General features: G+C 34.2%; 5 protein-coding genes and 1 non-coding gene across 7 annotated transcripts; 3 read left to right on the forward strand and 3 right to left on the reverse strand.

The window, feature by feature from the left end:
- Nucleotides 1-8422: 8422 nt before the first annotated feature.
- Nucleotides 8423-8529, forward strand: LOC125584724. The gene has a single exon (XR_007321633.1). It is a non-coding gene; the product is annotated as a small nucleolar RNA R71 (small nucleolar RNA).
- Nucleotides 8530-10723: 2194 nt separating this feature from the next.
- On the reverse strand, nucleotides 10724-14116 carry LOC106449383 (MD-2-related lipid-recognition protein 3-like). Its single transcript, XM_022698287.2, has 4 exons — nucleotides 13573-14116; nucleotides 12664-12759; nucleotides 12381-12544; nucleotides 10724-12084 (listed from the first exon to the last, which is right to left on the reverse strand). The coding sequence occupies exons 1-4, from the start codon at nucleotides 13658-13660 to the stop codon at nucleotides 11995-11997; spliced, it is 438 nt and encodes a 145-aa protein (XP_022554008.1). The 5' UTR covers nucleotides 13661-14116; the 3' UTR covers nucleotides 10724-11994.
- A 2045-nt stretch (nucleotides 14117-16161) lies between these two features.
- On the forward strand, nucleotides 16162-18359 carry LOC106449382. Its single transcript, XM_048752417.1, has one exon. The coding sequence runs from the start codon at nucleotides 17628-17630 to the stop codon at nucleotides 17838-17840; it is 213 nt and encodes a 70-aa protein (XP_048608374.1). The 5' UTR covers nucleotides 16162-17627; the 3' UTR covers nucleotides 17841-18359.
- Nucleotides 18360-26963: 8604 nt separating this feature from the next.
- Nucleotides 26964-28856, forward strand: LOC106445710 (rho-N domain-containing protein 1, chloroplastic-like). 2 transcript variants are annotated; one of them, XM_013887317.3, is made up of 2 exons: nucleotides 26964-27099; nucleotides 27640-28856. In XM_013887317.3, exons 1-2 carry the CDS (start codon nucleotides 27054-27056, stop codon nucleotides 28740-28742), a joined length of 1149 nt encoding a protein of 382 aa, XP_013742771.2. In that variant the 5' UTR covers nucleotides 26964-27053; the 3' UTR covers nucleotides 28743-28856. The 2 variants fall into 2 exon arrangements, with proteins under 2 accessions (XP_013742771.2, XP_013742772.2); XM_013887318.3 differs by having other exon boundaries at nucleotides 26981-27099; nucleotides 27646-28856.
- A 2100-nt stretch (nucleotides 28857-30956) lies between these two features.
- LOC106448085 (ATP-dependent RNA helicase FAL1-like) lies at nucleotides 30957-32056 on the reverse strand. The gene is made up of 4 exons (XM_013890014.1): nucleotides 31940-32056; nucleotides 31432-31557; nucleotides 31185-31349; nucleotides 30957-31088 (listed from the first exon to the last, which is right to left on the reverse strand). The coding sequence occupies exons 1-4, from the start codon at nucleotides 32054-32056 to the stop codon at nucleotides 30957-30959; spliced, it is 540 nt and encodes a 179-aa protein (XP_013745468.1).
- Nucleotides 32057-33156: 1100 nt separating this feature from the next.
- LOC106449380 (transcription factor MYB14) lies at nucleotides 33157-42385 on the reverse strand. The gene is made up of 3 exons (XM_013891149.3): nucleotides 40657-42385; nucleotides 40433-40562; nucleotides 33157-39847 (listed from the first exon to the last, which is right to left on the reverse strand). Exons 1-3 carry the CDS (start codon nucleotides 40787-40789, stop codon nucleotides 39370-39372), a joined length of 741 nt encoding a protein of 246 aa, XP_013746603.1. The 5' UTR covers nucleotides 40790-42385; the 3' UTR covers nucleotides 33157-39369.
- Nucleotides 42386-53530: the final 11145 nt, after the last annotated feature.

Below are 53530 nucleotides of genomic sequence, written 5' to 3' on the forward strand. Positions count from 1 at the left end.
TAGTGTTCTTTACAAGGCATTTAAAATCATTGCTCCCAATGCAAGTGAATGCAACCTATATGCTCTAGACTCTCCTAATGGTGCAAATGATGCAAACTAAATGAAAAATCTTTTTTTTTTTTTTTTTTTTTTTTTTATGCAAATAGGTGTGCAATGCATGACTCAAATGAAACACATCAATCAAACATGATCAAATCTTGATCGTCTTGGTACCCCCCCCAAACTTGAGATACACAGTCTCTGTGTGGTCAAGGAAAGAGAGAGATACCGAGAAGAAAAATAATATGCAAAAATGAAATGGTATATACAAGGGAGAGAAAGAAGTACCTCCTATGGATAGTAGGTGGGGGCAGATGCCCCAGCATCGTCGTCGTCAGGAGGGAAGGTGGTGTAGTAACCACCAGATGCTGAACCGGAGCCTCCATACCATGGTTGGCTCTCAACCTCGTCAATCTCGTCCTCACTGTCTGAAGAAGCGAGGGATGGGGATTTGTTGCCGGAAGTGGAAGGTTGAGTGGGTGGGTTCCTCCACTTACGCTGAAGCTGCGCAGCAGTGAGGGGGAAGCCAAGAGCATCAGGCGGGGGTGGAGGCTGGGGGTTTGAGGTGTTCGCGAAGCGAAATCGGCTGAGCTACATCCAGCTATTCCTCCCCTAGTTAAGACATCAGCTACTTTCTTCATGAACTTTGCTGAAGTCTTTGCCTGCTTCTTCACAGTCTTGCTGAGCGCCTTGCACTTATCCTTCAGCTTTTCTATCGTTCTGTCCTGAGCTTTGTTCCACCTCTGGAGACGACCAATGTGGTCATGAGCATCACGGAGAGCTCCAGGGGGAAGGACTCCGTCATGGGGCTTGAAGTAGTAGCGCGGAGGTCCATAGATATGCTCAGATGTGTCTGCAACAGGCGAATCAGGTTGCGTAGGGACACTCCTTTTCCTTGATGGAGCTGCTTGAATTGGATCGAGAGGCCCGTGTTCTCCGAGAAAGTACTCCTGGGGAATGTTGAAGCTGACAGCTCTCCAGGTATCTCTAAACTCGTCAGGTTCCGGTTTGGAAGAACCACCTCGACTGGCTTGCCCTGCAAGTAGTAGTGGTAGACGTAGTCCTTCCCATACATCCCACTGAAATAGGTGGCAATCCTCAAGTAGGTGCCATCAATGAACCTAGGCCCCGCTGCGTCCTTTCCCAAGGGAACATTCAGAAATTGGAGCAGTGGTGTGATCATTCCGCCTATCCCCATCTTTGGGCGCGAATCAGTGGTGTACCACGCCCAGTCTCTGTAGTGCTCGAGACGGCCCACAAAGAAACTGACCATCCCAAAGGTAGCATAGATGTCAGTGCTGGGAAGGGGTAACACTCCAGGTTGAGCGTAGGGACGGATAGCCGGACAGAGCAGTCGCATGTCTTCCTCAGTAACCGTACCAGCTTGCTTCCGTGGGTAAAAAGCATGGACTAGCAATCTGTGGAGGTAGCGTACAGACGGGTGTCGGATGTGTGAGTTCTTGTCCGCCCCGGTAGAGTGCTTGTTTCCAGTGATCAACTTCCAGAGCTCTGTGGGGAGGTTCTCACACTTGGGAAGTGAGTGGTCTTCTAGGTCTTGGAACCCCATGACCCTCCCAATGTCCTTGAAGTTCATGTTGTATTCTCTTCCATTGACCTGAACCTGATTTTTCATCCTTCCATGCGCTCACATGCGCGTGTCGTGGTAAGTGACCACAAGAGAGGATAGGAACTGACAAGTGACATCCTTGTAGAAAGGATAAGCCATGGTGAGGAGTTTTGGCATCTTCAAATGTCCCAGCATCGCCTCAATATCAGACTCTAGACCCAACTCCTTCAGCAAATCGAGGTCGGCAAACCTGGTTGGAGCCCAAGTGACTCCATTCTTCAAATGATCATATAGCTCCTCCACAGATGGAGTTTTCGCTCTGTCTCGATCAACAGCAACCCCTTTGCCCTTTGACATCTTGGCTTTCTTCGTAGGTGCCGGCTCATCTTCACTCTCAGTTTCACCTTCCTCATGGGTGGGAACTGGTACACTTTTCCTGCCCTCTTCTCGTGTTCTTTCGATTTCCTTGCAGCCAACGTCTGCTGTCGCACAGTCCTCTGCGTCCCTGAGCCAGTTGGCTCGCTGGTTAAAGCTTTTCCTCTTAGGGCAAACTCTTGACTTTCGGCTTCTTGCCTCTCAGCTTCCAACCTTCCCTTTGTCTTCTTAACCATTTTCACCTGAAAAATTACAAACTTGGAAATGGATAAGTAGATGGAAGTAAAGAAAAGCAAGACTTTGCAAGTGAAAATTTTGCAAAAGTGAACTTAACAGGTGAATTTTTCAGTTTAAACTCAAGTTCAACACAATGCAACAATGTAACATCTTAACGCATCTAGTCCACCACAAACACACCCAATTAAGATCAAATTCGAAAACCCCCCAAATCCATGAACCCTAATTTTGCCAAAGTGCAATTTAAACTCAATTTCACCATTAATTCAACAACCCAACTTGATAGATAAACTTTCCCTAGTCTATTTTCACCACACTCTAGCAAGAAAAGGACCAAATTTCGACTTTCAAATTCTAGGGTTCATGGACCTACGAATTTGAATTTAAAAACTCAATACCTTGCTCTGGATGAAAGGAAATGGTGAATGGGTAGTGAAGAATAGACTACAGGGGCGAAAGCTTGGATTTAGAAACAAGAACTAGTTGATTTGGGTGAGAATTGAGAAGGTTTTGGGAATTTTGGTGTGGGTGAGTTTGAGAGAGTTTGTGAGTTTGTGAGAGGAGGGGAGAGTGATAGAGATGGAGTCGCAGGGGTTGGGGTAGGTTTAGGGTCGTCCGGTTCGGTCTAGGGTGGTTAGGGTCGGTTTACTTGAATTAAACCGGGGTTTAGAGTTAGGAAACTTACCTGGACCGGTTCGGGAGCGACGTGAGGGTGTCGCTGGGAGAGGTCGCTCCCGAGTCGTTTCCTCGCGTCGTGTTTCGACTAAACCGCGAGCGACCTTGGAGTGTCGCTCTAGAAACCTCGCTCTGAGCTGGAGCGACTTCAAGGTGTCGCTCTAGGACGTCGCTCCGGGTCATTTTTTTTTTTGAGCTCCGTTTCGTCGAAACCGCGAGCGACTCCGAGGTGTCGCTCCCATAACGTCGCTCCCATCTGGAGCGACCTTTCGACCTCGCTCCGAGACCTCGCTCTGAGGCGATTTTTCTTGATCCGGCGACGAAAACGCGAGCGACCTTGGAGTGTCGCTCTCGAAACCTCGCTCCCATCTGGAGCGACCTTGAGGTGTCGCTGTGAGACCTCGCTCCCACGCACGACTCCTGCTCAAAACTGAACCGATCAAGCACCTGCACACAACTTCTCTCTTTTTTTTTTTATGCAATAAGATGAAAAATGAAAATACCAATGCAATATATACAAGGATACGCATGGGACTTCCTCCCAAGTGAGCTTGTTTTAAGTCCCGAGCTTGACTTTGCCTCCTTTTAGATTAGGCGGGGTAGGATCAGACAGTGGAGTTGAAACTCCATCTTCCTCTGGTGCAGTAGCCATGTAGAGCTTAACCCTTTGTCCATTGACTGTGAAGTCTCTTCCATCAGTGCTCCACAAAACTATTGCTCCATATGGCCTAACCTCCTTGACTTTGAAAGGACCGGACCACCTTGACTTAAGCTTTCCTGGAAACAACTTCAGCCTAGAGTTGTAGAGAAGAACTTGATCTCCTTCTTTAAACTCTCTCTTCAGGATATTCTTGTCATGGAAAGCCTTAGTCTTCTCCTTGTAGATTCTTGAGTTCTCAAAAGCATCCATTCTTATCTCATCAAGCTCGTGTAGCTGAAAGAGCCTTTTCTCCTTGGCACTCTTGATGTCAAAGTTCAGCAACTTTATTGCCCATAGTGCCTTGTACTCAAGCTCCACTGGCAGATGGCAAGCTTTCCCATACACTAGGTTGAAAGGTGTGGTGCCCAGTGGTGTCTTGTACGCTGTCCTATAAGCCCAAAGTGCATCGTCAAGCTTATTGGACCAATCCTTCCTTGTAATCCCCACAATCTTCTCCAGAATAGATTTGATCTCCCTGTTAGAAATCTCAACTTGGCCACTTGTTTGGGGATGATAAGGAGTTGCCACCTTGTGCTTCACACCGTTCTTCTTGAGAAGTCCCTCAAGCAGTTTGTTAATGAAGTGGGAACCTCCATCACTGATTACAACTCTTGGAACTCCAAACCTTGGGAAGATGATGCTCTTGAACATCTTGATTACAACTCTAGCATCATTGGTGGGGCTTGCAATGGCTTCCACCCATTTGGAGACATAATCAACAGCCACAAGGATATATTTGTTGCCAAAAGATGATGGAAATGGTCCCATGAAGTCAATACCCCAGACATCAAACACTTCAACTTCAAGGATTGGATTTTGAGGCATCTCATTCCTCTTGGTGATGTTTCCTCTTCTTTGGCAAGAATCACACTTCGAAACAAAGTCTTGTGTATCCTTGAACATATGTGGCCACCAGAATCCAGCTTGTAATACTTTTGCAACTGTTTTGAAGGTGGCAAAGTGACCTCCATAGGATGATCCATGACACTGTGCAAGGATCCCATCAATCTCCTCATTTGCAACCACTCTCCTATAAAGCTGATCCTTGCAGAGAATGTAGAGGTAGGGCTCATCCCAGTAGTATCTTTTCACATCCTTATAGAACTTCTTCTTGGCATAGCCCACAAGATTCAGAGGTTTTTTTTCCTGTGGCTAGGTAGTTCACTAAATCGGCATACCAAGGTTCTTTCTCCTCTGTTGCTTGGACTTCTTCCAGCTTCCTACCAGTCTCACAGACTGCTATCACTGCTTCGATAGCCATGATCTGCTCCTCAGGAAGTCCTTCGTCAATAGGGATACCAGACTCTACCCTCAACCTGGACAAATGATCAGCTACTCCATTCTCAACTCCGGGTTTGTCTTTGATTTCCATATCAAACTCTTGGAGCAAAAGGATCCACCTCAAAAGCCTGGGTTTTGCATCCTTCTTGGCCAAAAGGTGTCTCAAGGCAGCATGATCGGTGTAGACAATGACTTTAGACCCAACCAAGTAGCTCCTGAACTTCTCAAAGGCAAAAACAATTGCCAGCATCTCTTTCTCTGTTGTGGCATACCTCATCTGAGCATCATTGAGGGTTTGGCTGGCATAGTAGATCACATGGGTTTTGCCATCTTTCTTCTGCCCCAAAACAGCTCCCACAGCATAGTCACTGGCGTCACACATGATCTCAAAAGGAAAATCCCAATCAGGTGGCTGGACAATTGGGGCACTAACGAGTTCACCTTTTAGCTTCTTGAAAGCTTGTAGGCATTCCACATCAAAACTGAAGGTAGCTTCCTTGCACAGCAGCCTGGTCAAAGGTCTAGTTATCAAGGAGAAATCCTTGATGAACCTCCTGTAGAATCCAGCATGGCCAAGAAAACTCCGGATGTCTTTCACTGTCTTTGGTGGAGGCAGACCAACCATAACATCGATTTTGGCTTTATCCACCTCAATCCCCTTCTCTGAAATCTTGTGTCCTAGCACAATCCCTTCCTTGACCATGAAGTGACACTTCTCCCAATTCAGCACAAGGTTGGTGTCTTCACATCTCTGTAGGACCCTGCACAAATTTGACAAACAAGCAGAAAACGAAGATCCATAGACAGAGAAATCATCCATAAATACCTCCACAACATCCTCAATCAGATCAGAGAAAATTGACATCATGCACCTTTGAAAGGTGGCTGGAGCATTACATAGACCAAATGGCATCCTTCGATATGCAAAGGTACCATATGGACATGTGAATGTCGTTTTCTCTTGATCATTGGGATGTATGGGGATTTGGAAAAATCCTGAATACCCATCAAGGAAACAATAGAATGGGTGATTTGCAAGTCTCTCAAGCATCTGATCAATAAATGGTAATGGAAAATGATCCTTTCTAGATGCAGAGTTTAGTTTTCGGTAATCAATGCACATTCTATGACATGTGATGGTTCTTGTTGGTATCAATTCATCCTTGTCATTCTTAATCACAGTGATACCACCTTTCTTTGGTACAACATGCACAGGTGATACCCATTTAGAATCTGAGATAGGGTAAATAACACCAGCATCTAGGAGTTTAAGAATCTCTTTCTTTACAACATCCTTCAGGTTAGGATTTAACCTTCTTTGATGCTCGATAGAAGTCATTGATTCATCCTCAAGATGTATCCTATGCATGCACAGAGAGGGTGATATCCCCTTGATGTCATCTAGTGAGTAACCTATTGCCTTTCTAAATCTTTTAAGTGTTCTCAAAAGTTCAGATAGCTCACTTTCAGTAAGTTCACTACTCACAATGACAGGGTAAGTTTCATTAGGACCAAGAAATGCATACCTTACACCATGGGGAAGAGGTTTAAGCTCCACTTTAGGTGCCTTAAGTTCACTCCAGTCATCTTGCTGGTTGTCCTCTTGTTGAGTGACTGAGACTTCTTGGTGAACCATCTGGGGAAGCTCCTCGTACTGATCCTCACTGAAAAACCCCTGGTGTGAATCCAGCATCATCCCATAGGCAGTACTCTCCAGGTTCTCAACCACCTCAGCCTCTTTCTCTACAGTCAAAGCATGCTGTAGAGGGTCCTCTAGTGACAACTCTTCAAGGATTTCATCAGCAAGGGCGTCCATCTCTTCAATGTAGAACACATGCCCTTGAACTGTTGGCCTCCTCATTACCTCCTTGATGTCGAAATGGAGAACGTGCCCTTTACCCAGATGGAGATCAATCTTGCCTTCTTTCACATTAACAATGGCTCCAGCTGTGGCTAAGAAAGGCCTTCCAAGGATTAAAGGGTCTTGAGCTTCTTCACCCATTTCAAGCACTACAAAGTCTGTAGGGATCTCATAATTTCCAACCATCACTGGGAGGTCCTCTAAGATACCCACAGGGTACTTAACTGAACGATCAGCCAATACCAGAGAAAGTCTACACTTCTTGTACTGAGTGAAACCGAGCTTCTTAGCAACAGATAGGGGCATCAAGCTGACACTAGCTCCCAAATCGCAGAGACACCTATCGAATACCATAGGCCCAAGAGCACAAGGTAATGTGAAGCATCCTGGATCTTCTAGCTTCTTTGGTATGACCAGCCTCTGAATGATAGCACTGCACTCATGAGTGAGAATCACCATGCCCTCCATCTCTTTCTTCTTTGCAGCTACAGCATCTTTTAGGAACTTACTGTACTGAGGAATCAGCATGAAAGCATCAATAATGGGCATTGTGACCTGGACTTCACTCATTTGCTTGTCAAACAGAGCTTTGTACTTCTCTAGCAACTGCCTCTTGAATCGACCTGGGAATGGAAGCTTAGGTTCATAGGCAGGAGGAACAAAAGAACTTTCACTTGCAGGAGTGACAACTTCACCATCTTTAACTGTTTTCTTCTCTTCTCCAACCTTTCCTTTTCCTTTGGCTTCCACTATCTTTTCCAAGATCTCGTCATTGATCTTCTCATCAACAATCACCACTTCATCATCTATGGTGATGGCAACCCCCTCACTTTGTTTCTCAGCATCCTTGGTGAGAGCTCTCTGAGGTAACTCCTTACCACTCCTGAGAGTGATAGCTTTCATGGTTTCCTTGGGGTTTTGCTCAGACTTTCCAGGTAGAGAACCTTGTTGGCGATTTTGTTGAGTGTTCATGGCAGCAAACTGGTTCTCCAAAGCTCTGAACTTGTAGCTCCCATCAATCTTTGAGTGAAGATTCTTCAACTCATAGCCAACATGCTTCTCACTTCTTGTTTGAGATTCCAGGATTTGTTTCAGTAGAGCATCAGTGCTGCTGACTTAAGGGGTGGAGGTAGAGGGATTAAATTGTTGTTGGGAAGAATTGTTGCCTTTGTTGTTGAAACCAGGAGGAGGGTTTTGCTGTGGTTGATAGCTGCCTTGCTGATTGTTTCGAGGCTGGTAACCACTCTGTTGGTTGTTGGAATAGGATTTCTGTTGGTAGTTGTTGTACTAAAAGTTGGGCTCTTTCTTGTACCAGCTACCATTGTTGTTGATGAAACACAACTCTTCCTGACCTTCCAAACCTTCAACTTCATGGACAACAGCTGGTGTCTCTTGGGTTGGGTTGCCAACAAAGTGCAGCTGCTCTTGGGTAGCTTTATCAGCAAGGAGGATGTCTATCTTATCTTGTAGAGCTTTCAACTTCTTCCTCGTTTGCTTATCATCAGATCTACTGCCTCTGTCGTGGTCTCCACTGTAGACTGCATCACTCTTAACCATGTTGTCAACCAGCTCCTCTGCATCCTCCTCAGTTCTCCCCAAGAAGAATCCATTACTAGCTGTATCCAGTCTGGCCCTGTACTTAGGAAGAGCACCACGGTAGAATGTGCTCAGCAAGCTCTCTTTAGAGAAACCATGGTGTGGGCACTGAGCTTGGTACCCCTTGAATCTTTCCCAGGCTTCACTGAAACCTTCCAAGCCCTTCTGTTGAAAGTTGGAGATCTCGTTTCTCAGCTTAGCAGTTCTTGAAGTAGAGAAGAACTTCTCCAAGAATGCTTTCTTGCAGTCATCCCAAGTGGTGATGGAGTCGCTTGGTAGAGACTTCTCCCACTGACGTGCTTTATCCCCTAAAGAGAAAGGGAATAGCTTGAGCTTTAAGGCATCTTCGGAGACACCATTGGTTTTTGACAACCCACAGTAGCTGTCGAACCTGTCCAAGTGATCAAATGGATCCTCTAGAGCCAAGCCATGATACTTGTTGTTCTCGATCACGTTGAGGAGTCCTGACTTGATCTCAAAGTTGTTGGCTGCCACAGCGGGTGCTCGGATTCCCAATCGATAACCATGAATGTTTGGACGGTCGTAAGTGCCAATGGGCCGAGCTGCTCGCTGTTGGTTAGGTGGACCATTGATGTTAGCGCCATTGACGCCTGCATCTTCTTGATGAACGTCTCCCATGTCAGTGTTCAGTCTCTGCAATTGAGCCTGATGTTCTTCTTCTCTTCTCTTTCTAGCACACTCTCTCTCTAAAGCTCTGATGTCTGCTGCTCTTGGAACTAGGTTTGATGGACCCCTGCTCCGCAAGTTCATACACCTGTAGATTAAAGGGAGGTGAAGAAGAGTCAGTAACAAAAGAAAATAAAAATGACTTAGTCTCAAGCAATTGACTAAATCTCAATGTTTAAATCTACTCAGAAATTGGCAACGGCGCCAATTTGATGTTAGGAGTTTTCAAGGCTCCTAAGACAAATGCTGTAGTATAAATGATTGTCGAACCAGTTCTGAGGGATATCAAAGCACTGAGAATGCAAGTACTCACTTAATCTAAGTGCAACCAATGATTTAGATGAGTTTTAAGCTATGACTAAAACTAGAAAGCAATAACAGAATGATACTTCTTGACTAAGGGAAAAGAGAACTCATGGGCATAGGGATTAGACCTTGGGTGATCAAGTATCGAACTAAGGATGGCAAATGATCAATCAAACTATCAACCTTAAGCCTAGACACAATTCTAAGCAAGCTCTATGTCTAGATAAATGCTCATTTGCTAACATATCTCAAACATCAAATGTCTTTGGTTGAATAATATGAAAGCAATCATTACTAACAAGTCTATTAGCTATCTTAGCACCTTTAACAACAAATGTCTTTGGCAAAGTATACTAAAAGCCTAGGAGAGTTGTCTCAGGCATTTCATCAAACACCTTTCGGGTGGGAAATGCCTATTGATCAACTTTTGAGTGGCCAACTCAGAAGATGCATTAGGAATACTCTACTAGCAAGGAACAAGAATGATCTACACTAAAACATCGTAGAACTAACCTAATCACCCTTAATCTCCCTAACCCATGAATTCAAAAGGTGATTACTCACTAATCTCCATGATTCCTCTTAAACCCATATTGGATTTCAGATTAATCATGTAGAGAAACACAGGAAATAGATAAGAACACAGAATTCTCAATAATAAACTGATCAATTGATTCAAAGAGATGACTTTCCAAAGGTTTTTGGTGGTTTTTCTAAGAACAAAGATGATCCCCCTCTTGGTGGCTCCTAGAGTATTAAAACATAGGTTTAGAAAATAAAAACGTGCATAATGAAATGACCAAAAGGCCCTTGAGAAATCACAAGTTCGAGTAGAAATAAAACGCGCAGCGACCTCAGCCCGTCGCTCCGACAAGTCGCTCTAGGCTTCGGGAGCGACCTCGCTGTGTCGCTGCGAGAGGTCGCTCCGGGTTCGTTCTCGCGTCTCTGGGTGATGAAACCGCGAGCGACTTCTCCCTGTCGCTCCCATAACGTCGCTCTCAGCTGGAGCGACCTCGCTGTGTCGCTCCGAGAGGTCGCTCTGGGCTCGTTCTCGCGTCTCCGAGTGATGAAACCGCGAGCGACTTCTCCCTGTCGCTCTGGTTAGGTCGCTCCAGTAGGGTGATCAGAGCGACTTGGTGGTGTCGCTCCAGACTGGTCGCTCCCATGCCTTGCTCGCCCAATGACCACTCTAAACACTCATTTTTGAGCTCCAAATGCCTCCAAGTGTCTCCAAGAACTCCATGTGGTACTCCAATACCTGATAAGGACTCATGTATGCAAAATGCAACCTAAACATGGCTAAATCCTAATCTATATGATCAAAATGCACATGGATAAATGGATAAAACAATAGAAATATGCAAGATATCAGTATTAGGGTTTTAAATAAAATTGATTTCATGCATTCATGCAATAAGCATGTATGCGGCTAGGATCATGGATATTAGGGTTTCGATTTTGATCTTAGATCATTGGGGTTTTGAGATTCAAAACCATTAAGGTTTCGATTTTAATTGATCAAACAATCAATCTCGATTAGGGTTTGGGGTATCAAACTTATGATTATGAGCTTCGATTTACTCATTGGGGTTTTGATCTATTACCCTATGGCTTTGATTTCAACATTAGATCATACTATTAGGGTTTGTAGTTTTTATGGTTTCGATTCTTATCAAACAATCAAATTTGATTATAGGTTCTCTTTAAGGTTTCGAATTACCTTAACCTCAAGTAGGGTTGAATGGACCACCAAAGAGATGAACTGCGAGCTGGAACTAATCGGAACGCGAGCTGATGTTGTCGCGAGCTGTCTGATTGCTGAGATCGGGAACGCGAACTGTCCAACGTGCTGATCGGGTCGCGAGCTGTCTGAGATCGTCTTGTTTGCGAGCTGAGGTTGAACAAGCCGAGATCGTCTGAGCTAGGATCAGGAACGCCTTAAGCTGAAGCTGATCGGGAACAAATTGCAAACAAGGATCAGGATGTAAGGTTTCGCGATCGGGATTAGGATGGTTCGCCGGTAAGGATGTTCGCCGATCAGGGTTAGGGTTTTAGGCGGTTTGTTTTAGCTTAGGGATTTAGATTCTATCGTGCTGATAACGTATTGTGAAACTAGAGAATAAAATCTATGTTTCTGTCTTATTCATAAACATAAGGAACCCTTTATATGTAGAGAATTACACCGTCATAGAATAATGGAAAGAGTAAAGAAAGGAAATACAAATATGGAAAGAGTACAAATCATAGTCTAATAAGGAAAAAGCAAGATGCCGATTATCTCTCTCTCTCCTCACGGTCGACTCTTTCTCTCTCTAGCATTGGGCCGGTTATGAACCGGGCTGGTTATGGACATCCACAATATGATTTATAACAGATTAAAGTTTCCTTTTATTTTCATAGAACAACACAAAGAAGGAAAACTGCATAACAGAGGTTCCGTCCAGAGCATAGGCAAACAAACCATCACTTTAAAATTCCCAAATTTAAACGTAATTTAGAGGACAATCAGCATTAACAAAAAAAAGCATTTTAAATGGCACAACTTTTAAAATCTTTCATGGAGCATACAAATACATTGAGCCGACACTGATGATGGAGCGGAAGAGACTTTTCAGCCACTATTTTCACCCAACTTGAATAAGCAGAGATAAATGTAGGAATGTCAGCTCATCAAGTAGGCAAATCGAATATGACACAGAGTTTTTCGGGCTCTCCAATGTCTCCAAGTCTATCATTCAAACTTATGGCATACTTGGGATTCTACAAAGAAAAGATCGATAAGAAGTACTAATTTATAATTGATGTCTAAGTTTGACATGAATTAAACAAAACCGATAAGAAGTACTAATTTGCAACGCTTAAAAAGATTGACAATATGATATTAAAGAATAAATTTATATAATTAGATATAAGGATGTATTTACAAGAGAGAAAAGCATTAATTAGTTAAATAAAAGAAAAATTTCACATATGAATATAATTTACCAAAACTGACGATTTGATATTTATAGTGAACTTTTATTTTATTTAGAAAATATTTGTCAAATGAAAATTACCTGAGGGATTGAAGGACGAATTACGGAAGTATTTATAACATAGTCCTTGCTAGGTTCAAGTGGGCATACACCAGTATTACAGATGAGGGAGCTGGATTGAAGAATATTCATATTTTCAAACATAAGGGACACGTCTAGAGTTGCCGCAAGGCTGGGGCTTTTAACTATATACGTATAAGATACACATATAATTTTACTAGAAAATATTGTAAAAAAAAAAAAAAGATAACAGTTACAAAAAAAAAGACACAATCAAGAATTATTTGAAGCTTGAAGATCGTACTTGTACTACTTGTCGAAAACGATAGTGAGATTTCAAATATCTGGTCACTAGGCTCAACCTCCAGAGCGGTGACCGTACCGAAATCGTATCCAACATCTACAAAAAGTCGTGGAGGTTAATTGTGGAAGGTTAATACGCGCAGCTTTAAGAAATTGGATCTATATAAGAGTTCATTGTGAACTAGGGTGAACATCTGATGAATTTTATTCTTTAATTAAGTTGCAGTATATATTATTTTATATAACTTTGAGAACTAGATATAGATAAAAATGACATGTCATATATTACTATTTCTTGTGTACTGTACAGCTCATTTGAGAAGGGATTATCGGCGGTATACCTGGATTTTAAATCAACTTTGGCAGAGTATAGAGGCATAGTTTCGTTTATCAAGATTAACAACAAGATTCTACAAATTTTAGCAAAAAGAAAAAAAAAGATTCTAACACAAAAAAATCAAGCACTTAACATTTCTTATAAGTCGATAAGAGTATGCAAATATGAGATAGGAAATTTTTTTTTTTGAAAAAGGGCTGAGATAGTAAAACTTCATAAAAATACACCAGCAATTTATTTATTATTCTCAATATACATGAATCCTAAAAAGTACATAAATAATATTCTCTTCCATTTATCACACATATTTTCAATTTATGATGATGCAAGCTATTTTTAAATCTACCTTATTAGAACAGGAAAATTGAAAAAATATATTTTTAAAGAAAATATCCAAAAAATTAATTCATGTATTTTGACTTGGTAAAAAGTTCATGGTATTCCTATGGTTAAACATCGTTTGGATCCAAAACACACTCCACATAGGACGGAAGTGACTAGCGAACGAGTGGTATAACTCCGCTCGCTTCATATTAACACAAAAACTAAAAATAGTAACAAAGTGATACTTACTGTTGCAATAAACGAAGTCGACGGCACGCGTAAAAGGTAAAAAGAAGAGCGATGCAAGGAGAAGAAGCAGAGGCTGGACGTGAGACATCCCCTCGGATTAGAGCTCGTTTGATTTCCAAATAGAAGAAAACACTTTTCAGTTTGGTTTATAAGAAAAGTCTGTAATACACGTCGTGCCTTCATCAATGTCCACTATTTTATAGTTCTATAGATTATTATCACATATATCCCGAATCAAGTGGATCGAATCAAATTGATTAATGCCAATATATTAGTCACCTGCATTATACGCGAGATTCTTAAACTATGAGTTTCAATGTTTCATTGAACGTGCCTTTTTCCTTTTTAATTGTTTCTAACGTTGGCCAAAAACTTGTTTTCTATTAAATTAATTACAAACAGTTGTTCAAATCTCTAAAATATTTTTTGATAAGTTAATTTTCTAGCGCCCACATTAGTTCTTAATATTGTTAATTACATATATATTCTTAATAAATTAACAATATTACATAATTATTTTATTAAAATTGATTTTTCTTTTTAAGTATTTATATTAATTAGAAGTTTCCTTTTAAATTTTTTGAATAAAATATATATTAAAAAGGAAACATATATAAACTTTAAAAAATAATTTTAAATAAGAAAATATATTTATATAAAATGTGATTTCACAAAAAGGAAAGTTAAGAAAAATAATCTTGATTAAGAAATATAGCATTTCCATTAGAACATAATCTTAAGCAACATAAATATATTTTCAAAGTAATAAGATATGTTCCTTGTATCTATCTATTTTCTGATATAATTACATAAAATATGTTAAATAACATTAACCAAGATAGCTTTAGTTGAATAATAATAATAATAATAATTTATAATTAGTATTATTGAGATTTTTCATTCATTTTTATATAAGCTTTAGTGACTAAAATATTTTATAATTACAATTGTTTTTAAAAAATATTACTTATATAACATGTTTTCTCAAAAAAAAATCACAAAATGAATTGGTATTTAGTTTTAAAACGTTATATATATATATATATATATATATTAAAACTGATTTACCAAAAGCATGTTATGTTTAAGATGATTTAATATAATTTTCATTTTATATTTTATAAATATAAGGTATAATATTAATTAGAGTTTACAAATTATTTTAATTACTGTAAATATCAATATGTAAATATCAATATGTGTTCATGTGCTTTCAAAATTGTATTAGTTATTTTATTTGTACAACTGTTTACTGGTCATCTCTTTATTTTTGCTAATATTTTTGGAAAATCAACATGTATCCAGTTATTATAAATATTTTAAAATATACTTACACTTATAAAATAAATAAAAACTGAACTAATTTGATAAATAAAGCAAATCCGATTTTAAAATTATTACCAAATTTGCGATAAAACTAGAATTATCCCCGAAAATAGTCAGATTTTTATTTATTTGGAACAAAAAATATTTCATTTTTGAATTTAGAGAAGTTAATGCTATCTAATATATCCAAGTTATAATCAAACCAACTAGATATTACATATTCAAAAACACATCCATAAAAATAACATAATATTATTAATAGAAGTTATACATATAAATTAGAAATTGAGTTAAAACTGATAACAAATCATTAATCATCTATTATAATATATTTACATTAGAAATATTTATATATGTGCATGAGCACGGGAGGATCATCTATTATAACAAATCATTACTATAAAACTAACATTGCATTTTACTATATTATCAAGCATTTTAGCGGTTAGGATATGTAAAGAACACATGAATCATGAAATCATGACGAGAGCACATTATGTATTTTAAAAAAGAGGGAATTTTATTTTTACCTTATTTTTAGTGTCATTATTCATATTTATTTTCTAGAAGGACATTTTCAAAAATACCTAAATATGAGGTTTCATTAAAAAGAAAAAGACAATTATGTCATTGCTTTATAGATATATATATATATAAATAATTATTTCAGAAAATAATAAGAAATAATTTTTTTTGAATTATACATTTTTAAATTCAATTTTTATAATTTTTTTTTATTTTTTCAAATTTGTTTTTATAGTATTTGAATTATACATTTTCAAATTCGAACTTGGTACAAATTTTAATCTCTTCTTTTTTTCAAAAAAAGAATTTTAAAATTCAAAAATTCTTTTGAAACATAAAAAAAAAATTATTTTACATTTTAGGTATTTATTTATTAAAATCTTAAATCTCATCCTTCAAATTTTCAACCTCTACGCTCTAAACTAGATTAGTTAATCTTAATGTTATAAGTGTATGTTTACCTTTTTAAAACTTAAGGTAAATGTGGTTAAAATAAAAATAGTACTAAAAATGTGGTACTCTAATCAATTTATCTAAAATGGTACCAAAAATGTGGTACTCTAATCAATTCATCTTTTAAAAATTGGTTTTTGTCTCAAAGTTTCTAGTTTGCTACTCTCGTGCTAGACCTTTACACGAGTGCAGGTATGAAACAGGAAAATATAATGCACCAGGGCCAACCTACGCGTATGCATTTCCTTGGTTATACAACTAAAATCTTATAGAACGCCTGAACTTTTGTTTTAGTTATTCATCAGCTGAAAGCTATACATTTAATGCGCATTCTTGAAACATAAAATGCAGCGATTTACTAATGGTTTTGTTCTTTTAGCCGATGCTGTTGATGTGGTTTGTGGATCAATTTATATTTATACTCTTAAGGTATGCTATGTATCTAGGATCCGACAAACTTAAACCGGGATTATGATCCGATTTTCAGTCAATTCTCCGGTTATTGTGTGAATAAGAAGTCGTGGTGTAAGGCCAACCAAGTCGTGTATCAACTAGCTTGGTCCATTCCAACTTGTGTCTTGTTCAAACAATTCAAAATGTTTTCAAGCTGAGTTTCTTCCCAGGTAAAGTCAAATCTCAAGAAAAATCCTACGAGACTAGAATTGCATTTTACATAACCCCAACTTTGAAGTTCATTTGAGTTTAACATGTTGCGTTTACCATTTAAAATATCATAACGTGTTTCGTTAACTTTTTTTAACGCAACCATGTATGAATGTGGATGGATATTTACTTGGAACTTCAATTTGACAGTTTGCATTTGTCAGGCTCTGAAATTTTAGAGACTATATATAATTCAATAAATTTTGTTTTTAACTTATGTTTATGTACATTATCTTTTCATATTTTGAGAGTTTATGTCAATCTTTCACTTATCTAGGTCAATGACCAACATCATGCATGTGTATTAGCTTTTTGTTGTTGTTTTGCTAAGAAAGTAAAAATTGAAAGTTGAGGTTTTACTAACAAAATATAAGATTTCTAAGTTTGATTCCACTGCAAAAAAGTGAAAACATGGAAGTAAATGTAAGAAATATAAGATATTGTCTCTTTTCATACGCATGGTAACAAACATTACAATCTTGAAGAACACGAACGAGAGATTAAGCTGAGAGCGTTGATAAATCAAATCTTTTGAAAATTGTGATTGATTTGCTACATATATATTTTCTTCAACTATAGTCAGCAACCAACGCTGCAGTAGACCTTACAATCTAAATGGTACAGATCAATAAATAAATAAAGTGTCGACCGCATAGTTGTAAAGTGGGTGTACTGTGTACATGACCTAACCAAAATATCAAAGCAATCTAAACCGAAATCAAAACTCGGTTTAGAGTGAAGCAGCTCGGACCAGGTCTTGTAACCCCATGTGGACTTGGACAAACCGTGTCTTAGTGAATTTTCTATTACGATATCCTACACTTTGGTTCAAAATGTTGAAAACCATTTCTTTTTGTAGCACAGTCAAAGTCAAAGTTCTTATGTGTGTCTACATAAACATAAGATAGTGCGACGAAGCTTGCACAAGTCAAACCATGAGACATCTCAAGTACCCTATATATAAGAGTCATTATCGAATTAACAACACATACAAACCAAAAAGACCCTACACTTGCTAACCAATAGAAAGCTCAATTTTGTTTTATTTGGTCTCCCATCCAAGAAATAGAAAAAAAAAATTAAGTATCATGAAGAGACAACTAGTGCTCGTAATTATCTTAGTTGTTATTTTCCTTGTTGTCTTGGACGTTACGCAAGTTGAAGCCATGAGGCCTTTCCCGGAGGCTGTCGATGAGATCAAACTACTGTTTCAAGCGCTTCAACGAGGTCCGGTCAGCGGCTCTGGTCCGAACGGTTGCACCAATATTCCCGGCGGTTCAGGGGAGTGCCACAACGGCTAAAGCTGCCATACAAATCTCCTTCGCCTTCATCATTATTTGATTCTTTTTTTTTCTTTCACATTTATGTGTTCCGTACATAATTACATACACGTAACTATAAGATAGCTTTAGACTTGGTCTCATAACATCTTGAATTGTAATCTACGGAAGCTTAACTAGAAGCTACAATTTTAGAAACATATGTAACAATCAAAAAGTTTTTTGTTTAATAAAAGGAAACTTTATTGGACTTTTCAGCTTTGAAAGGTAGACAATACAGTGAATAGTTCAAGTTATTTGACATATATGATTATTTATTGATTCGGCTGTGTTTACTAATAGTCCTGTACTCCTGTTACTAATCGTACTCTTGTCAAATGTAAAAAAGCTAGAAAGAGAACGTGTTAGGCGTGTTTACCTGTGTGAAACTGCTCTATGTTCTGTAGCCAAGCATCAAATGCTTGTAGTAACGATCCCGAATGATTCTCTGCCACCAATATTTGGTTGAGCTCCAATAACTCAGCTGCATTCGCTCTTGGATAAGCCTGTAATGTAAATCACGCATGTGTGTATGAGGAGATTTCAAAGAGAAGGTACATAGGAGAAGCGAAGAAGTTTCCTCACCATCTAACAAGGCATCTTTTAATGCCTTGTGATATAGGACGGAAGAAAGACGGATCTCTCTGAGTATATAGTATCCCAACCTAGACCAGACTCAACCCTATTTAGTAAAAATGGGTTTTGGTACTAGTCTCTACAGATCAAGAGACGATAGAACTTTTACCTCGACCAATGGCATAGCAGAAGGGTCTTCAAAGATCTCAAGGCTCTATAATCACCCAAATAATTTACCTGTAGAACCATTGATGCTTATAAATTATAGTAATCATTCAGTTGATTTTTCATAAGGTAAAAAAAAAAAAACTTTGGGTCATATTACCGCGCATTCTGTATTGAGTAGAGCTTGGACAAAGTCCATCAGCTGAATCATAGCCCACTCGGAGCAGAGAGTAGGATCCTCACTAAGCGAGGATACCTCCATGAAGCACCAAAGCGTAATTTTTCATCCGGAATGCTTCCCTTTCGTACATCAGAGGCATACCATTGAAGCCGCAACAAAGCTTTTTCCGTTGCAGGATTAACTACAGCAACCTGTACAAGAAAGGAACGAATAACATTGTAACATATTAAACATAACTTTCATCATGTGTACAAAGGAGTCTTTGCAAGCAGCTAGCTGCAATTATAATCAGTTTAAGCAAAGCTTACTTGTAAATATGCCAAGTATGCATCCACAATATCTTCAAATGTACCTGCTTTGTTCCCCATCAAACTGAAGAAACAACAAAAAACACACAAAGGCAAAACGAACAAGATAGATAGAACCAGAGAAAATGCAAAATAAGAGGGCTGCTACCTTTGATAATGATTACTTTGCTTAAGCGCATAAAGCTCAGATAGATGCCGAGAATTGGCTCCAAGAACATCAGCAATGGTAGTCCACTACAATTACAGCACTATATTAGAACTCTAGTTGAAGAGTGTCCATGTATTAATGTATAGTTTGGTTAAGTGTGTACCACCGGTCTAGGTTAATCTGATTTAAGCAGCCTTGGTTTAATTAGATACATGTGTTTTTTATCACGTGAGTTGAGCTGTGTTAAACGACGTTGTATAAGTCGTTAGAGCTCAAGATAACTCAGCGAGTTCTAGAGCTTGAGAGAGATATAGAACAAGATCGAGAGAGAAAGAGTTTCTAGAGTACCTCCCACATTATATCCAGATGTAAGGAAGTTCCTTTTGATCTTTTTGACCGAATATCTTTTGATCCTGCCTTCATCTCTCCATCTTGTTGCTCCCCCATCTTCAACACCGCTCAACCCTAATTTATTATTTATCTATCTCTATCTCCCTCTCTCTCTATATATATATATATCAAACAAGTAATAAAAAGAGAATAATCTCAAAATCTAAGGTGTCCACCTAGAATTATTAATTCCAACCAATGATAGAGCTTCATCTCTTCACGTCATTGTTTCTTCTGTCGAAATGAAAACCAGTGGGCTTCTTCGTGTAGTGTCCCAAAGAAATAAGCTTCGATCAAGCGGCTATGACTTTTCCACTTCGTCTTCTCCGTTTCATCTTCATGAAATCTCCATTATCCCGACCCATCTCTGTACAATCAATTGTATTCATTACTCTCCACTTTTTGAGTTCGTTTTGCATCCCTTTGTTACACCATCTTTATAAAACCCTCTGGCTATACTTTTATCCACCCAGAAACGCTAACCTCCATTGAAGAAGCTGAAGCTATGGCGATGAAACCCAACGGGGATTTTCCCTTCTTCACCGGAAACTCTCCCGTCGCTTTGTATTACTGCAATCGGTGCCGGAATGGTCGTCTACTAGATCGCAAGATGAGACCTTCAACGATTTGGAGCTGGAGCTCGATGGTGACAGCGGAGATGACATGGAAATAACGGATAGTGAGATTCTTCTTTCCTTTCGTGTCCTGAAACATTTTCAAAGAAGAAACCACTCTTAAAGCTTGGTTTTTGGAATTTCGGATCCTCAAGGTAATTGATTTGTCAGCCAAATGGATTTCATAGCTTCCAATGAATAGTTATTCTTAACATGAATTTATGGATGTCAATTGTGAAGAGGCTCTGTTTATTCAGTTTGCTTACTTACTTCTCTAACAGGTTGAGCAAGGCTCAGTGGGCATCCTACTGTGTTCTCACTTCTCAGTGCACCACTGCTTAGTTAAATTCAAAGTTTTCTCCTAACACTTTTCCTCTCTTCTTTTATTGACTGCTATCAACAGGGGATTAATTAAATCTTTTCAATTGTTCCATGGTTAGTCTCTACTGATTTTCCACTACATAGTCTCATATTGAATATTACATTTGATGTTCTGATCGCGTACTTCAGACATTAGCTTCTATATCCACCTTAGCATCCTAAGAGTTGTGAAGTTTCTTCTACATCTACACCAATTCATGTGATTATTTGTCGTTGTTTGTAGGTTATGGTTCTTTCAAGTGATTTCGGCCGGAGTGTATACATAGGTGAGATTATTAGGACTTCTCCCTCAAAATACTCAAATTAATCTAGCCCTGTCTTTTTTTTCTCTTTTTTTTTTGTAAAGTACTGATATATTTTGTTATTCATAGCAGTAGAATATGATTAGTCCATCGTAAAACTTGGCTTCATTGAGATCATAAGGGGTATGCTTTTCAATTTTTCAGGCTATTATAATAAGAGGCCTTCAGGGAATATAAAAGTACAGAACTTATCTATGTATGTTTTTGGGATGGCTTTTAGTGTTGTTGCTATAGTGATCCAAGATTTCGATGCCATCGCAAATAAGTTAAGATAAAACTCATCTTCGTATTTGTATCCATATTTAGTAACCAATTTCCTCAAGCTTCATGTAAATTAATTCAAGAAACTGTCACTTATTTATAGTGTTGGTATCAGAGAGCTCATTATTATCGGGTTGCTGAATTATTATCCCGCTATGTCGCATCTGCTCAGGTATTAGAGGGGTCGGTTTATCATTTTCAGGAGATTCTTCCATGGGTACTCATTCATCAAAGTACTGATGATTCTTAACCACACTTTCAAGTAAAAGATGCTTCTGAGGCCAAATTCTTCTCTTAACTCTTAATCTCAGTTTATGTGTAGTTAACACATTAAAACATTACTCCCATGTTTGTTTCGCAGTGGTATTGTTGTGTCCATGGTGATGGAATATGCAGAGAATATTGTAAAGGTAATAAACTGGCAAATGCATATTCAATTCACCAGCATATTCCCCTAAGTAGTCACCTTTGTATATGGGGTTTAACCTTTATCAATATGTATGTAGGTTTATTTGACAACAGTGGCACTGCTTCTCACTGCAGTTGTCTCTGTATACTTATTCAATTTTCATGTTTCATTAGCCTTCTTCCTGGGTTCAAGTAAGTTAACCGCATTTGCCTTTCTCATTACAATCCATCTAACATTTTCACATAAAGTAGCCTAACATATGAGCTGATGTTTACTGTGTTCGCACTTTGAGGGAGATTTGAAATGGTCTATTGGAATCTTTTAAGATGAATGTATATATTGTTATATAAACCTTTTTTTGTTAAACTATTGATATGTAAAGCAAAACAGATGAGTTTGCGTATGAGACAGAGAGAGAGAATCTCTACTTAAAACATATTCTATGGAGTATCATCAAAGGTCTGCACTAATACCAGTCAATTTTGATGGTTGAGAACGCCATTTTTGGGTTTACATGAATTCACGGCTTTTAAAATAAAACGTATATTCCAAATTTCTTGAAGAATGAATCAACTTCACTTTCATAATTTTAAAATTTGTCAATTATTTTTTAAGTAAATAAAACAACGATATTTTTATACAGCACAATCTGAGCGTGTGATGTTGGGCAGTGATCCTGATTCTCTCATTGTTAAATACACCAGCTAATTCTTTGTGTATGCGGCTTAAAATTTTGACTATACAATAATACATTTTCACATCTTGAAATTGAGCGAAAAAGCAATTTTAAAGCATGAACGGGATTGTCCGTGAAATAGCAAAAAGTGTGCTGAGAGATGGAAGGTTTCAATCATACCTAGCTTTGCGTGGTCCTTCCTGGCTTCATGATCGGCTTGCAAGAGAAAGGAATTGAAGCGACTTATGACTCTTATTTAGAGTGATGTTTGCTTTATTTTTCAAATTTCCTACCTTGTGGTAGAAGGCATTGCCTTGGTTTCTTATGTCTTAAACTCTTTTGATTAATATCAATCCAGACGTTCAAAAAAAGCATGAACGGAAAGACATCTGCTCTGGTTCGATCAGGAGTCATGACTAAACATGGTTTTCCCTCATTCTGACCAATTCCTATACATAAATGGACAAAGCCATTTTCTGTTCTAAAATGTTTTTTAATTAGCCATTTTTCCAAACAGATATTTATAAGCTTTAAAACAAACTATAATTTACAGTAACACTATACTCCTTCAGTTTCAATTTACGTTGTGTTTTAAGATTTTTAATTTGTTTCATAATAAGTAATTTTCTCTATATTCTAGACAATATTTAATGTTGTTTGAAATTTGTGACCAACTACAAAATACTAAAAAAAAAAATTATTGGTTGAATTAATTTTATTTAATGATGTTTTTATGCAACCAAGATAAAATGTTGTATTTTTTAATCTATGAATATTAATCTTAAACATCAAATATAATGAAACAGAAAGAGTACTTTGCAAGTGACATGGAGAGTCGATATTTTGTGGGAAATTAAATTATGTATATTGTTTTTTAATTAGTTGAATTTTATATAAAATGACGGATATTTAAAGTAATAACTTTTTAATATTAGTGATTTTAGCTAAAACTAAGTTACATTTTGATATAGATGGAGTAATTTGTATACTAACTTTACACAGATATGAGGACAATATTTTAAAGTGGTCTCACCTTGAATTTCTCTCATTCTGTGCAGTTCTAACTGGAAGGAAATAAGGTAGGTCAATTAAGGGTGATGTAATGAAGACATACAGATGTTTTTCCAGTTATTAAACAAAATAGAATTAATTCACAACATCTAAATTATATCCAGCTCAAGACAACAGAGAAGAGTATCCATACCTTCTAATATTTTGATATCTCAATATATTAGAAACAGTCCAACCGTAAAAAAACTATAGATTGCAATTGGAAAAAGAAAACAAACAAAAATTAATCAAAGTCTTCTAAGGTATATGACCAGCATAAAGAATGGGTGGAGTCATATATCATGTTTGTCTTGACTAATCATGTAAAAAATATTGTGTAATCAATATTAAGGGAAGAAGAAAGAAATGGAAGGCAAAAGCATAAGTTTTGAAAATATGAGTCATCATTGATAATTAGAGCATCTCCAACTCAACTCTTTAATTCACTCTAAAATAAAATTTAGAATAATAAATATTTCACCTCCATTTAATTTTTAATTCCGTAATGGAATTAAAATGAATTTACTCTATAACTGGAATAATACTTTTATTATTTTTTGTTTATTACTTTATTTTTACTCCAAAAATGGATTAGAGTTAAAGTGAATATCATTTCATTTTAGAGTTACTCTGTATTGAAGAAAATAGAAAATTTTACATTGGAAATGCTCTTAGTACAAAAAAAAAACAATAAAATGACATCATGAAAGAGTAAAATTACATCATATATACAGACGACAACAACAATCAACTTCTTTGCAAGTAAATTTACATATATAGACTCAAGAAATATAACAATATGTCATCAAATTATATTGTATATATATATATATATATTTGTGATTTACTTTCAGCCACATGAATATTTTCATGATACTTTGTTCTTTATACCAAAACAGTAAACAAATTCATCAATAGCACATACACAACTAAAAAAATATCGGATCCTTCATAGAATAACAACAAAAGATAGAATGATGGTAAAAAAAATAGAAATAACAATTATATGCAATTAAAGAATAAGAAAAATAAAGAAACAATGCAAAATAAAACAAAAAATATACACACAGAGCAAAACTTAGTAATATAAGTTCATAATATAATTTTCTAAAAGTGTGTTCCAATAAAATATATACACAAAAAGCAAGATTTAGTAAAATACATTCATAATATAATTTCCATAATTTATAGTATTCAGTTATACTAAAAAGTATTTTATTAGTTAATTGTGTTACTATTTTTTGTTAGTTATAATAGAAATATATTTGACAATAATATTATTTTCATGCTATAATGATGAAAATTGTAAAACTAAACTTATCCATAAATACCAATGGTTTACATATAAAGTAATAAAAATATTCACTCCAAACTGGTAACACAAAAAATTATTTTAAATTTAAAATATTAGTTAAATAAAATTAAAAATGTGAAAATTTTCATATAAATAAAAAATGATAAATATAACAAAACTAAATATATTATCCGCGCGTAGCACGGAAAAAGGATCTAGTATGTACTAAAAGTTTTCCCGACACAAAGCCACCTCCATTTCACAAAGATAGATTTTTTTAGTATTTTCACACTTAATAAAATACACCTTAAATCACTATAACCAATAGTAATTCAATAAAGTCAATTAATTTTATTGAAATTTACAATTTTTTTTAGAGAAAGCACAAAACATCTATCTTTGTAAAACAATTTTTTTTCTAAAACATCTATCTTAGTGAAACGGAGGGAGTATGTCATAACTATATTACAGTTTTGTAAATAATTTTTTTTTATATTTTTAATATAATGTCTCCTATTTCTAAAGTTAGAAACTAAACCCTTTTTTTATGCAATAGAAAAAAGCCAGATGATCTCTATTGAGACATTTGTGTCAGGATGATCTATTGCCCTTAGGTTGTACATCGTTGTTCTTTTACAAGTCACGCTGGTCTCATATGTCTCTCATCCCCAAGCTGATTTGGGAGCTGAATCTTCTGTGAAATCACTTAATTATTGATCCTATTGTCATCACATCTCGATTTGGGGATTAATCATGCTTCGTTTTATAATCTCTTTTGTCATCAGTGTAGCTTCTTGGTATTTAAAATTGCAAGAAAATCAATAGAGTTGATACAATATTAATAAAGATCTCTGAAAGAGAATCATCTTCTCAATTCATGTGTTCTGTTAGTTTTCTCATCAGTGTACCTAAGTTATTTGTTTTGTGTTTCATAATTCTGTATGTATTCGGATCTAATTACTAAACTGAAGTTGTTAAAAAAAAAAGAGTGAGAAGTACTAAATTAAAAAATAAAATATCTTTTTGGAAATAAATTTCTTTTCCAAAAAAAAAAACGAAAGAGAGTCATATAACCGTTTATATAGAAAGCTAAGAATCATTCCAAGCTTAATATATAACCAAGTAAGACAAGAACAAATGTTGCTTGCGCGCCCAACCTTAATGTCCCCGCTTGGGTCACAAGCTCTTGCTACGAAGCTCGACACCCAAAGTACGTTTCTGTGCTCTATATAAACAAAGCCAACAACCGAAGAAATGTAGGAGGAAATAAAGTTTAGAATTTCCTCGCATTCAAATTACACCACAAGACACACACTTTCTTTTGTCAAAAATATTCTTATAACCCTAAATTTAAGAGAATCTATCTCCTCTTTTTATTTGATTTTATTATTTTTCTTATTCTACTTTATGTATTTATTTACTTTTATCTCAAGTTCTAAAATATATTAAACAAAAATAATTGTCATAATAAACTATATACAAAATTCTCTATCTTTTAAGATCCATGTTCATATATATATTATATATATTAATGTGTAAACAAAATGTGGACGTGGACACCAAAACGTGGATAACAGAATTATAAATTAGTTGTGGACATGAACATCTTAACAGAATTATAAACTAGTTGTGGAAATGAACAATATTCCTTCGATTCCATTCATCATCTCGGAATCTAAATTCAACTCTAATCAAAATTACATTTATCCATATCATGACAAATCGCAAATTCCTTAGATCAGAAATCTATGACATGCAAGATCTATTACTCTCCGACAAAAGGTAAACGCTTCTTCGATTTTTCTCTCCGCTCATACTCACAATATCATCTATTTCTCATTTTGATTGAAGTTTAATTGCAGATAATTTATCAATTGAGCTGAAGAAGCCAAGTGTTTGTATTGGAGATAATAGAGTCCTTGTCCACGTTTTATGGTATAATTTGAGTAACATGAATCCACGTCCACGTATTGTTGTATAGTTTTATGGAATCAAAACAGAGAGTTTGTCCACGTTATCTATTATAAACACATTAACATCACCCAACCACAAATCACCAGTCCACAAATCACCCAACCACGCATCACCTGTCCACAAATTACCCATCCACAAGTGTTTTTTTCATTAAAGGTAAAATTGTCCACAATCTGTTGCTGGTTCACAACAAAGTGTGTCACAAGTAAAAAGTGTCTCTACGTATAGTATAATAGAAAGGAAAAAAATATCCAACTCTAAAGTTTATGAACTACTTTTTTATATGGGATAAATCCTCATTTTAAGGCCCAAATTTAGAAAATAATAACTAAAGGTCTTGTGTTCAGAGGCCCATGAGACTAAAAAGAGTTGTAAACATGGTCGAGGAGAGAGATTTGAGAAAAGCCAATGGAAGAGGAAGAGGAAGAGGAAGAAGAATAAGCTAAACCTCTCTCTCTCTCTGTTAATGGCGCTTTCAGGAAATTTGCAGCTTACTTCTAATTACATTCCTGGTACGTTCTCTCTTTTTTTCGAAGTTGGGTCTTTCTTCGTTTTTCTCGGATAGTTTTGTTTCGTAAGTGGGTTTATGCTTATTTCACTGGAGAAAAGTTCTGTTCTTGGAATTAAAATTCGAAAATTTGTTTCTGGATAAGCTTTTTTTTATGTCGACGACTTGTTGGATGAAATGACTGTGTTAAGGTTGTAACTAGTAGACGCTGGTTACTTCGAAAGAAATTGCATTTGTTATCAAGTTCAATTCAAAAGTAAAGAAATATTGCGTTTCTTTATATGGTACTCTGATGAATCAATGTGTTTATATATGCTAGAAGTTGGATCCTTTGCTAATTATGCTTGCTTGCTTTTAGTTGGTTACATTAGTTTGCTTCATCAACACATTACCAAGTAGTTAACATAAGGGTTCACGTTTTCAGCTTTACCATTTTACCAGATGAAGAGACTTTGTTACCTTATGTTTTGTGAAAGCTTTCAGTTCGATTGTAAAAATAATGGATTATACTCTCCTTACTTTGTATAGTGTTGGCTTTTGGTAGACACAGGTTATGGAGTTTCAGACAGCAGGAGCGTCTCTAACTCTGTTGTGTCTAGAAGAACACTTGCTGTATTACCTTACTCTTCATGTCTGGTTCACATCGAGAATCGAAGATATCTAAAGTCTGCCACTAAGAAAATTTCATTTGTGTGCCGAGCAAGTTCTTCTGACCATAGGAGAAACAATCCTGATTTCTCAAGAAACAATAGGAATGGTTTCAGAGGTAGGAACAGGCGGAACGAAGATAGAGACGGTTTAGACGGTGGTGGTGGTGGTCTTGAAGACTCTGAAATGCTGTCTTCCAAAAACGGTCCTGTGTTCTCTCTGTCCAGTTCCCCGAAGTTCCAGGCTACTTCATCACCTGGACCAAGAGAGAAAGAGATAGTGAATCTTTTCAGGAAAGTCCAAGCTCAGCTCCGAGCTCGAGCTGCTGCTAAGAAAGAAGATAAGAAGACTGAAGAAGCTTCTAAAGGGCAAGGAGGAAAAGAGACTGAGACTGTGGACTCTCTTCTTAAGTTACTGAGGAAGCACTCAGGAGAACAGAGCAAGAAGAACGTTAGCAACTTTGATTCTGAAAAGCAGCTACAAGGAGATGATGATGATGATGCTGAAAGACAGGTTCACAGTTCCAATAATTTTGATTCGCGAAACAGGGATCATAATGCAACACGTTTTACCAGGCCTGCCTCAAGCTTCAGACGCAATTCGCCTGTACCTAGACATAAACCTCAGTCTAGTTACTCGAGTGAGGCCATTTTTGATGAGGCGTCAAGTTACAGTGTGACTTGGACTCAGAAAAAGGATCAAGTAGTAGAACCTGAGCCTGAATATGAACCAGGACTTGCCCTTCTGGAATCAGAGCCAGAGCTAAAACCAGAGTCATTTTACGATGAGGAGGATGAAGATCATGATGTCCTTGTAGGTGAATTATCAAATGATGATGATGAGTCTGTCAATGCCGAGGAAGAAACTGAAAAAAATGAAGACTTGAGTGCACTGAAGTTGATAGAACTCAGAGCTATAGCAAAATCAAGGGGTCTTAAAGGGATTTCAAAGATGAAGAAAACAGAGCTGTTGAATTTGCTGTGTAGTAATAAAGCATGATGATAGCTATGAACAAGAACATTGTTTTAGTTTCTGATACAGCCAATGAATCTCCAAATATTTGTTTCATTCATAATTTGTGCATGATGATTAAAATTAGTTTTTTCTCCATTAGTTAAAGAGTTTTCCCTTTGGCTTCCAACAGCAAAGTTGTAATGTCCTTTGTGAGTTATGAAATTGAAGTCACTTTCTTCAGTATACAACACTGATGTATACTGGAAAAATGTAACTAGATATGCAGACAAGTATGTTGGATTCAAACTAGATATGAAGACCAGAGATGGCTTTGTGTGCGATTCACACTTATGGGTGTTGTTCTTCAAAAGAAGATTTCATAGTTAGGAGGTGTTATTGGTTTATATATTTTGATTGATTTAGAAATCCATATAGTATTTATAAATTCAAGTAAAATATGCAAATCCGGAAGTTTTCCCTCGGATTTGAGTCTTTGTATTTTTAACTAAAAAATCCAAACAAATCCATTATAAAATCAAATATATTAGTAAATCCGTACGATTGAATAACACTTGATTTGATACAGAATTTATGAATCATTAAATCAATAACACATGATTTTAATACAGATTTGAAAATCATAGAACCAATAACCCTAGATTTAGTTCGGATTTTCAAATCCATTAAAATACAACAACCAATAACCCCTACTTAATGTCTATGTTTCCTTGTTCAAATTGGAGTTTAAACTTTATTGGCAAACAAATGACCACTTTCGACCGTCTTTGAAGTGTAGGCCCAGTCTGTTTTTTTTTTTACAAATATTTAGAACATTGTAACATCAATAAAATAAATCATAAACGGTTAAGCAAGGAACCAAGCAGACGAGAGTGCTGGTGGTCGATACTCTTGGATGTGAACGATTCAAATAAAGGAAGTGCATAAATCAAAGTGTCCCATTATTCGGAGGGAAAGAAAACAAGTACAAGTACAAGTCTGTCAGAGACATTCTCAATGACATAAATGAAATAGCATTATTCTGAGGGAAACACAAAAGCAAGAAAGAAAAAAAAAAAAAGCTCAAGTCTTTCAAAGACATGAGATGAGACTACGATTTGATTACTAAACCTATATAGCTTATTCAATTGCAAATATTAAGTGCCATTATTCTGAGGAAAGACAAAAAAAGAAAAAAAAGATTTTACAAATCTTACAATGTCATGAGAGTTTCCACGTGATTGGAATAAGTAGAGGCGATCCGGAGAGGTTTGTCCCCCAAACCATTCCGGCGCCTGTATTGGTCATCCGCAACTCCATCAACCACGCTTCTTCTGAAGCTGTTTCCCTTAGGATCAAAATATATAATATGGAAGGGATTCACCAAAGCTAATAGTACATACATGATACATAAATATACATGATACAACTTGGATACATGGGTGAAAACCGACTTGATATGCATATGCCTAAATTGAACCCGAAAATAGGAGGAACCGACCTGAGTTATACGATTTTTACCCGAAAATATATTCAAAATACCCATAACCATTAAAACCCAAAAATTTGCGGTTTTTGATGAGTATTAGAAAAGATGACCCAAACTTACTCGGACTTGACATGATCTGACCCAAACCCAAACCAAAAAAAAATAAGTATCTAGTTTAAATATTTAAGAACCAGTGGAACAGGATCCAACAAGATCCGACTTGAGGACCGAATGTCCATACCTAGATGAGATTATGTATTTTTTTAGACAACAAATGTGGAATTGTGGTTTTGTTAGAAATATATAAAATCAAAGAAATAAAATAAAATATATAGTTTAGAGTGATGACTTGGTTTACTACATAATTGATTCAGATATTTAACTTGGTTAACTTTGGTTTATATTTTTATTAGAATTTTTTTTGTTGATTTGGTTCTAGATAACTCGTTATCCATCAATTTATTTATACCCAATTCTTTTATCAATTAAAACCCATGGTTTGGATTCAGATATTTAACTTGTTTAAATTTTGTATATAATTTTGTTATAATTTGGATGAAGAAAACTCATTATACATCAACTTATTTATACCCATTTTTTTATCAATTAAAATGGATTGAGTTTATCCTTTTTAACATCAGAAAATGTATCTTTAGTCACAAACGTGGAAATGTTTTAAGTACCAACAAGAAAGACACCAGTCTTTAGGTGAAAACAAAAACAAAAGTTCTAGCAGATATTGACCAATCTCGAGATGACTCCTCACACACTCCTTAGGTGCCCTTCTTTATCCGCTTCATGCGGATTTCATCCGATGGCTTGACCAAAGAGACTGCCGAGGGTCTGTCGCGGTCCTTGTAGACCTTAAGGCAGCTAGGGATATCATACATAACGACGAGAGAATCCTGTAACCAAACCAGAAAGGTTAAAATAATACAAACACAGGAAAGGAAATGAAACTATACCAAAAAGAAAAAAAAAACAATTTAACGCTCACTTACTCGGAGCTTTGACGGTTTGATGTCTGTAGTTACCAAGTGTTTGAATTCACCAGAGCGTAACTGATCCACAAGTATGTCTCTCTTCCTAGGGAGAAGGTCACCATCCATAGAACAAATATCATACTGGGAAGTCTTGAGTTTCAACGCAGCACAGGCATGTCTGACCTGTGGAAGGAGAGAAAGAGAATACACTTAAAAACAGAGACACATCGAGACAGAATTTAGAAACTTATTTCTTGCAAGAGACAACAAACAGAGAAGAGATGCCATTGCAAAAGATGACTGAATTGACGTTAGACTCCAGGAGTTCATGCAGTGACTTCATCTTGTCAACATCATTCTTCACATCAATTTGGTAATGTTCAACATGCTTCTAAAAGATCCAGAAAAAACAAAGTCAGTGCACGGATTTTGTTTGTTGTTTTAATTTTATTAAAAAAATAAAAAACAATAAATCATTTTGTTATAGGATTAAGATTTTTTTTTGTTTATGTAGTGTGAGATTTATTTTAGAATTAAGAGTTCATTTCCTCCACATAAGTTTCAAATAATATTTGTATATTAATAATCATGATGCATACGTAGTTGTTATCAACTTTGTACTTAGGACTATAAGTCTTGGAGTGGAGTGGTTATGAAGCCTTCCTCAGGTGATAACAACCTCGCCAAACGAGTAAAAAACACTCGCGGCACATCTCCTTAGAATTAAGAGTTCATTTCCCCCACATAAGTCCCGGAGTGGTTATAGAGCCTACCTCGGTGGTTGTTTCTAACAACTCTCTCAATGGTTTTGAAGGTTCAACGACAGTTCTAGTAAACTCATCTGTGGAGATGTTGGATTTGTCTTCCAACAGTTTCAAAGGAGCATTCATTGTTCCACCACTCTCTATCGTATCCTTGTTTGCCAGAGAATCATTTCACAGGAAACATACCTCTCTCGATATGCAACTGCAACTCTCTCATAGTTCTTGATCTATCTTAAAACAACTTCACCGGTCCAATACCTCAATGTTTGACTAACTTGACGTGTTACTTAGTCTCCAGAAGAACAGTTTTGAAGGAAGTCTCCCGGATATATATGTGCTATGCCGGTTCATCACTGCACACACTTGACGTTGGCTACAATAGACTAAGCGGTAAGCTTCCAAAGTCTCTTGTAAACTGCTCCTCTCTACGGTTTCTAAGCATTGAGCACAACAAAATCCAAGATTCAAGGCTTTACCAAATTTTCAAGTCCTTGTCCTCCGTTCAAACAGATTCAAGGTCCTTTTGCGTTTTCCGCGCTGCTGCGCATATTTGAAATATCGGATAACAACTTTACTGGAAGCTTGCTACCAAATTACTTTTTGAACTGGAAAGCAACTTCAAGTAAGAATTATATATATGGGGTATGAAACTCAAGAAGCTGTTTCAAGTAGTTACGAAGACGCTATGGATTTGCAATACAAAGGTCTAGTAATGGAGCAGCAGAAGGTCCACCTGTCATATAGCACCATTGATTTTTCTGGAAATAGACTTGAAGGAAACATTCCAGAATCCAGACATTGATTGCACTCAACTTATCCAATAACGCCTTCACAGGTCATATTCCTCTGTCTTTGGCAAACGTTACCGAGCTTCAGTCACTAGACCTTTCCTAAAAACCAACTCTCGGGGACTATTCCAAACGGACCCGAGACCTGCAAGGAACACAGATCACTAGGCAACCAGAATCCTCTTTTGAAGGGAATGCAGGGCTTTGTGGTTTTCCTCTAAAGAAAAGTTGTTTTGTGATTAATGTGCCACCAACACAACAGCCTAAAGAAGAGGAAGACGAGAGGGGAGGGGGAAGAGGAACAAGTTTTGAGCTGGAAGGCAGTCGATATAGGGTTTGGACTAGGACTGTAGCAATAGCACAAGTCATTGCTTTCTACAAGCCAAAGTGTTTCGTCAATATAGTAGGTTCAGACGAGCCCAGATAAAGCAGTGTGTGTGTATGTGTTAAAGTAATAAAAAAAGAGAAAAATAAATAATGGGAACAACGGCTGTTTCAGATCTCTCTATGTTACACCAAGCGATTCAAAACTACACAAATCAAACCTATAAAAACTCTCTTTCTCCCTCCTTTTCCTATCTCAAAACAAGTAAGAAGCTGCTTTCCTTCTATACAAGTCAAGTATCCTTTCCTAAACAACAAAAGAATAGAGACTATATTATAAGTTTAAAGCTCAAGTTGTGGTTGCAGAATCTTGAGGAATGGCTGGTCTCCAAGTTGTTCCCCCAGGACTATTCATCAAAGCGGTCCCAACATTTGCCAACTCTTTCCTAATTGCATCACATCTTTCGTATTCTTTATTCTTCCTTGCGTTTGTCCTCTCCTTCACTCTCTGCAACATATGATCCTCTTTCATTCCAGGGCTCTTTAGTGCCTTCTCTTTTAACTGCTCAAGCACCTGACAACAAGGAAGAAACTTATCTTAATGATGCGGTCCGAGAATGGAACCACTGCCGTAACAGACATTGGCTACTTATCTTAATGATCTAATGGTAACACCAAAGTCAAGCTTAAGAAGTTAGGTCTGATAGGCATTATTAGTTAGAACCAGTTTCTTGACATAATCATCTCACCTTATCATCCACATCCGTTAAATTACGAACATAAGACACTTCATATCCTAGTGTCCAATCACAATTCAAAAATAAAATCAAAACTTTGGATAAACCCAGAAAAGTTAAAGCTTTCTTTGTCCTAAGTGAAGAGAACATCGAAGGTGACGTGCGTCTCCAATGTGGCTGAGATCATAAGCAGTGACACACGCAAACTTACAGTCCAACTCTGCCTTAGACCTCGGGTTTGAACAACTCCTTCTAGAGAGAGAGAGCCAAAACCTCTGTAACTAATAACTGTTCGAGTAAACCACTTTCATTTCTGGTTTGGTTTAAGCAAGACGTAAATGTTAGAGCATCTCCAACCCAAGACTTTATTCTAAGAGGAGCAAAACCTCAAAATGAAGATTTGAAGATTGATTACTTTAACCATGAATCCTTAAAAAAAATTTTAAATATTATTCTTTTTGCATTATAGTCCTTCACATTAACCAAAGTTACTAGTAAGAATAAAACTTCACAAATACATATAAAACATATTTTTTAATATTATACAACACACAATGTTACAATATTATATAATAAAAATAATACAAAATACATATATAGTAAAACAACACACATACACACAAATTTTAAAAAATTACATATAAAATACCAAATTATGCAAGTACTTTTATTTTGTGTGAGCTTTATTTAATATATTTTTCTAATTGTGTGAATTTTATTTTGTGTGAGCTTTAATTATAGTACATTATTTGTATGAATTTTATTTTAATGTTATGTATTATATATTCTATTTTATTTTATTTTGGTGTAGTTAAAATATTCTAAATAAAGTTAGTAGATCTATTTGTGAAAGAAAATAGTTGTAAGGATTAAAAAGAAAATAAATAGTAGTTTTGAGGTTTTAAATAGTGAAACTTCAAATTTGAGGTGTCACTATTCAAAACTTCAAAATTTAAAGATTTGAGGTTTGGTTAAAATGGCAAAAACCTTTAAATTTGAAGATTTGAGGTTGGTTGGAGATGCTCTTAGGATAGGTTCAGGGGTACTTAAGGGTATGATTAATCCCGGTTTTTTTAGCCGGAGTTCTTAACTCATGATTTGATACTTTTTTTATACTTTTCGGCTAAGAAGCGGTTCTCATATCTTTTATTTAAGAGACGGTTCTTAACTTTTCTTATTAACTCCAGTTAAAAGACTGAGGTTAATCATTCTTATAATAGTGAGATGAGAATTAGTAAACTACGTGTCATGTAGCTTTTGGTTTGGATATACCGCTGTTCAGTATTTGTCATAATTAGTTACAGCATCGTCTTAATCAAACTTAAAATTTTGGAGAATATAAATTTAACATTTTATTTGTCTTTCTTCAGGCCGGCTCTATGCACATTCACAAATCACAACGTTCAAAATCAAAACTTATCCAGATTTGTTTTTGTCAGCATTTATCCAGATTTAAAACGTGAACTAGTAGTAGCTACTAACCTTAATAAATAAAAAAGACAATGATGATGTTGATGTTGAAATTTATATCATTCCAAATAACAATCTCGGTGCGATGCGTAAACGTTAATTATTATCGCTTCGTTGTCAGCTACTCACGTTTTTATCATTCTATTTATTTTTGTTTAAATTATCATTCTAGTTTGTTAAATCGTATTGTCTCAATCCAATGTCTTATTATACGAACCGAATAGTGTGTGTAGTACGTTAATGTTTTCGTGCGGGACATCCTGAGACTTAGCCGATCTCCAATGGTTTACTCTATTTTTTTCTTTAAATAGAGTAACTCTATAATATAGTTGGATGTTGATCAAATGGTACTCTATTTTAGAGTAATAAACAAATAAAAAAATTACTCTTTATACAGAGTAAAGAATAGGTTTACACTATTATAGAATAGAATATAGAGTATCATTAAAATATTTTTACTCTAAACTCTATTTTAGAAGAAAAAATAGAATAGGATTAGAGATATACTTATTGGCTTGTAACAAAATATATTCATTTTAATAAATTCCTTTATGGACTTTTTTTGGTCAACTTGTTTATAAACTATTTAACATTTATAAAAAAAATTAAGAGTTAACTTACTGCCTGGGATGAGTTATAAAAGCACATTCTTCGGTGATGGGCTAATTGGCAATGGCTACGGATGCTTTGGTTATCCTTTTTTTTCTAAAATATTTTTATCAAGCAATCATGCTTTAGTTTTAAAAAATAAAACTACACCAAAAAGTTAGAAAAAGAAATATGATAGCTCTTTTTTTTTTCAAAACAGTCTCATATTGATTCTGTAAATCAAACCGGGTGTTCCACATCCAAGTAAATGATAAAAAACAGTTGTTGCCTGACACTACGTGCTTTTATTAAGTGCTTTGAAAATAAATTTAGAACCAAAAAAATTAAAGTCAAAACAAAACAATCACAACCTATTTTCTAAAGCAAAAAATCTAAAATTACATCAGCAACCAATCAACCCCTAAATATTTTTTGCTAACATGTAAATAATTCGTTGGTGAGTTACTCTTTTGAGTATACATATTACTATCTTATATTTAGTTTAGTTATGTTATAAAAAAATTATAAAAGAGAAATTAAATTATTTGTAAGAACATGTGTTTTAAAAATATTCTATTGTATTTTTTTAATAAAAAAATCATTTCTTTCTATTTTTATTATTTTATTTATTTAGTTATGAAATACTCATTGAAATAATTGTTGAGATACCACTAATGAAAATACTGTACGTGGGAAAATAACATATACAAAATACAAGTTGCACAGCATATGAAACTACAACAGATACGCAACTAAAACATTTAACACATACGTAATCTGTAATATTTTGCATATTTTGGACGTTCGACATACTTTAGATGCAAAATCTTTCCAAACAGTTTTACCTTATTGCCTTAACACTAAAGCTAAAATTCTTTTGACATCTTTATATATATAAAAGAGTTTACTCTCTCACTAGAAAGACACCTAGGATGCCATATAGGAAAATCATCTCTTAACAGTTCGACACGTGTTCCTCTCTTCAAAAACTCACTGTTTCATTAACTTGGGAAACCAATTGACGTGGGCTTATCCATGTGTTAAAAACAAAAGCCCATCCCAATTGTCCAATTAATACATCATTTTCGAGAAGGCAACCATTGGCGTTCACCGTCTCCTTCGATCTCTGCATATCTGAACCGCCATTGGAGTTCCTGTATGGTGCTCTGAGACGACCCTTCGTGAAGAATATCTGGAATCAAGCTCGGTTCGTGTCGTTTTGATTGAGATTTTTCCCCTATGAACTGTTACAGATGCATTGATTCATCGCAATTAATAACGTTCTTAACTCATTCAACCCACCCCAAGCACGATTCCTCATTCAATGCACTCTACAAACGATGAATCTCCAGCTATAAAAAGATGAACCTTCATCCCGTTCATCCCGTAGACAGATCACTTTGTAACGAACAATGAGTGGAAAAAGTCTTCGTTTTTCATGTTTTACAGTTTGATTTCATCTCACTCCTTCTCCAAGAAGGCTCTGACGAGATCTCCAGTGACTAATGGGAACTCCACGCTGAAGAAATTCTTCAAACGGCCGTTTCATCATCCGTCTCTGGCTAAACGCATCATCGCGAGACGGCACGGCTCCGTGAAACCGAAGGAGGCAACGTGGGTTTTGGATAAGAGCTTTGATTCTCCAAGAGTTTCTCTAGGAAGTACGAGCTCGGTTATGAAGTTTGTCGTGGCCAGTGCTCTTAAGTTTAAGAAAGGTGATAACAAGTCGCTATTAATGTTATTCACGAAGCAAAGTTTAGTGCTTTTTGATTTTTGATTAAAAAGTGTTTTTTGATTTGATGTCTTTTGGTTCTGTATCATCCGTTAGATTGTTTGTAATTGTTGTGTTGATTAGGACGGCTATTGCCATTGAAACGTGAGGAGAGAAGTGAAGATATTGAAAACTTTGTCTGGTCATGATAATCTCCTCATTTCTATGATGCATATGAGGATCATGATGATGTCTACATTGTGATGGAGCAAGCTCTCTTTTAGCTCATACTTCTTTGGAGAGTCTTAAAGAAGTGGTTTGTTGCTTTAGGCTAGGCTATGTGAAGAAGGTTTTGGAGATGTCTACCAACAGAGCAATAACAACAGTTGTAAGAAAAGATTTAGAGCCAAATTCTGTAATGAGAAACTTAAGAGCCAATCTTCATGCTAATAATATCTTTTATGTTTTCAGGTTCTGAGCCAACATTACAGATGAAGCTTCAGCCATGTTAAGAAGGTGTTCTATTCTGTTTTAATAACATGCCAATGTTTTTATCTCTATCTATATATCTCTTTTTATTTGGATGCATTGTCGACTCTTTATTTACTTTTTTTCCAGGTGATCCAGTGGGCAAAATAGGCAGAATAACCACACGCTCTTTGTTTAAGAGTTGTGTTGACCACATTGTGATGTCTCCACTTTTTTTAAAAAAAAAACCGATTAGTCTCCACTTTGATTGATAATTTTCCATGCTTAAATGATAGAAAAGAATGTGTCACTGATATACAAAAGATAGTTATGCAGATTTTCTAGAGTGCAGTTTGAAACTGATTGAACATCCAACGTAAATGGTTTAACTTCAAAAGGATCAATCTTGAGAGAAGAGATTTTCTAGACTATTAAAAGAGTAAAAAAGATTTGATTGAATTACATTGATTGAATCAAAATCAGTAAACAAAAAAAAATGTCATATCAGATCAATTAAAGTACAAACCCATGACCTGGGTTTCAAAATAGTGATTGCGCTCAATGGTGATGAGTTTTGTGCGTTGCGCGGATGTCTTAGAAAAGATGTTAGGTTTGTATACAATGTGGAAGAGAGATTAACATAATAAACATGAAAAGAACACGAAGCTTTAGAGAGAGATTAACATAATAAACATGCCCACAACATAGTGAGAGTTAATTACTTTACTAAGAAACGACCAATGCCTTTTTGGTACAAGACCAAAAAATTTTTGGGTTATTCAGTGACTAAAGCTACGATATGCAGTATTTCTTTGTTAAAAGTTAAAACATAGAACATAAAATAAAAATACAAACAATTTGAATCATCTGTAGTTAGACTAAAACTATAGCAAAATAATAATTTTCTATTAAACTTTTAATAAATAAATAATTTTATGGTTTTTAAAATAAATATTCAAATAAATTGATAAATTGTTTTAATAAAAAACATGAAAACTAATTTAATTTCAGTTGAAAATAAGTTAAACATTTTAAATATATTTATATTATTTGTTCATTTGTTTATCCGCGGGCCTACTCTAGTATAATATAAAGTGTAAAGGGAATTAATATGGAAAAATAACTGAATGTGACTATTACAAAATCGACACATTACTATTTTTGTTTGACTTCGGTTAATATTTCTTTAAGAACCAAATTAACAAAATTGCTCCCCCTGAATCATTCTAATAAAATGATGTAAGATTCATATACATGCAGAAACGAAAGATATCTCAACGACGAATATAGAGGAAATATTAATTTGGTTTACAAAAGACCCTTCCAAGTCTTAACGACAACACAAAATCAAAATCAGAACTCGGGTATGTCCGAAAGTTCTTCAATCCTACGACTACTATTGAAAACCTCAAACCAAAACTCCAGATCATCATTATACAATTTCGAGTTATTATAACTATATATTTTACTATTGCTATTTAGCATTCCCTCCCAATCCTCTACCATTTTCTCTTTACTATTCTTATTATCTACCGATACAACGTCAGACCAAAAACTATCATCAACCAATGCAGAAATATCCTCGTACGACATCATTTCGTCCGCCTTGTTATTATTTAAAATCTCTAATGTTGTAAATTGTTGGGTAGGAGTTGTGTCGACAATCACAGATTCTTTGTCTTCATGTGCGGTCTCGTTAGTTCCGTTAAGCTCATTGGTGACTCCGCCATTGTTGCGGTCTTTGTTGAGTCTTTTCTTCAAATGAGTGTGCCAAACATTTTTAATTTCATTGTCGGTCCGTCCTGGCAATTTTGCAGCAATCGCAGACCATCTAAATAATAACAAACAAACGAAACTAAACACTATTAGGAAAATTGTCTTACATATAATATAGTATGGATTTCATCAATTATCACTTTAGTACTTTAATATTGCTTTTTAAAGCGGAAACATGGAGATAGAAGAAGACAACAAACCAAAAGCTAATATGTTTTGCATCGATCGAGGTGCATATTTTGTCTAATAGTTATAATATTGAAGGTTGTTTGGGGTTTATTCAGTCACAAACTATGAAAACAAAGTAACTAAATCTTTTGATACTGAGCAAAAAATCACGGGTATGAATCTCTTCCTTAGCCCCCACACTGTTAAAACTAAAATATTTTACAAATATTGGAAATAACAAAAATCGTTTATAAGCTTAGACTATGTTACAATCTTAATAAAATTCTAGATGATGAAAAGCTTAGACTAAAGTCTACTTATAGAGTAATTTAACCAAAGAAAATTTGCAAAGTGGGAAAAGTAAAAGGAAAATAAAATCGTCGACCCATAAGCATTTTTGATTTTGTAACCCTCTTTCAAGGAATCGTTAACAGGTTGATGATTACTCTTCTGTAAGCAAACAAAGACAAACCTGTTGCCCAAGACTTCATGTAGATTGATGATAGTTTGTTCGTCTTGAGGAGTGAAATTGCCACGTTTGATGTCTGGTCTCAGATAATTGATCCAACGAAGTCTGCAACTTTTCCCACATCTAAGTAAACCTAAATAAAGTGTCCAAAAACACCAGAAGAGTATTGCTTACAGATCAAGAACACTATTGATAGAAAATAAATATACAAAATAAATGAAAATCACCTGCGTGTTTGGGAAGCGCTCGCCAGTTAGAATGGCCATAGAGATTAATATAGTTAATCAAGATTTGATCTTCTTCGGGAGTCCACGGTCCTCTCTTTACCCCCATTTTCTCACAACATGGTGCTCTTCCCATTTTTTCCGTTGCAGTCTCAAGAAAATAAAACTAAAATTTACAAGTTTTCCTCTTCAATCGAATAAAATGATTAGAAGGCAGTTTGTTGGATGGGTATGGTGTTCTATGAGAGCTAAAGAAGCCAAATGTTAATTTGAAGGGAACATGCGATGGAGACGTCTAGAGTGATTATTATATATAGAAAAATTATTATTATATTGTGACAAACGACATATTATTTTGATAATACAATGCAACCGTGGGACAATTCCAAGTTGAAAGTTACTCATACTTTTGATTCACAATCACACAGCCCAAAGTTTCCAACTATTTATTTTTCTGTTTGTTTGCATTTAATTACATTTCGCAGCAGCATGCAAAATGTTTCTAACGTTGTAAAAAATGTTTTTAATTAGCATTTAAGACAAAAATGAATAACTAATATGATTTTCTTATTATTAACTAAAAGAAAGCATATTGTGACGTTCTACTGTATATTCCCTATGTAATCGATGTTATATTGTTCTGCTGCCAATGCAGCCCTCAAAATTTGCTTTTTATGTTCATACAAAAGAAGAAATAATATTTAAGCAAAGGCACATAAGAAATAGCACTAGAAAAGGGTGGACAAAATTTCCGAAACTCTATTCGAGGTTCGTCCCGATGTTTTTTCAGTATCCGGAAGTTCAGCTTCATATTAATACATATACATCAAATACATGTTAAAAGTTCTGAACTAGAGTACTGGTAACCTACCAGTACTTATTTTTATTTTCTTATGATACGTTTTTTAAAATCCTTACAGTTTATATATATACAAAAAGTACATAGACCTACTGTTTATTGCTTAGTTAATTATATTCATGTATGGTTTAGTTAGTGAGTTATGAAACCTGTATTATTCACTCAGGCCTGTATTCACTGCTAGCTCGGACATATCATTTATATATAAATTTGAACGCATATTCTGTTCACACACGGAAAAGCTACTTTGATGAGTCAATTGAGAAAAAATAACATGACGTAAAAAGGCTTTATGAATAATACTTGTGTATGTGCACAAAAAAAAGAATAATACTAATGTAAGAGGAAGCATATATCCAAATTAGATATACATAAAATGTCAAAGAAAGAGGCTAGTGCTCAATCCAAATCAGATCATGGCCCAAAATTAATTAAACTTTTTGATTTTAATCAATCTTGTTTGATGACCTATAAATCAATAAGAAACATTAAAAATTTAAAAGTTTCATATTCTTCTTCTTTTACACCAGGAGGTGGTCCGCACCTCACGGTTCGACTAAACCCCCTAAGATCGGGAGCAAAGACCGGTTATTTAATATCTTCCCAGGTTATCAAACGTATTCAAAATGGGATCTCTAACACAAGTGCCTCGGATCCTTTCCAGTTGATCCAGTTCGTCATGGGTAAGTGTCATATTCTTTGTATTATAATTGTAAATAACAGTTGATGATGAATAAAATTTCATACGTAGGGCTACAAAACAATATAGAGGTACACGTTAAGGGGTCCCTCTTTACTTATATGACTAAGATCTGTACCATGCGCGGGATCAACATTGTATATATAAATATATTTTACATATTAAATGTTTTTTTTATATATTATAAAATAATATACATATTGGATAATGAAAAAATCAGTAACTATTACGTATATAATTAAATTGGTGTGAATACATAAATAATTTTTATTAATCCAAACAATCAGTTTTTCTATTTTCTATTTTATATAATTAAATTTACATAATATATACATAGATAAATAGTAGGAAAATTGCCAAATATGACTCACAACTTGATTTCAAATGCAAAATTAAACTCAAACTTGAATCAAATACAAAAGTAACCTAAAAGGCTATTGAAATTACAACCAGCCCTTTGTGAACAAACAAAAAAACCAAATTTTTTTTACGTTTCTAACCTCCGTAAGTCGTCTGTCCAGACGACTTTACAGTAAGTCGTCCAGACGACTTATTGGAAAGTCGTCTAGTCTAGTTCTACTTAGAAATAATTTTAAAATTTTGTAAAAAGTATTTTGATAAGTGAAAAATTGAAATCATGTAATTAACATATGTTTTAAGAGATATAAATTAAGATATAACAAAAGTTAATTGTTTTCAACATAGATGAGTGAAAGTAATGAGTCATGATATTCTTCGGTTTAGGTTTTGCCAACATATGTTGTAGTATTGTATGTGTTCTTAGGGTTAGATTTTGGAATGCATAAATGTTTTTTTGAAAACTTTAAAATTTACCTAAGTGTGTTTATTTCCGTGTATAGTAAATACTATTTAAGTATAACTACGGCTTTATAACGTGGTTAGTTAGTTAATTTAGTCAATTTAGTTTAGGGGTTAAATTTAGGGTATGTGACGACTTACTAGTAAGTCGTCTGATGTACAATATTCAACAGACGACTTACTAGTAAGTCGTCCAAACCGGACCGAACCTTTAATTTTACAATGTACTTTTAAACCTAACCGGATTATTTACCGGACATATATAAGGTGTTTTTTTATTCACTTTTTCGCGAAATTAAGAAAACCCTAACGCCGTTTCTCTCAAGGGCGATTTCCGTCGATTCTCTCTAATCCATCGTTCTCACCGCCGGTTATCTCTCTGCCGTTATTACCGCCGTTCTCACCACCGTTCTCACAGCCGCTTCCTCTATTTAAGATCTGAGAGGAAACCCTAGTGCGCATTCTTTCAGAGGCGTCTTGTTGAACAAATCTGGAAAAAAATTCCAATTTCATACCTTAAACTAGTGAGATGACTTCCTTAGCACACGTTGATCAAAAAAAAAACTTCCTTAGCACACAGAGTCTTCTCCAACCACCCAGAACCTCAAACGAAAGTAACCCACCAAGAATAGTATGCTTGAATGGCTCTATCAACCATAAAAAACTTTGAATCAAAAGCTTGAGTTTTTTGGATGAATATGGAGCCAAAGTGAAAGAGATGTTGTTTTTAGTTCATAACAAGTGAGAAAGAGAGAGTGTAAATTGATTTTAGATGCATTAAGAGCTTCAAATTGGTTGTTCATTGTGGTTGGGGTTTTGATGGCAATGACAATCTTGTAAATACTTGAAGATGATGAGGTTGAGAGAGTAAAAAAACCATTTTCGAAAAGAAAAAAAAATTAATGGCATTTTCGTAAATAATGTGAACATTTGGGGTGAATAGAGCAAAAAAAAATAAAAAAGAAGGAGATGTTAGTTTTGTGTTTGACTTTGAGTTTTGAGTCAAATTTGCAAAAAAACCCTAAATAGTATATTTTAATATTGATATATTGTTAAATGATGCGTTCTACTTATTTGAATCTTTTATAACAAAAAAAATAAATCGCTAATAACAAATTTTCATTGTGCAATGTTTTTGAAAGTTTTAGTAATTTATAATTTTTATAAACATTCAATGCAAATTTTAAATATTAAGTTATGAGTATTTGTTCAAAGATTTTATCAGAAAAAAATTGTTCAAAACAAATTTCAAAATTAAAATATTTATGTATTTTTTATGGTATATAGATTAATTAAAAGATATTAATATATATATATATATATATATGAGACTTTCTACTTCCATAATTTTGTAATAATTTGTATCTTGTCATAAAAAAAAATCATGGATCATAAAAATTTCAATGTGAAACTTTTTAAAAAGTTAAAAATATAACATATACGGAAAAATATAATTTTTTATTATATGATTAATGTGATTGTTTTATTTATTTTAATAACTTAAAGTTAAACAAAAATGATAGATAATGCACTAATTTGTATCAAATCTTTATGATTCAAAATTATTAATTGTCATATATACTTTAGCCACATTAGGCAATTCCGTAAATTTTTATTTAAGGAAAGAATTGAGAATATTGATAATTAATTTATGGTTAGTTTAATAAAAAGCTTATTACCACTTGGTTAAAAGAAATTATATATGAACACGGGTACCGTCCTGGGTTCGATTCTCCATGGCCACCCAGGCGTCTTAAGTGGTAAGAAAACGCGGATCCTGCGGACCTCATAGTGATCAGTCCTTTGGCATAGAAAGCCTTTGGGATCACACTACGGTTATCAAAAAAAAAAAAAATTTATTATATATTTAGATGGACCAACATATTTCTTTAAGAATTCTAAGAATAATTGTGGTGATAACAAATCGATTATCTTGATCATCAAATGTGAGACTCTTCTCTTGTCGAGAGTTAGTTATATTAACACATTTATGCTTAAATATTTTAATCTACGTGATGTATGTTTCAATAATTCATCATTGTAAAGAGGATATGCATGTGAAGAATCTCTATATATGAGTACGACTAAATTAGCGTCGTCTCTTTGCATAATTACGCCTTGTTAACGTTTTCATTGCGTTTGAACTTTGATTATACATAACTCACAGTAGATGTTTTTTTTTTACAAATAACATTTTGCAAAAAAACAAATGTTAAAAGTTCGTGTTATCTTTAACCGCGAACTTGAACTACATGCATTTGAAACAACAACACAATTAAATAATTTCTTCGGTACTATGATATTCTCTTTTTCGGGGAAAGAGTTTATTTCTTCGATATATCCACCTTGATTCTATTTATTTAGTTGCTTTGCCTTATTATGGGACAGCCAAAAATCATGTCTTTATTTTGTTTTAGAAAAAAAAAATCTTTAAAACATCACAACTAGGTTGTTAACGACTAAGTATTTTTTTAACATATACTCCACTAGATACGGACATGCGCTATGTGCGGATATTATTTAATCAAAATTGATATTATATATTTTGTGGCATATAATATATGTATATAATATTTATATATTTGTCATTAATTTATTATGTATAGTGTTTCATATTATATGTTGTAATATGTGTTATATATATGGTGTTAGTTTATAATGTATATGATTCATATTATACATTGTAATACGCGTTGTATATAGTGTTAGTGCACAAAATATAATATTTAATATTTAATAGATTAGATAATAATGTTGAATATAATTGATATATTATTTCTCTTAAATTTAAATTTAGATTTTGTATTAAATTTTAATGTATTATATATAAACAAACTGAATTAAGTTGTTAGTGGTTATTTTGTTTGCAAGACCATTTAGTTTAGATTTGAACAAATCTATTTTTAATATAGTTAGAATCTTATTTTTAAGATAACAATGGTATGTACAAAATTATTAGAAATGAATATTAGTTAATATACAAAATACATCTAATTAATATATATTAATAAATATTATTTAATATACGTGTATGAATGGCATGTTGTGCTATGATAAACGAAAAACAATCTTGTGTTCATAATGACACGTTCTTATAAGTGTATCAGAAAAGAAATTCATTTCACCTTTGTGTTCATGTTAATATAACTATAGTATAATATTTGTTAGAATGTTAACGTTGATGAAAGATGGACAAAAGTATTAAATAACCAGATTTTGTTATGTTGCAGTTTATGAACCGAAGAGAAGCAAAGACGATCGTCTATACTACCATGAAGTCCAATAAGAGTTTTTGTATATATGGTTAAAATAATAGTAGATAACCCTTGGTTTAATTATAGTTTAATTTCTGATTAAGAGATCGGTTTAGGTTTAATAGAGGACGTTGGTTTAGTTTAAGTTGTCTGGTTGTATTTACTTTGTTGCGTCTAATAATATAAAACTAGGTTAAGATCCGCGCCTTGCGCGGGATCAACATTATATATATAAATTATTTTATGTATTAAATATTTTTACATATTATGAAATAATAAATATATATTAAATAATTAAAAGCCAGTAACTATTAAATATATAATTAAACTGGTGCACACATATAAATAAATTTTATTAATCCAAAAAATATTTTTTTTTATATTTGATAGGATATGTAATTAAATTTAAATGATACTAACATAGATAATATATTTTAGTATATTTCTAATATTAATGTCTATTAAATGATGATTTCTACTCATATAGTTTTTTTGATCATTTGTATCTTTTATAGAAAAAAATTTAAATTATTGATAACAAAAATTTTATTGTAGGATTAATAGTAATTTTTAATTTAAAAAAAAAATAAGTTGTCAATGATCGTTCAAAACTTTTATCAAAAAAATTGTTCAAGATAAATTTTGAAACTAAAATATTGTATTTTATATGGTTTATAGTTTAATTTAAAACGATATATATTAATCTAATTAATTAATTAAATTAGTTTTTTTACTTATATAATTTTTGTAATCATTTACATTTTGTCATAACAAAAATTTTAAACCATGGATCATAAAATTTGAATGTGAGACTTTTAACAGTTTTAGTAATTTATAGCCATTTGTAAAAATTCAAAATATAACATGTACATAAAAATCTAAATTTTTATTATATGGTTATTGTGGTTGTTTAATTTATTTAATAGTATAAAATTAAACAAATATAATAGAAGATACACTATTTTTTTATCAAATCTTTATTATTCAAAATCATTAATTGTCATATATACTTTAGCTACATTAGGCAATTCCGTAAATTTTATTAAGGAAATAATAAAATACATTAATGATGAATTTATTGTTAGTTTAATAAAAAAACTTATTATCTAATTTGATGGACCAACATATTTCTCTAATGATTTTAAGAATCATCCAAATGATGACATGTGGCTACAAAAAAAGTTGTAATGCTTCTCAAATAATATATAGGGGATCTATCAACTTGAAAGGGTCCATTATAGTAACAAAATTGAAATAGTCTAAATTTAAGTGACAATTTTTTAAATAGATAAAATTTAGGACCCTAAATTAATATTACACAAAAAAAAGGTGGAAAAATGATTTGGTCACTTCCCATTTGTTTCTTGTTTTTCCAACTCTTCTTATTTTAACGATGACTTGGTATCTACATCTTTCTCATATGAACCTATATTTCTAAAGTATTTATAATTAAATAGAAATTTTGAATCCAGGAAACCAGTGAATTTGTAAAATAAATAGTTCACCGCATGTTCTTCGAAATATCTCTTATATATTAAAGGAGAAGCATTGTATTAAATGCATTCACATTAAAATGGACACATGACAGCTTCACAATGATTTGATAATAAATATGCTAACGCGTTCACACTATATTCATAAATGTGTTCACACTATGTATTTTGTGCATCTTTTAATATAAAATTCACACGCATGGTTTTAATAAAACTCTGGATTTTTTTGATTCGAATAAAAAATTTGATCCATTATCCATTTTGATTAGATTCATTACCCGTTTTGATTTGAATCAAAAAATCTGAATATCCGTAACTCAACGAAGCAAATCAAATATTAAAATACAATATCCAAAAACAAGCAAATCACAAATACCAATATTTTTAGGAACGAATATATAATTCGATATGTTATATGCATATATATATTTATATATGTAAAGAATTATACATATACGTTATATATATTATAGTTTATATAAGTCTTACAACATTTTTATGAACTAAATTTATTATATTAGGCACTATATATATATTTATGTCAATATCACTAACGTTTAATTATATACCATATAAAATAAATAAAATGATTATTTTGATTTATTTACTAAAAACATGATTGTAAATTAACAAAAGGTATTGGTTTTGATCCTTGCAATCTCAAAAATACAGTTTTTAAATAATTTAGTTTTAATATTTATTTCAAAAAATCTTTTAATGAAATGTCATGAAAAGATTTCAATCACCTTCTTTTGAGTTTGTTCGAAGAATGAGAGATTTGATCATTCGTATAATATTTGTTTCTCCATAACCCAATACAGCTATTATAATTTTTCCGAACAGAACTTATGATCTTAGTACGTTGGGGTTTGATTATAATATGAACCGAACTATGATTCGAAGATATCCAAAATTAGTATAATATGTTAATGTTTTTATATGTCAAAGTAATTTAGATATTTTATATTATTTAAATATTTTTGTAGTTTGTTTTATTTATTTTTTTAATATCTTTTAGTTAATTTATATATTTTATATAGTTTTAATTAGATTTATGAATAATTTAAATATTTTGACATTTTTGTCAATTTTTGAGGTTTAAAAAATATATTTTGAGACGATTTCGGATATTGGTTGTAATTCGATCTAGACCGGATCCGGAAGAAACTGAACCGAATCTGATAACTAGTAAAATCCGAACTTAAGAGCATAATACCAAAAATTTAAAAATCCAAACCACTTGAACCAAAATCGACGGACCTCGTAACTCTTAGGTATATGATTTATTTGAGAGACCAATATTTGTTTTCATCATTTTATATCGATAAAGATTGTAGTGATACAAAATATTAAAACCGAACAAATATTAGTATAAAAACTCACTCCGCGCATATAAAAAAATATTATCATCTAGTTGAACCATATATTTCTAGTGGTGTGTCATATTAAGTAAAGTAATCAAAACCATGATATCACAATATGAATCAAAATATTTGGACGTTATTGATAACTTCTAATAATTACATGGTTATTAACTTTCCTATGGGTTTTAATTGCGCATACATCACCTTCAACTCTTACTTTAAACTATTTGTTTGTCTCTGTCGAAAGCAACTTTGAATAGTGTTACAGATTAAATGTATTTAGTCTAAACTCATAACATTAAAAAAGAAAGATCAAAACAAAACAAGATCATTGACATCTATTCTCATCATTACTAAGATCTTCCATTTTTCAATTTCCCGTATTTTTTTAAATAATACAATGCGGGTTTATCTTCTCTTAAAACAAACACTAGTCCAGTTGTGGTGTTCCATGTTTTGTAATGCAAGTGTTGTTTAATTATTTGATAAATTCAAATCAACGTACAAATGGATTTTGACCTAACGAAATGTAGATTTTACTGGGTCCAATATCCAATATAATAATTACTAATTTTGCCGCTTCTTCTTTATAAATCTCCGGGACGGCTGAGTTTTATTAGTTGCTACTTGCAGGGCCGGTCCTGAGAGTTTGGAGGCCCAAGACCATTTAGTAAAGGTTTTAAAAATTTGGGGGCCTAAAAATTTTTTTTTTACAAATTGGGGACCTATTTATATATAAAAAAAAATCAAAATTTTTGGGGGTCCAAGGCGAATGTTTCATTGGGCTTGGCCCAGGGCCGGTCCTGGCTACTTGCTACCATGCATGTCAAAAAGGAAAGACGCATTATAAAAACTTACTCTTTTATATTTATTTATTTTTCATCATTTAATATTTTAGACCGTTAGTGATTATCATACTGAAAACGGTCCAATCAGCTATGCCTAGAGCATCCGCACCGAGGGTTTATATAGGGGAGTTCACATAAAAATCAAGAAAAAAAATAATAAAATAATTCAATCACATGAACCTATCTTTCCTAAAGCTCCATCGGCTGAACCTTTCTCTCTTAAAGTTCAACACTGTAGCGCGGACCCCACATATCATGGTGGACCGTGATTGGTCTAGTTTTTTTTTTTTTTTAATCAAAAAAAAAAATTTAATAATAAAAAATTGAAAAGATGAACCCCAAACTGACGCAGTTGATGACGTATGAGAAATGTAATTGGTTTAATCTTCTTCTTTCTCCCTAGGGTTTATCTCAGGTATGCAAAAGAAAATTATATATCTGCGCTAAACATCAACCATGCGTTGGTCTACTAGTTAAGCTCTTTCAATATCAAAAACTAAATGTTTCAAAAAAAATATAATCAAAAACTAAATGATTTCGAAGGTTGTAGACTTACATGTACCAATTTATGTCAAACGAAATCTATCTAAATTGCCATTTGCATGGTTAGGCAAAATGAAGTTATGCCTTACAATCAGAGTTATAAAAATCTGTCTAGGCGGCGCCTAGGCCCCCGCCTAAGCGGCAACTCGGTCCTATCCGAAATGATTTTTTTTAAATCCGATTTTTACCGATTTATATGATTCAAATTGATTTAAAATGTTCTAAATCGATTAAAATTGGTTAAAATCGATCTAAAATTGTGTATATATGTTAAATTAAGCAATAATATTATTACAAATCTATAAATTTGTGTACCTTCTTATGTTTTGTATATCTAATTTTGATAATTCATCACAATAATTTTATAATTAAACTTAAAAACTAAAATATGTCATATAAATGTATAAAATATATAAAATAAATCAATAATTTGCTAACGTCTAGGTCTCGCCTAGGCCTCGAATAATCCGCCTAGTCGCTAATCCTCTATAAAGCGCCTGGTTACCGCCTAGCGATTTTTAGAACATGCTTACAAGTCATGTAGAAAACTTCAGGTTCCAGTCCTATGAATATTATTTAAGTCTCGTTTCAGACATCAACAGTTACAAAAATAAATAAAAGAAAAGAAATACAATCACGTACGGACTTGAACTTTTAAATCATAAAAGAAATATCCAGTCCCAAATATCTTAGAAGGATGATTTACACACCAAAATGCATGAAAGAGTCTAAATCTTCTATTAGCTATTTATAATCCCTGTTCGGGAACGCGCTATGGGCTAGTCGGGCGGTCGGGTTGGGCCTAGCGTCTAAAGAGAAAATCGGGAATTAATCGGAAATTATGCGGGCGAAATTTTTAGATTGTTTACTATGTTATAAAACATGGTAATCTTTAATTGTGTATAACATTAATACATTTTCATGTTTAAGATTGTATAAAATACAAAAATAGAATATATAAACTTAATATAGTGTAATTTTTATCAAAATTATGAATATAAATGATATTTATAAAATTTTAGATCAAATAAATAAATAAAATATTATTAAAAATAAAATAAAAAAATAATTAAAAAATAGATTAGGCGGCTAGGCGGTCATTTAGGCGGTCTGGGCAGAGAAAATCGGATATCCAATTTTTTAAACCGATTAGCATAAATCGAAACAGAAGAGTGACGCATAGCGCTCAAGCGGCTAGGCGGCCGATTTTTAGAACATGAGTTATAATACATTTGTGATTTATAGAGAGGTCCAAATTTAAATAAGAGTAGACGATACAAGTACAACCTCTTAATATCGCATGCATTGATTGCTGAGTTTTTTTTTTCTTTTGTGGAATTTCCTATTCTTTAACTGTCTCTGCTTCATGGAGTAGGATTTGTTTCTAACCCAACATTCGAGACTACAGAGCCGCGTATAAACATGGTAGCCAAGCCTAACGTAACATTCGCCTTGAATCCATTAAAATTTTGAAAAATATTATATATACATAAACCCCTAAATTTGTAAAAAAGAAAAATTTAGGTTTCCAAATTATTGAAATTTTTATTAAATCGTAATCCCTAAAATCTCAGGACCGTCCTGTGTATAAATTAGTTTTAATGATTTAGTTTCTCAAATTAGGATTCAGTAGAAGGCAATACATATATTAATTACTTATAAAAATCCCAAATCAAGATTAAAGAGTCCAGGTCTGAAGAAAAAAAAATAGCCAGTACACATGATTTGACCATGAAAATTTTTTTTTTTAACACAAAGTGATATAAACTTTTCGCTTAGAAAAGTATATTTTCATCAAACGTATTCAACTACGATTGAATTTATGATAATATATGTAGAACTACAGTGGCCCTTTTAAAAGTACAAACCAGGACAAGAACCGTACCTTTAAACTTTTTTCCACAATGCTTTGGTTTCACCTAACAATCTTGACCATAGTCTTCAAGCACTAGATTGTGGTTCATGATCTGGACAAAGACTTCTTCTTATGTGTACACTTGAAAAACTTTACCTGAAACTCAAAGCTACCTAGCGAATCTTGTCCCCGTGCCATCCAGAAATCTATCGGTATACCACCATCCTTTAGCCTGTACTTGATACAAAAATGGATTAAAGACATCGTTCATTTTGTCATATGCGTCTTGCAACATTATATCATCAGGGTCATTGTATATCTTTCTCATTGACTTGGCATACGTTGCAACTAAGCACCCTCGCAATGCATCTTGCTCTCAGACCATATATATAGGTCCATGATTTGCCTTGACTCAGTAGAAACTTTTCTTCTACAAACACTTCTTTTAGTTTTTGCACCTGAGACGGCTTCACATTTTCATGAAGAGACTTTCCCTCGCTAACACTTATAATAGCTTTCCAATCTGAGACATAAAGAAACGGTGAATTAACCGTTCAAAAGATATAAGGAAAACATGCATGGACTTTCTCATTGCAACATCGACGTATCCGTTAAGTTAAGCCTTAATGAGAAATTCACCATGTGGTGGACAAATATCCTTCGACCGAGTCCTTTTGCTCCAGTAACCAATACTAATAAATGTGTGGTATGCATCAGTGGAACTGATGATGAGAGACACAAAAGTTGTTCCTTTCTATGTCTTACCAATCGGATTTTGTTGCTTATTCAATAATGGGCCTATAAACAAAATTTGGCCCATTTTCAAGAACGAAAAAAAGACGATCTATCTTTTCTCGAATCGGTCCAAAACTTAAATGGGTTAGTGTACACTTAAGGGTCCGAAGATGCTTTACGCTACTAAGGTTTAGGAGGGAGCTTCAAGGGGTTGACTACGAAACTCAAGCTGCTGATCCGACGGAGGTTGATCTTGAATCCCTACGCGAACGACCGAATTTAGGTAAATGGGTCTCTGTTGACAAACGTAATATGGTAATCTAATGAAATTTAACCTGCCTGTGGTATAATTTTACCTCTGTTGACAAAGGTAATGGTAATCATTCGATGACATTAGAATCTTGGTG

The sequence above is a fragment of the Brassica napus genome, chromosome C3 (genome assembly GCF_020379485.1).
Source record: "Brassica napus cultivar Da-Ae chromosome C3, Da-Ae, whole genome shotgun sequence".
NCBI lineage: Eukaryota > Viridiplantae > Streptophyta > Magnoliopsida > Brassicales > Brassicaceae > Brassica > Brassica napus.

What these genes read in the sequence shown, in the direction of transcription:
- LOC106449380 (XM_013891149.3), bottom strand. Translation starts at nt 40,789, where the DNA reads ATGGGAAGAGCACCATGTTGTGAGAAAATGGGGGTAAAGAGAGGACCG. An exon ending in AGCGCTTCCCAAACACGCAG is followed by an intron (nt 40,563 to 40,656) that starts GTGATTTTCATT and finishes CACTTTATTTAG; the next exon opens with GTTTACTTAGATGTGGGAAA. An exon ending in CATGAAGTCTTGGGCAACAG is followed by an intron (nt 39,848 to 40,432) that starts GTTTGTCTTTGT and finishes GTTATTATTTAG; the next exon opens with ATGGTCTGCGATTGCTGCAA.
- LOC106448085 (XM_013890014.1), bottom strand. Translation starts at nt 32,056, where the DNA reads ATGAATGCTCCTTTGAAACTGTTGGAAGACAAATCCAACATCTCCACA. An exon ending in TGTTAGAAACAACCACCGAG is followed by an intron (nt 31,558 to 31,939) that starts GTAGGCTCTATA and finishes TGGATCTTTTAG; the next exon opens with AAGCATGTTGAACATTACCA. An exon ending in TCAAACCGTCAAAGCTCCGA is followed by an intron (nt 31,089 to 31,184) that starts GTAAGTGAGCGT and finishes GTTTGGTTACAG; the next exon opens with GATTCTCTCGTCGTTATGTA.
- LOC106449383 (XM_022698287.2), bottom strand. Translation starts at nt 13,660, where the DNA reads ATGTCTCACGTCCAGCCTCTGCTTCTTCTCCTTGCATCGCTCTTCTTT. An exon ending in GTTTTCGACAAGTAGTACAA is followed by an intron (nt 12,545 to 12,663) that starts GTACGATCTTCA and finishes ATACGTATATAG; the next exon opens with TTAAAAGCCCCAGCCTTGCG. An exon ending in TTCGTCCTTCAATCCCTCAG is followed by an intron (nt 12,085 to 12,380) that starts GTAATTTTCATT and finishes TTTTCTTTGTAG; the next exon opens with AATCCCAAGTATGCCATAAG.
- LOC106449382 (XM_048752417.1), top strand. Translation starts at nt 17,628, where the DNA reads ATGAAGAGACAACTAGTGCTCGTAATTATCTTAGTTGTTATTTTCCTT.
- LOC106445710 (XM_013887317.3), top strand. Translation starts at nt 27,054, where the DNA reads ATGGCGCTTTCAGGAAATTTGCAGCTTACTTCTAATTACATTCCTG. An exon ending in TACTTCTAATTACATTCCTG is followed by an intron (nt 27,100 to 27,639) that starts GTACGTTCTCTC and finishes GGCTTTTGGTAG; the next exon opens with ACACAGGTTATGGAGTTTCA.